At 38.8% G+C, this 72,089-nt stretch overlaps 2 protein-coding genes across 6 annotated transcripts in view; both read left to right on the top strand.

The window, feature by feature from the left end:
- cetn3 (centrin 3) overlaps positions 1-3,187 on the top strand; it is a 4,478-nt gene extending 1,291 nt beyond the window's left edge. Inside the window, exons 2-5 of the mRNA XM_022202870.2 lie at positions 1,303-1,438; positions 1,983-2,097; positions 2,206-2,397; positions 2,620-3,187. Of these exons, the coding sequence (XP_022058562.1) occupies positions 1,303-1,438; positions 1,983-2,097; positions 2,206-2,397; positions 2,620-2,663 (487 nt within the window). The 3' untranslated portion in view covers positions 2,664-3,187. The remainder of the gene's footprint in view (positions 1-1,302; positions 1,439-1,982; positions 2,098-2,205; positions 2,398-2,619) is intronic.
- A 23,214-nt stretch (positions 3,188-26,401) lies between these two features.
- Positions 26,402-71,558, top strand: LOC110957047 (myocyte-specific enhancer factor 2C-like). Of its 5 annotated transcripts, XM_022202865.2 has the most exons (12): positions 26,402-26,420; positions 29,436-29,541; positions 39,803-39,978; positions 44,486-44,689; positions 58,794-58,937; positions 59,020-59,206; positions 59,334-59,378; positions 59,908-60,071; positions 60,167-60,190; positions 60,835-60,964; positions 61,058-61,181; positions 64,933-71,558. In XM_022202865.2, the coding sequence occupies exons 3-12, from the start codon at positions 39,925-39,927 to the stop codon at positions 65,279-65,281; spliced, it is 1,425 nt and encodes a 474-aa protein (XP_022058557.1). In that variant the 5' UTR covers positions 26,402-26,420; positions 29,436-29,541; positions 39,803-39,924; the 3' UTR covers positions 65,282-71,558. The 5 variants fall into 5 exon arrangements, with proteins under 5 accessions (XP_022058557.1, XP_022058559.1, XP_022058558.1 ...); XM_022202866.2 differs by lacking the exon at positions 26,402-26,420 and having other exon boundaries at positions 29,388-29,541; positions 59,023-59,206; XM_051938769.1 differs by lacking the exons at positions 26,402-26,420; positions 29,436-29,541 and adding an exon at positions 29,655-29,847.
- The last annotated feature ends 531 nt before the right edge of the window (positions 71,559-72,089 follow it).

Here is a 72,089-nt window from a genome sequence, read left to right as displayed (position 1 = left end):
GTGTTACAAAGTACAAATAAGACCGAACAGATAGAACTGTAAATATATCTACAAAATGAGCCGATAAAACAGTGAGAAGAACAAGCATGACAACAACACTCGACAATGATATATTGCACTTTTCAATTGACTGAAAACAGCCATTTTGTGCTCAGTACTTGGGTAAAATATGGTGGTGAATCTGGACGTCCATAGAAGTTGATGTTCTAAACTGTCCTCCACACTGTCTAAGCTTTCAGAATGATAACGCCAAGTATGAAGCACTTACCCATCTGTTTTTCACTCCTAGGTTGTGAAAGTAGTGGACTGTCTATAGCATTTATCATAGGAGGACGAGCACTCCAGCTATGATTAGTGATACTATGGCTTGTTCTACACCTGCTGATTACTGCTACAACTGTGGGAACGTGTTTTACGGCACTTATCCAGGTTGTTTTCTCTGACTAGATCCTTGCTTGTGTTGTATCTACTCTCAGATGTATGTCGCTTAGGATAAAAGTGTCTGCTAAATGAAAATGTCGAACAAATTCTGATCTTCCTGTATCCTTTTCCACCTCTGTTAAGACTACAATCACATTTTCCCTTTCTATGTGGAGCCACACAGCCCACAGCTCCAAAACTGAGAAAACTCTGCTAATCATTTTCTAAGCATGTTCATTCTGTTAGGTTGATTGGAAATCACAGGTGAACTCAGTTATGATATGATTTTGATTCATTTGATTTTTAAGTGATCTTGCACATCGCTGTATTTGCTTATATTGTTTGCTGTAACTTCCCTTTAAAGGCAAATCAAGATAAGTTCTGAAGACTGAGTCAGAACTGCAACAATTTGTCAGTTTGTGGATCGACAAAAAATAATTTGCACGGTTTTGGTAATTAACGAACTGTTTTAGTAATTTATTAGCCCAAAATATCAAGTTTTCTGTTTGTAACACACATTTACATCCATTTAAATCATAAAAATTGACCAGAGCGCTGAGAAAATTTCAGCTTGTTGGTTGATATTGCTCTGCTGTTGATTGTATTATATGTGTGTATCAGTTACTGTGCCACTTTAAAATGATCTGCCTAATAAAATATATATGGAAGCCTTGGACACCTTCTAGTTTGCTTTCTAGTCCGAAATCTTTTTAAGTCTGTAGTTACAGCTCTGCTTTCATTTCACGTCAGTTTGAGATTACACGTGTGTCAAAATTCTTTCATGTCTAGCAACAGGCGAAAATTAAATGTTAGTCGTGTCAGTACGGCTGGGATCCCTGCTTTGTTTGTGTAACGCATCTTGTCACCTTCATCTCTCTACAGACCTGAGCTCCCAGCAGACAAAACCAAGCGTAAGAAGAGGAGAGAGCTCACCGAGGATCAGAAACACGAAATCAAAGAAGCTTTTGAGTTATTTGACACTGACAAAGATAAAGAAATCGATTACCATGAGTTGAAGGTGAGCGAAGGAGGGCGCCAGTGTGTTTGAGGAGGAGAAGTTGCCTGATGCTCAACAGCAGTCCTTTGTATTGATGCTCAGATTGTAATAATAGGTGTTGCTGAATATGTAGTTGAGCTTGATTTTATTCCCAAGACAGTTATCCATCATTTCGTACTAATAAACACAATGTGCTACACATCCATAGGAACAGTTGTTTCCAGAATCTAAATGACTGGTTTGCCACCATTCTGTCACCAGAATTATTGGGACACAAATGTTAAATTGTATTCTATGTGGCATGAAAAATATTGTGACATAAAATACTGCCTGTAAGCAGCATGGAAGCACACATCATGAATAAGTGGGGATGCCGTGTCAATACATGCTATGGAGAATGTTTTAATGATTGATTGTGCTTACATGCATTCTAGTGGCCTTATTTCTTACAATATCTGGGGGTTAACATTTTTGTGGAATGTTTGTATTCCTTTGTACATGGTCATAATGGTATCTAGTTTGATCCGTCATTTAGATTTATATCACAAATTAAAAATCCCAACAGGTGGCCATGCGTGCACTCGGCTTTGAAGTGAAGAAAGTGGACGTTCTGAAGATTCTTAAAGACTATGACAGAGAGGGAAACGGCAAAATAACCTTTGAGGATTTCAATGAAGTAGGTGAGTTTGTCTGAACCCGACAGAAGGGAGACGAATCCTGACAGTGGATGGGAACACATCTGTTTGTACGCTGAAGTGCTTCAGTAACTCCTGAATGTCTTTCTGCAGTGACGGATCGCATCCTGGAGCGAGACCCGAAGGAGGAGATCATGAAGGCCTTTAAGCTGTTTGATGACGACGAGTCTGGAAAGATCAGTCTGAGGAACCTGAGGCGAGTGGCTCGGGAACTCGGAGAGAACGTCAGCGACGAGGAGCTGCGCAGCATGATAGACGAGTTCGACACGGACGGAGACGGGGAAAGTGAGTAGCTGAGCCACATGAGTTGTCCCTCAAATCTGGCTCATTTCAGTCGATACTGATAATAAACACACAGATTAGCATGTTCTGCTTCACAATGTGGCACATGATACTAACAATTAAAAACATGCCAAATCAAGCTTGCAATAATTCATTTCTGCATTCCTTGCATTGACATTTAGAAAATATAGTTTTTATAATGACTTGTTGTCCTTCCTTTGTCAGTAAACCAGGACGAGTTCCTGTCCATCATGACTGGAGATTCCTGATAAGACATTTTACTGCTGCTGAGGACTTTTGGGTGGGATCGGTCGTCCTCATTAGTGACTGAGTGTCAACAGGGACGTTCTCTCTGAGGTCATTCCATTGGCCCTGAGGTTTGTACTTGATTCATTACACAAAAACTCTGGACTGTGTTAGAACATCGGCCAACATCGCTCGACCTGAAGATGACGTGTAAAGTGTCGATATCATGCTGCTCTTCGAAGTTAGCAAAATGCCATCCAGTTTTCTGTGTTTCTGTCCTCGTAAAATGTGGCGCTTCACCTCACCAGCATCTCAAACATCATTTCAGACTTTGATGTTGTTCGTCTAGGTGATTATATTCACTCTGTTCTAAACATATCCTAATAACTGTTGGGAAAAGGTTGAAATTATATTGTTCATTCTTGAAGTTGTAGTGTTGGAGAAGAAACACACACACATTTCATCATGGCCATTTGACTGGCTGTGTTTGCCTGAGTGCTTGAATGTGCTATTTATTTTTTACACAATAAACTGTTTTCCCAGCAAATCTTTTTCATTGCCACTTATTTTGTATTTTCAGTTACATCAAAAAGACTCAACAGGTTTTGAGATGTTAGATACAGCATTAATTAAACAAAATCAATATTAAAGCTGCTAACTGTGTTTAATGTGCCGCCACAGACACGCCGTTGGAGGAATTTTCACCACAAATCAGCATCAGTGTTCTCAGGCTGACGTCACCACATTTGAGGTTAATACGGTCAACCGGCTAACAGTAGCACATCAAAGTGTAGAACATGTCCTTTCCTGTTGCCATCAGGTTCTGCTATGACTGTGAATGGATATTGATATCTGGATGTCACCAAGGCAGGACTTTGATCAAACATGTAAAGTTTGAGAGACTGCAGCGTTTACATGGGAGTTAAGACAGCACTTCCTTTTTCATAGCAAAGCATCAAAGTTCAGGAGGTTGCCAAGGCCACATCCTTTGACTCTCGCATAAGATTTTGATAACTTTTCATCACTAAGGTTTGTTGTATATACTGGCCAAATCTGAGGTATCTTGGAGTTACCCCTATGAGGATTTACCTCCTGAAAATTAGCAAAAACATCAAAGTAAACACAAAGATCATTCCAGAATTGGAGTACAAGCTAGATATTTAGCTAGCTGTTACTGCTGACCAAGAAGACAAACTTACTGATGTAAAAAAAAGTAAAAAGAATGTCTTTTCCTGATAATATGCTTAACAGGGTTACATGAGGTAGAGTGAGGCATTCAGTCAAGGCTGACAATGTTATGAAAATATGAAAAATAGAAGAGAGGACATAGCTTTGCTCTACATATTCTTTTGAAAAAGTGTTTGATGATGCTAATTCCGGTGTATCATGTGATTCACTGTTTTGTCCTTCTACCAGCTAAAAAGTTTATGCTACCAGGGTTGTTGTGGGACATATGTTCGGTGCATAATAATTAATATTCAAATATTATGCTGATTTAAAACATTTTCCCATGATTAAAGAGACATCAATTAAAAAATAATACCAAAAAAAGGAGGTTTAAATTTCACTAACTGTTTTACTTGAGGTTCAATTTGGTCATCAGGAGGATGGGACAAGAGAAAAATGACATTTTAAGGGGAACTCCAGACTTATTTGTTTTTTAAAAAATATATTTTCAAATATTATTTCTCCTATTTAAAAAAAAAATGGTTTCAGGATAAGTACATTTCAACAACAACTGCACGTTTTAGTATTTTGCACATGGATTACTCTTTTTTTTGTGCACCCTGACGTTAACCTTGCCAGCAAGTTGATTTCTCGCGATATTTGTGAGTTCACAAATCTCTCAAGAAACCATCTTGCACCGCTCCCGCATTCACTGTTCGTACAGAGCCAAGTTGGCACGGGCCAATCACGCAGCAGTATTCGTGTGTGGGGCGGGATATCCGGATGTGAAGACGACACCAAGCGCCAGTAGATCAAAACAAACATGGCAACGGAGGACAACGATCGTGTAGATGCTGCTATTAAGTCAGTTTTAGCTTTGAAGGAAGAACAACGAGAGGCGCTTTGCGCATTTCTGGATAGTAAAGATGTTTGTGCTTTTTTACCTACGGGTTTTGGTAAGAGTTTAATCTACCAATTGGCTCCGCTCGTTGTGAAGATCCCGCGATTGTATAAAAACAAACCTGTCAGAGGCGGGACATACTGTTGCATTGTCCAATCCGTGCCTCTTTCCTCCGAACGGATTTACATGGAGCGGTCCCAGATTGATATTGTGGAGTACTATCAAGTACTACACAATTATTAATCTGGCTATTGCCAGGTTACCCTGACGTGCTGCATATGCTCACCAAATTTCACAGATGTAGGTGAAATGTCCTGCCTGTAGTAGATGTTGCAGGGGGCGCTATGGAGCCATTTTCTCAGACACATGTGGAAGTCCCATAAAATGTCAATTTTTTCTTTTTTTTTTTTACCAGTTCTGATGTGTGTGCAAATTTTTAAACCAATTTTCTAAAGAATTTTTAAAGACAAAACGTCTAAATGGTCTGCAGTCTTTCTTAAAGTAATTATTTTCTAATTCCTTTCTTTTTCTGTGAGTAGAAACTGAATACTTTTGGACAAAACAAGCAACACCGACTGACTTATTATTATTATTACCATTTTCTGACATTTCATTGACCAAACAGCTAATTGCTAGAAAATTCTCGAGGAAATAGTCAGCAGTTGGAGTCCTACTGTAAACACAGCAGGCCCACTGTTTGTTGTGTGTGTGGATAACTTATTAACTGCATCTCTGGACTTGCAGTGTGTCGCAGAACTTACACTCTCATGTTCATTCTTGGTTACATTTTTGTTCCTCAAAGCTGCTTTAAAAAAACAAACAAACAAACAAACAAAACACATCTTCAGAGCCCTCGGGTGACATCACTGTCAGGTGACTAGATTTTGGAGACATCTCCAAAGCAGCCCCTAGATGGAGTCATTCGTTCAAGACAACATTTAAATACAGGGGAGCTGATCAGAAAAGTCACTATAACGACACACCATTTGTTCTTGTGTTCTTTTAAGAGCAGACATTTTTTTCTGATTAGACTGACAGTTCCAACTTCTTCACACATCTTTGTAAAGAATTTTAGAATTGCTGCCAAGGTGAGGACAAGCGCTCTGTCTAGTTAACAAGCAACATTATATTAACATTATCACCAGTAATAGAAAAGGGGAAATATTCTGACATGTCAAAGTTAAAATTTTCCTTTTTTAATGACCTTTTTATGTAAAAATGCTAAAAGGTTTTTTTTAAAGTGCAGCTGTGTTTTGTCACAATAAATTGTGTTTTGCTATGAAATGGTAAAAGGGAAATAGTTGACATACAAGTAGAAAAATAAAAATCTGAGTTTTGAGTCAAAATTTGGCAAGAATTTTTTTCTTCATACTTTTTATGCCAAAATTAAGATCAAAATCCAGAACACTAATTTTGAAATCAACAACAAAAGTACAGTCTCTGACAAAAAGTCCATATTTTTATTTTTCACCTCATTCTCATTACACAAATTTGAGATAGAAACTTATTAAATAATAATAATTTAATTAGTAAGATCAAATGGAAAAATCCCAATTTTGATTTTGGTCTCATATTCTCTGTCAAAGTTTATATGGATATAAATATATTACGAATTCCAATAATGAGAAAAAGTCAAATGTTTGTTCAAATGCTTCAATTCATGAATTATGACATGTTGTCTGATACATTTTTAGGTCAAAGTTGAGGTATAAAGCAAAATTCGAGAACGAAAGTGAAAAATCTGACAAAATTAAAAATGCGTCATAAAATTTGCTTTGTGTGAGAGTTATAACAACCACAAAGTCATTCTGACAGAAAGTCTAAAATATAAAAAGCTATTCTTTCAAAATTTTGATAAAAAGTCAGAATTCTGACTTAGTCAACATTATGACAAAGTGAAAGTTCAAGGAGCGAGTTGAGTTCAAAGGCTCGGAGTCAGTCTAATTAATAGGCAGTATTACATGAATAAATGATATAAGAGATAAAAAAGGGATACGTTTCACTGGAGCAGCTTGTGTTTAAAAGACTCCTGTCAGTAAACGTATAAACAGAAGAACAGCACAGAAATCTGGTATATGTGTTGAAATAATAAAGGCAGTTAGTCTGTCAAACACTGAGATGCAGAAAGTGACCACAAACCCCCTTTAAGGCGGATCCTTGTGAGCTCCCTGTCATTTGGCTCCCTCAGGCTTTCACATACTGGTCTAGATGAAGGCCTCTGCTTTACTTTTCATGTGTTGCAGCCTCCGTCTGCTGCTCGCATGATTAAGAGGGCTGCGGTTCGCTAACCCAATTTGCTTTGGTAATAAGTTGAGTCAATCACACAATGACAGAGTGGAGGGCTCTGTGGTTTCAGCGGCGGTTTGAAGTTTCTGAGGGAGACAAATGAAAGTGATTCAGTAATAAAAGGCTGAGATGTGTCTGTACATGTGTGTGTGTGCACAATCAGGCTGAAGGTCAGCACCGACGCTGATGATCAGACTTGCATCTGGTCGTTACTGCAGGATCACGGCTCGCCCTTGTCCTGGCACATGCTCAGCTGTCGGACCGGAGCAGCTCCAGAAATAACCCAACCCAGTTCCTCCCCAGTTACAACCTCAAAGTCGCCCCCCTGTGGTTTCCACTGAACCACTCCACACACTCGCAGACACGCTGGCTTTTGTATTGCTAGTAGTAATCTGTGTTGATGAGACTTCTAAAAATACATCAGACCGGCGGAACTCGCCAGCGTCTGATTGCTCCACGGTTTGGGGGTAACAGCATAGATTAGCTGGAGCTCCACATTTAGATGGGTTAAAGGGATAAGGGCACATTTATGGATGTTTCTACTTCAGAGGAGTTTGACTTTGAGGACTCTGTTTACTGTTATTATGACTGCTGTAGGAAAGATTGAGAAACTATGTCCAGATAATGAATATTCAACATGTGTACTGAGAGCAAGATTGTAAACAAACAGCTCTACAGCACTGCAAAACAAAGGCAAAACACTTTAAATCTGAGTTTGTATTACACCATATACTACCGTTCAAAAGTTTGGACAGACAATTTCATGTTTTCCATGAAAACTCACACTTTTTTTCATGTGCTAGAGTTTTCTAATCATCAATGAGCCTTTCAACACCATTAGCTAACACAATGTAGCATTAGAACACAGGAGTGATGGTTGCTAGAAATGTTCCTCTGTACCCCTATGGAGATATTCCTTTAAAAATCAGTTGTTTCCAGCTAGAATAGTCATTTACCACATTAACAATGTCTAGTCTGTATTTCTGATAGATTTAATGTTATCTTCACTGAAAAAAATACTTTACTTTCAAAAAATAAAGACATTTCTAAGTGACCCTAAACTTTTCAATGGTAGTGTACATGAATTCAGTGATGCAAAACACAAACAACCAACTGAATTATTTGGAGCACAAACAAAGGTTCTTTGAACATGTATTGTTGGAAAAAATTCTTCAGCTCTATTGATAATGAAAATGATCATTGAAGCCATGGTTGATCATGTTGCTACTTCTAGAGATTACGGGCAGTATAAAAAACATGGCTGACACTAGTTGACTTTAAAGAAAAATTACAACTTTCTTGATCAAAAACAAGTCCTGAGCATTTGTCTCCTTTATTTTCCTCGTAGATGGACAATATTTGTGTGCTGCTTCTTGTTCTTGGAGGTTTTTAAGTGGTTAGCAAACAACTGTATTTCTTGTATTTGTTTTCATTGAGGCATCCTAAATCTTCTATACAGTCTTAGTTGTAGTTGCTGGTAGTAAAAGAAGATATGTGACCCCTAACTTTTCAACGGTAGTTTATATGAATGTATAATTTCTGTTTAAGGAGCATTTTATACACACGTGGACAAAATTGTTGGTACCCCTCAGTTAAAGAAGGAAAAACCCACAATTCTCACTGAAATCACTTGAAACTCACAAAAGTAACAATAAATAAAAATGTATTGAAAATTAAATAATCAAAAACAGCCATTACTTTTGAATTGTTGATTAACATAATTATTTAAAAAAACAAACTAATGAAACAGGCCTGGACAAAAATGATGGTACCTCTATAAAAGATTGAAAACTATTTGACCAGAGTGACATGATTAACTCAGGTGTGTCATTTAATTGACATCACAGGTGTTTCCAAACTCATAATCAGTCAGTCTGCCTATTTAAAGGGAGACAAGTAGTCACCCTGCTGTTTGGTGAAAAGGTGTGTACCACACTGAACATGGACAACAGAAAGCGAAGGAGAGAATTGTCCCAGGACATCCGAAAAAAATGATAGACAAACATCTTAAAGGTAAAGGCTATAAGACCATCTCTAAACAGCTTGAAGTTCCTGTGACAACAGTGGCTCATATTATTCAGAAGTTCAAGACCCACGGGACAGTAGCCAACCTCCCTGGACGTGGCCGCAAGAGGAAAATTGATGACAAATTGAAGAGACGGATCGTTGGAATTGTATCCAAAGAGCCCAGAGCAACCTCCAAAGAAATTAAAGATGAACTCCAAGGCCAAGGTACATCAGTGTCAGATCGCACCATTCGTCGTTGTTTGAGCCAAAGTGGACTTCATGGGAGACGACCAAGGAGGACACCACTGCTGAAAAAAACTCATAAAAAAGCGAGACTGGAATTTGCAAAAATGCATGTTGACAAGCCACAAAGCTTCTGGGAGAATGTCCTTTGGACAGATGAGACCAAACTGGAGCTTTTTGGTAAGGCACATCAACTCTATGTTCATAGACTCAAAAAGCAAGCATACGAAGAAAAGAACACTGTCCCTACGGTGAAACATGGAGGAGGCTCAGTAATGTTTTGGGGCTGCTTTGCTGCATCTGGCACAGGGTGTCTTGAAAGTGTGCAAGGTACGATGAAATCTGAAGACTATCAAGGCATTCTGGAGAGAAATGTGCTGCCTAGTGTCAGAAAACTTGGTCTCAGTCGCAGGTCATGGGTCTTCCAACAGGACAACGATCCAAAACACACAGCCAAAAACACCCAAGAATGGCTGAGAGAAAAGCGTTGGACTATTCTAAAGTGGCCTTCTATGAGCCCAGATCTGAATCCCATTGAACATATGTGGAAGGAGCTGAAACATGCCATTTGGAGAAGACACCCATCAAACCTGAGACAACTGGAGCTGTTTGCTCATGAGGAGTGGGCCAAAATACCTGTTGACAGCTGCAGAACGCTCATTGACAAATACAGAAATCGTTTAATTGCAGTGATTGCCTCAAAAGGTTGTGCAAAATATTAAGTTATGGGTACCATCATTTTTGTCCAGCCCTATTTCATTAGTTTGTTTTTTTAAATAATTATGTTAATCAACAATTCAAAAGTGATGGCTGATTTTGATTATTTAATTTTCAATAAATTTTTATTTATTGTTACTTTTGTGAGTTTCAAGTGATTTCAGTGAGAATTGTGGGTTTTTCCTTCTTTAACTGAGGGGTACCAACAATTTTGTCCACGTGTGTAAGTGGAAGGAATTTTCAGATGTTTTAGTTAACCCCTAAACCCACCAGCAGACTTGAAAGGTATGTTTTCCAGCCAGAAGCTGTAAAAACAGAAAGAATAGTCTGGTTTTCAGCGTTCAGACATTTCCTAAAATAATCATGTGTGACATGTGGTTCTGTCAGGAAAAATAATCAAATCGAAGCTGAAAATTGTTCATCAAAATCTCTTTATTTTACATGTCTCATTTACAAATTAGACAAAAATAAGTCATAGCCAGCTCTAAAAACAATAAAAAAACAACAACTTCTGCCCTCCTCAGCGCAAATGTGAAATCATTAGTGGCTCAGCTGTGACTGGCAGTCACGGAGCAACAAATTCTGAGAGTTTTCAGGTGTTTCCAAGCTAAATGAAACATACTGGGCCAACAAAATAAATGCAACATGGCTTCAAACAGTATGCAGAGGAGCAAGTTGTTGAAAGATACATGGTGAAATATCTCTCCCGAGTAAATGTGCAAGGCAGTGGTAAAAAGTTGGTAGAGACTGTAAGAAATATCTAGACCCTCCAGAAAAACACAGGCAAAAATCCTTGATTATGCGAATAAATATGTGGGGTTTTTATGACATTTTATGCGGGGAAATTGCGTAAAGTTGCAAAGTATGCGAATAGTTGTGAAATATGCGAAATATGTAAGAACTGGGAAATAAAGGTGATTCTCCTCCTACATCCTGTTACTAGGCTACCACTGAATGAAAAGAGCAATATAAAGATAAACAGACATACTACATGCAAGACACATCACAGTAAGTGCTGCCAATGTTTCATTTATTATCAGCTTAAGCATGACTTAAACATTCCTCAATCACAAATTTCTCAGAAATAAAAGATTCTTTCTGCTTAGTTATACTTTGAGGTAGAGCAAACTACCTGCTCCAGTGTCGTGGAGAAGTTATTACCGACCCGTTTCTGTCGGCCGCCGAACCGTGGTTGGGCAGCCTCGGGTAGTGTTAGCCCGCCTAGCTTAGCACGGCTCGTTGGCATAGACTGTATATATAGTGGACGTAGCATCCGGCTCCAGAATTGAAGTCAACCCGGAAGTGTCAAAAACGTGCAATATCACGCCGTCCGCTAGGGTTGGCTCCAAGAAGCTTTTTCTCCATAGACCCCAATTCATTTTTGGAGAAAATAAAATTTGATAGACTGATTTTCTACAGCTCAGGACTTTTTTCCCGTTAGTTTTCATGGTCAAAATGAGAGATCAGGTGACCGATCTTAAAATAAATCAATACTGAATTTTAAATAAATCGTTAAAGTTGACGGAGCCAGGGGGCGTGGCTATACTTGATGGACAGCAACAGAAGCCTCTGCGGTAAAATGTGGGCAGGATAAGAGAGTCCTTAGCCAATCCTGCCCCTAGTTGCTCTCCGGTCCAGTCTGTTTGATGACGCTTTTTACGTCACTGGCTCCAAAAAATCCAAAACGGCGACCAGGAAGTAGCAAAATCCTTACTTCATTTTCTCGGCGTTGAAACCAACGGGTGATGTCACGGTTAGTTTACGCCTGCTCGTTGGTGGTAACAGCCAATATATAGTCCAACAAAACTTTGCAGTTGGGAAGAACAGGGCACTTTATTTAACAGCAGCGACTGTCCACACTTACTGCTTGGAGCTTACATCGACTTCTCATATTTCTTTTTAATAACTTCTGTCTCATCATGTGCAGCTCGACATATCTCCGTCTCTGCTACCGACACACACCCGCCGCGGCCCCTATTACGCACTCTGTACTCGCACACATACACACACGCCCACCTCTACGTGCCAAGGTTAAAGGAGCATTTTCTTCGGTGCTCCAGAACGATGTTGCACGGGGTGCAAAAAAGTTTCCCCCCATTTTCGTGCAGTAAATCTGGGTACTGTTTTGCCCGGTCTCTGGCTGAAATATTTGTAGGTAAGTGTGATCTTTGAGCATTCGCCATTCTTGTTTTTCGTCTCTGAGCGCCGCGCTCCGCATCAGCTCGTGCTTCTAGTGTGTGTGTGAATATGCGAACTGATGACGTCAGGCCGGACGTGACATAAAAACTCACTCACAATTCCATTTATATTGGTTATACTTTTCTCATTTTATGCGGAAATTGTGAAATCAAGCGAGACCTGCATATTTCTCTTTTTTTTTCCATGGAAATGTGAGATTCTTGCGGGAATTATGTGCTGTTTTGCGGGGATTATGCGGCCTTTTAATTGACCCCCGCATAATCAGCAGCATTTTGGTGATTAATGCGGGAATTCATGCGATCGCATAATTGCGTTTTAAACTAATCCCTGTGTACATTCTATTCATCTATACAGTTAATTCCACTTTAGTTAATTCCGGTCATTCTGCGCATGCTTGGCTCCTTACGTAGCGAAGATGTAGCGACGTACACGTTCTGCGACCTTACTGGCGCAACAGATGTAGTAGGCCATTGTCGAGTTGCTGTTTCAAAATGACAATAAAAAGCAAAGCGAAAAGCATGCTTTTTTGTTTTTCCTCCATGTTGTTGGGGAAAAGAAATGCTGCGGCAAATGGAATTTGTTTTCTTCCGGTAAACAGGGATACGTCACTTCCACTCCCTGTCCAATCAGAATCCTTTCCAACGCCCAAGCGAAGCACAGAACTTTAATTCCGAATGAGTTCATTCCGAATTAATAATTCTGAAATAAAAAACTTCATGTAAAGGTGAACATTGTCTGGAGGTGTGAATGCGAGTGTGATTGTTTGTCTCTATATGTAGCCCTGTGATAGACTGGTGACCTGGCCAGGATGTCTCCTGTCTTCACCTTACATCAGGTGGGATAGACTCCACCTCCCTACGACTTTAGTGAGGATGAAGTGGTGTATAGATAATGGATGGATGAATATTGAAGCTTTTTTTCCTTTATATGATTTGTAGTATAATTGTGTCACATTTCACAGAAAACATTTCTGTTCTCTCTACATTTAACCATGGTTGTGCTCTTTCCTTAGAAGTGCAGGACATGAGCCCACAAAAATGTGTCAGGACCAGGAGATGCCCAGAAACTGCTCAGAGGGTAATTTATTTTTTATCTTCTTATTACCTGCTGCGGGGATTTTAATAAGATTGTCCAGCAGGTGACTCTCAGACTGTCTGGACTGCTGTTGTGTTGAGTGGGTGGGTATGTATAGTTTCTAATAAAAAGACAAGTGACAAAAAGCAAACCTCTGGTGCTCATGTTGCCATGCTCACTGTCTGCGTAGGAAGATGGTGGTGCGGCAGGATGAGGTGTTGGAGAAACATAAACAAGCAGCGACAGAAGCAATAAGCTCACTCTGAAGAGAACCAGATGTGTGCCTGAAGATATTATTACAGGAAGATTCATCTCTGTCCACCTCCTCTTAATCTTCGGTGCATGCTGTAATTTTAACATACCAAGGTGTGCCTCGCTGTAATGGGACTCAGTCAGAAACTATACAACACAAGGTTCAGTGTGTTTAAGAGGGTTTTGTTTTGTCCAGTTTCTGAGAACGAGCGCTACAGTGCAGTGTGGGTTGGGTGAAGCTGGGATGTCCGAGAGATAAAGTTACTGTGAAAGCCATGAGCGAGTGTAAACTAATCCATCCTCACCCAACTGCCAGGCATAGTCCATGATCCAGCGCATGTCTCGAGGCATTCCCACTGCATGTCTGTGTCTGCTCGCTTTGTAAACTCCTCCATCGCTGTTTACCGTTGCTATTGCGCACAGTACAGTTTATGTAATAGTTCATTGTAAACAAAATATGAAAACCAAAATTATTATGCTGTTAATGTGTAATGTAACCGCTGACTGAGTTCTGCTTTTATGTCAATGAAGGGCAACATTTACACTACCAGTCAAAGGTTTGGGTCACCCAGACAATTTCATGTTTTACATGAACACTCACACTTTATTCAAGTGCTAACATAATTGCACAAGGGTTTTCTGATCATCAATTAGCCTTTCAACACCATTAGCTAACGCAATGTAGCATTAGAACACAGGAGTGATGGTTGCTGGAAATGTTCCTCTGTACCCCTATGGAGATATTCCATTAGAAATCAGCTGTTTCCAGCTAGAATAGTCATTTACCACATTAACAATGTCTAGCCTGTATTTCTGATTAATTTAATGCTTTCTTCATTGAAAAAAACAACAACTTTTCTTTCAAAAATAAGGACATTTCTAAGTTGTGTAAGTGTCAATGGCTCACAAAGCATCCAGATGGAGACTGAGTCTGTTCAAGGGTTTGTGCAGAGTTGTGCTGCTACATTTACTTAACCTGTGGGTTAAGTAGATTCTTTTCGTTTGCTGTTGTCACCTTTCTCTTGCCGTGGAAGCAGCACAACCATGGCTAGAAGAAGAGAGAACTGAAAAGTGAGTTGTGTGCAGTATAACACAGATTGTCATAAGTCATAAAAAGAGAAAAAAGAATGATGATGAATTTCTTTGACTATTTTACAGAATACATTATATAATATCCATCCATCCATCATCTATACACCGTTTACTCGTCATTATGGTCACGGGGGGCTGGAGTCTATCCCAGCTGACTTAGAGTGAAGGCAGGAGACACCCTGGACAGGTCACCAGTCTATCACAGGGCCACATATAGAGACAAACAATCACACTCACATTCACACCTACAGACAATTTAGAGTTACCAATTAACCTCAGCATGTTTTTGGACTGTGGGAGGAAGTACAAAGACAAAACCCATGCATGCATTGAGTTTATCTGCCACTGTGCAGCTAAACTCAATGCAGAAAGATCTCGGGAAGGCCGGGACACGAACCAGGGATCTTCTAGATGTGAGGTAAAAGTGCTACCAAGTCACTGTGCAGCCCAAAGTTCAATGCAAATTGATGTCAAACATTTTCCCAAGTGTCCACACATGTTGCTAATACTGGTTAAAATGGAGGCTCCACATCCTACAGATACTTCTTACAGTGTCTACCAACTTTTTACCACTACTTTGTACATTTACTCAGGAGAGATGTTTAGAGCCACTGTGGAGTCCTATTATATAACATATTATTCAATTTATATAATGGTTTATTGTCAACACAATATGAAACACAGCATGATTATGTTGTGTTCACATCAAATGTGACTGCATGTGACTGAATTCTGTTCATTCCTTTCTACTACAGATATTACGTTTGTAAAGCTTCTACAAACTTTTTCTCTCTACTCTTCGCATCAAATTGTTTCACCATGCTGAATGTATCTTTTAACAACCTTATTTTATTGATCCAGTATGTTATATTTTCCACAATATGCCTCATTCCCTTATCCAGTCATTATTTTCCAGTAATAACTTCCCAGCTGTACCGAGGATCGTTTTCTTTTTCCATTTTGCATGGAAAGACTTATGCAATGAACTACTACCTAAATGTTGTGGAGGGTGGGACTATTATAATACATTTTGATCAGCATGACATAAGCAGTTGATTATGTAGGAAACAGCAGAGAATTGTACGGAGTCATTTGCATGAATATACCAATGCATTTACAACTTGTTCAAAGTTGAACTGAGAACTGAGAAACTGCTTCACACAATGATGTGAAGACTGAACAAGTAGTTTTGAGAATTTTAATTCTGATCTGAGAAATGTACCAAAGTGACTGAGAAAAACTGTAATGCAAACAACTTTACTTCAGCAAATTTTTAAATGAGATGTGTAGAATAAAGTGATTCCAATTAAATAGTGTACGTCAAGCTTATTTGTGTAATTTGGCATGTTTTTAAAATTAAAGATATCATGTTTTGGGGTTCAGAGGGTTAAGCACTTCTAGACTTCTAATTTCACCTGTTTTTAAGTAAGCAGTTTCAGAGCTGCATTTTGTATGTACTGGTTAATGGGCATGTGCAAATGAACTGTTGAAGCTGGCATCCACACACCATGGGGCAATGTGAAAAAAATTTGCCCATTGTGAATGTTGTATATTGCATATTATTAATACGAACGGCTTAATGTGCAGTTTAGCAGCTTGGGATGCCAGTCATTTTTTCAGAGTGTATCTCCTCTCACGGTGGCCATGCATGCTGAGGTCACTGTTACACAGAGGTCAAAGGTCACGGCCTCCACCTTGACACTGCTGTCAAACGTCCAGCTGACAAAAACACTCCATGACTATGTCAGAACTTTTTTAATCATCATTTACAGCACCTTCATGAGACAGAAAGTACAATTATGTATTGTTTCTTCGTAAATGGATATTGGTGCATCAGCTTATTGCTAACATGCCAGAGCAGATGTATGGAAGCTCATTTCTGCCACTATAATAAACTAGAAAAGCACTCAGAGAGTGCAGTACTCCACCAAGGCTGTTCTTCCCCCATATGGCATTGTCAGAAATGCAGCTTTTTTATTTATAAGTGCAGCATTTGTTTATTAGTTATTGATGATCAGAAATCACAGCAACATAGAATGTGACCATTAGATGTATAGACACCGATCGCACATAACCTCTGCCGTAGATTTTTTTTAAAAAGAAATAAAGAAGTTTTTTTTTTTAGCATTCACTATTAGTGAATTTTATTAGTGGACTTGGTGTTAAAGAATATGAATTAAAATAACTTACAAAATCTAAATGTATCAGATAAAATCTATATTATCTATTAACTATATTATGTCATCATCCTGACACAATGAATCAGAATTCTGGCTTAAATGAAGTAAAAATTAAAAAACAGACCATCAGTGTTATGTACTGTTTATTTTAGTTTTTGATCATAAGAAAAGTCTTGGTTTTTAAGGATTTTTTTAATAGATATGACTTTGTCAAATTTGATTTTATGATGAAACACTTGTGACATAATTCATGTGAAGTACAAATATTATGAGATAAAACTTATAGTCAAAGTCACTGATCATTATTTTTGATTTAGATAGTAAAATTGTAAAAAAAAATTCTCAGTTTTTGGTTTTAATTTACTTACAAATTAAAAAATATGAAAAAAATATTTTCCATGTTATAGTCTAAATGTAATTTTTTCTCATGACTTTCATATTTTATCTCTGATTTTTTTATGTCGTGCTTTTGACGAAGTTCAGATTAGAACAACTGGATACAACAAAGTCAAAATTAGAGATAGATCACAACTTCAATTTGAAAAGTAAAATTATATAGCTTTTTCTGATTCTTCAGTTACAATTATGGACAAGAAAGGAGTTCCTTTCAAAAAAGATTGATAATGTGACAAAAAAAGTATGAAAATTAAAGAAAAATCTAAATTTTGACTTTCTATCTTATAATTTGACTTAGTATTTTTTTCCTAATGATTTTGATATTTTTGCTATTTTTTATCTTACGTTTGTGACTTTGTCAACACTTGAAGTTCCCATCTCAAAATTATGTCATGCTTATGATAAGTTTAAATTTTGACTTGATTTTCAATTTTTGTCAGATTGTTTTGGCTTTTTATCGTAATTTTGCTTTGTAAGTAACAAATACAGCTTAACTTTTGTCCATGACTGTTTTTTTTTCTTCTAATGAATATATTATTTCTCCTGCTGGAATAGTATTTCCACTGCCATGCTGCCTTGTCTTGGTCAGGGTCAGAGGTTAAGTGTTGTCACATGGCCAGCATAGTTTACCTAATGACTGACAGGTGAACATGAAAGCTAAACTCTGACTCTGGTTACCAGTCAGAGCGTTTAGAAGTGGCCGCTGCACAAACATAAGAATACATAACCCCAGATTTAAAAAAAAAAAAAAAAAAAAAAAAAACAGCAGAAAAGATTTTTGAATCCTAGTATATGATTTTAGAAATTTTACAAATGTCAAAAATTCAGAAATTTTAACTTTCGTTCCCTTAACGTTAAATTATTTCAACAATATTTTCAAATATGAGCAAGGTTTAATAGTGTTGTGTTACTGCATAATATATTACTGGTTATACGTTACTGCTGCTTACATGTAAATGCGCAAAGTAGGTGGGTTTATTTTAAATATTTCATGTGTAAAATACAATTTATTTCTGTTATCTTAGAAAAAAAGTACCTCTTGGTCTTCCAAAATACCTCCAGCTGTCAATCAATTATATTTACAAAAAAATCTAAAAAAAAAAGCACTTGAAGAGCGCAGCCCTACGTCAAGGCTGCTCAGTCGCTGTATCATTTCAGATGAATGCAATCTTGAAAAAACTCGTTGCGGAAATCATGGCAACATAGAATGTGAGGATTTAATATAGATGCACCCCCAAACAAAATGACCTCATGCTGAGCACAGGCATGTGCTATGCATGTGTACATTATGTACGGATACCGAATCGCGTAACCTAAATATGTACCGGGCAGCGGGAATTGATGTGACTCGGAAACACCCCCACAAATTAATGAATTGTTCCTTGTGTCATTTCCGATGGATAAGTCCACAGTGGGATCGCAATCGTGATCATCAGCTGTGCTCATTTGTTGTCATAGTTACAGTGACGCCATGCCGCTATCTCGTAATGATACAGAAATCCTTAATAAATCCATGGATTCAGACTATAAGCCGCATTACTGCCAAAATCTGAACAATTGGTCATTGTGTCATTTCTGACCTTCCCTGAAAATGTAATCCAAATCTGTTAGGCCATTTTTGAGTAATGTTGCTAAAAGACAGACCTACAGACAAACAGACAAACCAACACTGATCGCCTCCTTGGCAGAGTAATAAGCAAAACATGGAAAAAAAATGTGAAAAATGAAATGGACATTTCTCAAAATTGAGCTTTGCTATATTTAATATGTTCATTTTCCTGCTGGAACACCCAACTGTGTCCAGACCCAACCTTCTGGTTTATGATTTTAGGTTTTCCTTAAGAATGTGGAGGAAATCAGCACTGGTTCCACTGGCAGCAATACAGCCCTGTAGCATAACACTACCACCATCATGCTTGATGGTAAGTTTAGTGCTGAATCCTTCTTCTTCTTTTCAAATATATTTCTGGTCATTGTGGCCAAAGCGCTCAATTTCTTTTTCATCTGACTAAAAAACTTTCCTCCAGAAGGCCTTTTCTTTGACCATTTGATTAGTGGCATAAAAAGCCGTCAGTGTGATTTTACATTATGGTCGTACACTGCAGAATAATGGATAACTATTAGTAAAAAATACTGATTTTTGATATTACATTAGATATTGGGCTGCACAGTGGGGGTAGTGGTTAGCACTTTTGTCTTTCAGCAAGAAGATCCCAGGTTCAAATCCCGGGGTGGGCCTGGGATCTTTCTGCATGGAGTTTGCATGTTCTCCCTGTGCATGCGTGGGTTTTCTCCGGGTACTCCGGCTTCCTCCCACAGTCCAAAAAATATGCTGAGGTGAATTGATCACTCTAAATTGCCCACAGGTGTGAATGTGAGTGTGATTGTCTGTCTGTATATGTAGCCCTGCGACAGACTGGTGACCTGTCCAGGGTGTCCCCTGCCTTCGCCCGAGTCAACTGGGATAGGCTCCAGCACCTCCCGCGACCCTAGTGAGGATAAAGCGGTATATAGAGAATGGATGGATGGATGGACATTGGATATTAGGTACAGTTTTGGCAACATGTATATTAATACTTAAACAGTGAAGGGATCATCTGTAAAATAACAGTTAATTGTTCAAAGAATTCCAGTTTGAAACAGTTGAAAAAAAAATTCAACTGTTTCGCAGTGCACTTAAATTGAATCAGTTTATTCAAGTTTGTTCAATTTATCCCTCTGGAGTCAATTTTCATGCAAAAACATTCAAACATTTCAACTGTTCAGCTTCTCCGGTGAGGTGAGTTTCTGCCTTTTCTTACAATATTCCTAATTTTGAGGTTTAAAATGCTGGTTTGACAGAAGAAAACATGAAGCTGCCGATTTGAGTTCACATATTTATTTAAAACTGCAGCTCCACCACAACCAGCACCAAAAGTTACATTCTTTGTTAATATTAACGCATGACTTATGGCATTACATTAATATCTGTAGGTCAGAAAAATGTATAGATGATGGCTCAAGTTTGTTTTAACATCTAAGGCGGCCAGAGGTGAACTGATTTTTCTGACAGCTGCAATCTGCTATAATTCAATTTCAGGTCCTGGTTTCACCGGCTTCCTGAAGACAGGCTGAAGTACAAACAATCACTGTCGGCCTTTTTTTCTCCTTCCCACCTCTTTTCATTTCCTTGAGTCTAAATGGTGCAGACAGGAGTCTAAACAGCTCGTCGGGTCGGCGGGAGGAGGGGGGCAAAATGAACAGCATATTTCTTTTTGGGAGGAGGTGAAGGATGGATGCAAACCAACGGCGGGGAAATTAAAACACGTAAATGTAACACACCGGAACATTTTGCACATTCCTTTGACGCTGAATGCTGACAACGTGCCCTCTTCTGCCTTTCTGTGTGTTGTAAGAGGGAAATCATGCACAAAATTTATTTTCAGGTGGAATAATCCTTCACGCTCCAGCTGTTTGCTCTCCATCAGCAGGTCCTCACTGTGTAAAACTCACTGACCTACTGTGTGGAAGCTTCTTTTAGTGGCATGAAGACACAGAACATTCTGGATATTATACCAACTATCAGGTTAAATCGGTTTTATTTGTACAACATCCTTTGTATAGCACCCTTCATATGCCATGATGCTTACAGGAATTTAGAAAATTAAGTAAAGTAAAGTATGATTGGCTGGTTTTGCTAGCTTTAGGCTTGCTGTTAACCCCTCTAATTCTGACTTCATCAGATATAGTTCTGAACATCAAAAGTATGCAATGAAAAATGAAAGAGATAGAAATTCTAAGAAGTCACAATTCTGACAGAATTATGAGATAAGACAATTTTTTAAAATCTCATTTTGACTTATCAACTTCAAATTTGGACATTTTCTAAAATATGAGACAAAAAAATATGATTGGAATCAAAGATTAAAATTTTCAGAGAAAGTCACAATTATAACTCACTAAACTGAAAAAGACTGAAAGTTCAGATGTTTAGTCTGGTACTTTATATGTTATATTATTGCCAACATTTTTTCCAAAATAAATCCTTTATGAAGTCAAAATTATGACTAAAAGTAAAACGTATATGGGACAAAATCTGCAGTTTTGCTTACTAGGTCAATCTTTTATTGTAATTTTATTTTCTATCTAGTAATTCACATGGAGATTTTGTAGATTCAATTCGATTTCAATTCAGTTTTATTTATGTAGCGCTGATTTACAACATATGTCATCTTACTATGCTAAGCGCTGTGAGATGACAACATATGTCATCTCACAGCGCTTAGCATAGTAAGGGACAGACCTTACCCAACAATCCAAAGATGCCTTTGGATTCCCTGTGAGGGACTGTGGGAAGGAGCAAAAAATCCCTCAGACAGAGCCAGGCTCAAGAGAGGCGGCCACCTGCCTCAACTGGTTGGGGATAGCAGGAGGTGTTGGGGTGTGAATGGCAGGATAGCAGGTGGTGAGGCCAGCGGCTGCAGATCAGGGACGCGTAGCTCCAGATCCAGAGACCTCTGCAGAGACGACTAGCACAGGACACAGGACAGGGGAAACATTGAGTTAGTGACATGTAATGGTGACATACACTCACTGACCACTTCATTAGGTACACCTGTTCAATTGCTTGTTAACTCAAATAGCTAATCAGCCAATTACATGGCCACAACTCCATGCATGTAGACATGTAGACGTGGTCAAGACAACTTGGTGAAGTTCAGACCGAGCATCAGAATGAGGAAGAAATGAGATTTAAGTGACTTTGAACGTGACATGGTTGTTGGTGTCCGAGTATTTCAAAAACTGATGATCTGCTGGGATTTTCATGCAAAACCATCTCTGGGCTTTACAGAGACTGGTCCGAAAAAGAGAAAATATCAGACAAACCAATGCCGATCATCACATAACTGTGCCGCATTCCTTGGCAGAGTATAAATGCTTTTTTTTTTTTTGCATTCAAGCTGTTTCCTAATATTTTGTACGTTCTCTTAAAGCTCCAGTAAAGCACTATGAAATGCAATGAGGAGGGTGTACTGTGGCTCCTCAAGCTTCAAAAGATGATGAAAACCTGTATTATATACATGCATGTCAGAAAATGTTTTGTAAATTTGCTGTAGTACCTGGAACAACCAGGCACTATTTATTACTATAGTGACCACAGGAGATGTTCACTCGGGCTAGTGACAGTTCTGTAGTAACAAGCAGTATTGTATGGATTTAGCAAGCAATGGGACACTATGACAAAGACTTCTGTGGCGGTTGATGGACTCAGGCCAGAGCTCATGCCTTTGAAACAAGCTGAGATTGTCTGTTCTCCTATGTCACAGTGGAATTTGTAAAATAGGCACTCAAATAAGGTGTCTGTTGACTAAAACAAAAATATTAGCACATTACAAATGTGCACATTACTCAGTTTGTGTTACTGATTTATCCACTGTTACTCCACCAAAGAACACAGCGGAGTTACAGTGGGTACGGAAAGTATTCAGACCCCTTGAAATCATCATTGCAGCCATTTGCCAAAAAAGTTCATTTTATTTCTCATTAATGTACACTCAGCACCCCATCTTGACAGAAAAAACAGAAATGTAGAAATTTTTGCAAATTTATTAAAAAAGAAAAACTGAAATATCACATGGTCAAAAGTATTCAGACCCTTTGCAGCGACATTCATATTTAACTCACATGCTGTCCATTTCTTCTGATCCTCCTCGAGATGGTTCTGCTTCTTTATTGGAGTCCAGCTGTGTTTAATTAAACTGATCGGACTTGATTAGGAAAGGCACACACCTGTCTATATAAGACCTTACAGCGCATGTCAGAGCATGCCCTGTGCTCAGTACTGAGTAGAAGCACCCTTTTCAGCTAGTACAGCCATGAGTCTTCTTGGGAATGATGCAACAAGTTTTTCACACCTGGATTTGGGGATCCTCTGCCATTCTTCCTTGCAGATCCTCTCCAGTTCTGTCAGGTTGGATGGTGAACGTTGGTGGACAGCCATTTGAGGTCTCTCCAGAGATGCTCAGTTGGGTTTAGGTCAGGGCTCTGGCTGGGCCAGTCAAGAACGGTCACAGAGTTGTTCTGAAGACACTCCTTTGTTATTTGAGCTGTGTGCTTAGGGTCATTGTCCTGTTGAAAGGTGAACCTTCGGCCCAGTCTGAGGTCTTGAGCACTCTGGAAGAGGTTTTCCTCCAGGATATCTCTGTACTTGGCCGCATTCATCCTTCCTTCAATTGCAACCAGTCGTCCTGTCCCTGCAGCTGAAAAACACCCCCACAACATGATGCTCCCACCACCATGTGGGATTGTATTGGGCAGGTGATGAGCAGTGCCTGGTTTTCTCCACACATACCGCTTTGAATTAACACTAAAAAGTTCAATCTTGGTCTCATCAGACCAGAGAATCTTATTTCTCATAGTCTGGGAGTCCTTCAAGTGTTTTTTTTGGCAAACTCTATGCGGGCTTTCATGTGTCTTGCACTGAGGAGAGGCTTCCGTCGGGCCACTCTGCCATAAAGCCCCAACTGGTGGAGGGCTGCAGTGATAGTTGACTTTGTGGAACTTTCTCCTATCTCCCGACTGCATCTCTGGAGCTCAGCCACAGTGATCTTTGGGTTCTTCTTTACCTCTCTCACCAAGGCTCTTCTCCCACCATTGCTCAGTTTGGCTGGACGACCAGGTCTAGGAAGAGTTGTGGTTGTCCCAAACTTCTTCCATTTGAGGATTATGGAGGCCACTGTGCTCTGAGGAACCTTGAATGCTGCAGAAATTCTTTTGTAACCGTGGCCAGATCTGTGCCTTGCCACAATTCTGTCTCTGAGCTCCTTGGACAGTTCCTTTGACCTCATGATTCTCATTTGCTCTGACATGCACTGTGAGCTGTAAGGTCTTATATAGACAGGTGTGTGCCTTTCCTAATCAAGTCCAATCAGTTTAATTAAACACAGCTGGACTCCAATAAAGAAACAGAACCATCTCGAGGAGGATCAGAAGAAATGGACAGCATGTGAGTTAAATATGAATGTCGCTACAAAGGGTCTGAATACTTTTGACCATGTGATGTTTCAGTTTTTCTTTTTTAATAAATTTGCAAAAATTTCTACATTTCTGTTTTTTTCTGTCAAGATGGGGTGCTGAGTGTACATTAATGAGAAATAAAATGAACTTTTTTAATTTTGGCAAATGGCTGCAATGACATAGAGAGTGAAAAATTTCAAGGGGTCTGAATACTTTCCGTACCCACTGTATGTGACGATCAGCATTGGTTTGTATGTCTGTTTGTCTGTCTGTTAGCAACGTTGCTTAAAAATGGTTTTACAGATTTTAATGAAATTTTCAGGCAAGGTCAGAAACGACACAAGGACCAACTGATTAGAGTTTGGCAGTGATGTGGCTTATAGTCTGGATCCACGGATTTGTTAAAGATTTCTGTATCATTGCGAGATAGAGGCATGGCGTCACTGTAACTATGACGACAAGTGAACACTACGTCAGCTGCCTGCTGACGATCACACGACCGTGATCCTACTACAAATCGACCTCTGCGGACCATGAATTTTTTTTTAAAGATTTCATCCATCGGGAATCATACAAGGACTGAGCAGCCTTGGTGGAGTACTGTGCTCTCTGAGTGCTCTTCTTGTTGATTAATGATGCTGCTTCTAACGATGCTTATTTCTGTATTTAAAAAAAAAATACCGTTATGTTTAAACACCGGTGAATGTAGTTTGTGGGTTTCAGTGCTTGTTTGAGAGTCTCGTAGAATTTCTCCTCTGATCAGTTGTTGTAGGATTGTGAACATTTATGATGCATAATCTTGATATGCAAAATTTGTCTTAATGTGGGGCAGAAAAATGACTGCACAGGAATTATTAGAGTTCAAGTTCCTTCAGTAAGTAGAATCTCAAAGTTTACATTTGTTTGTCAGAATATGTCTATATTAGACAATAGTTTTGACACAAGAAAAATCATTACTACAAGATGAGCCTGGTGTCAAAATGTAGATAAGACTATGACCTTTCACCTGCTGTAACTAAGTTTGGACTAAGGACTACACATGGTAATAAGAACCATAAAAGATTACCCAAAATGCACTTTTTAAAGTTTTCTGCAATGAATTATCAGAAAACAGATGAGACTATCTTATAGACATTAAACTGCTGAAACTATATATCCGTTATACTAACGCTCAAAGCTGTTTATAGAAAAACTGATGAGGAACAAAAAACTGATTCATGGCTTCAGATAGTGACAGCTAGAGTGGATGTAAAGCTGGATTTGGTTGTCATTTTTAACAGAGCTCTAATGTGTTTTTCAGAAAAATATTAAGTATTTATGAGAAAATGTTTCACCCACCTCTGTACTTCAAGGGCCTGTAACTGAAAATATTACTAGAATGATGACAAGATTTTGCCCAACTTCATTACATACACTAAAGTTATTGTACTTCTTGTGAATGGATCAAGTGGGAACTTTTTTTCAGATTTGGTTGATTTCATACAGAATGACCCTCCCAGGAGTTAGAGTGGTTCTGCTGCTCTTACGTCTAGAAACTAGCGGGGGGGTGTTGTTTTTGGGCTTTCAGCTACTCAGCCGTGTTACTGCACCGACGTCCGACAGATTCATAGATCATCGAGCAGCCCAGCCTCTCCTCCCTGTGCTCGGACCTGACAGGAGTGGACAGCTGAGGGTAATCCTCCGCCAAGCAGATGCTCCGAGTGCTGATATCTGGGACATGCTGGCAGGTTTGATCTCTCTCTCTCTCTCTCTGTAATGTGTCGAGCCGCCGGCCTTTGGGCCAGTAATCCTGGGCTCTTACACCGAGGCCCTCAGAGGCCCCTGAGTGTCAGCAACACATTTTTTCTCTGCCGCACACACTCACTCAAACGCACACACATCGAGCACAAACACACTCTCTGGCAGCATCAGTGACACCTCGGAGCTAAATATACTGCGAGCGATGGCGACAGGTGACTGGGCTCCTCCACACACTCGGACACAGGAGGTCAGGGGGTGTGCGGTGGTGCTGGTGGGACGGAGGGGGGGGGGGGCCGGAGGCATTGGAGGGCGTCGACTGCCTCTGCTGCTCAGAGCCCACAGAGCTCAGATCCAAACTAGTTCTGGGTCCCCCCTCTTCTAAGCCAGCTGGTCTGGCTTAACATCTCTGCTTTCATTTACGTCTTTCTTTTATTTTTTGTTTTCTAATTAATCCTTTCTTGTTTGATACAAGGGATTGAAACCCACAGCTGGAGCTGCTGGGAAACCTTCCAGGTGAAGACAAAGAGCAGGTGAGTCAGCTGAAAATAATGTGTGTTTGTGTAAGAAAGGGTGATTGCTTGATCTGGTTTGGAATATTGCTGAGTAATGCTTTAGAGAAGAAGGAGAGCCTGTTTATGACACAGCGAAACAATAGCCGAAGCTGAAAATGTAAATTGAATGCTGGGTTAGATTAAAGCAGGAATAGTAGATTTTCTGACCACCTGGTGGCAGCAGCTATAAGTTGAGTGTCATTTCATACATACATGAATACAGAGCAGCATTCTTTTTGTTGTCATTTTTCTGGTTGTTGGATGTGAGTCCAATATTCGGTGTCTTTTAGCTCTGTTTTTGGACTTCAAATCCCTCTTTGGCTGCTAGATGTTCTTCATTTAATAGGAGTGCTTGAATATTTTACTGAAATTAACACAGGAAGGGCTTTTTGGACAGAGTGGTCCCTTTCAAAGAGTTAATCATGATATAAATATATCATATAACGGGAGTGTAATTATTAGTGCTATACCTTCCTAAGACATATGCAGACATCTTTTTTTTAAAAAGAGCTTATTGTTCATATTAATAATAATGATCAAATATTATATATATTATATATATGCTTTATATACTGTTGGGTAAAAAGGCAGTTTGGTTCACTTGATTTTCAAGCTGATTAAATCTGTCTTGTCCCTACCTAAACATAAAGCAATGACTCTGTTAAAAAAAATATATATATATATATATATATATATATATATAAATCGATAAATAAAATATAATAATCAAGCATCAACAAAAAAGTTTCAGTAAAATGATAAAAATGCATTTGGAAACTAAATTAATGACAAAAACTCTAAAAAACAATAAATCTACAAATAATTAAACACATTTAAAAATTAAAAACTCAAAAATAAATTGGAAAAATTATCTTGTTCTATAATATTAAAGTAATATTACCACTGCTTTAAGTGTAAGCAATAATTTAATGTTACAGCTGGTGGGCATAAAGGTAATTTTTACTACGTCATATATTTCTGGATAACCTTATGTTTTATGAATTTATATTGCAAATTATTACAATGTAGACAAACAAATAAAAGCTTAATATAGTCATATGTTGAGTCTACACACAAGCAAAGTGTTTACTGGTTTCAAATATTGTTCTTTTTAGTACATTAAATTAGTAAATCCATTAATACAAGTAAAAATATGTCTTTTTGCTTGTCTGTTGATCACATATTAAACATTAGGTCTGTCAAAAGCAGACAGACGCGGTCTCCATATATATCAGCATAGCATCAGAAAACACAAACCTCATAAACCGGTTTAAAAGCATAAGGTTATCAGTGCTCTCTGGTGGATACTGTAACCAGAGGCTATAAATGACACCAGACATAGAGTATTGTGGAAATTCTGCTAGGAAATTTTTCAAATATAGATAAATTTTCAGTTCAACAGAATGAAAACAACTACAACAATGAGTTGAAACCGGTTGAAAAGATGAGTAGAGCTGCAGAGTCACGATAACTCTCTGTGGGTTCAACATCTCTCACATTACATGTAGTTATTAGATCCAGTGTTAATATGAGGATATTGATTAGTGCAGCTTTAAACACTGTTGTTTGGTCTGGCAGGACAGTTTGGAGAAGCCGGATTTGTATGTTTTCGCTTCACTTGCTGTGTTGTTTATTGTAGCGCTGTTAGTGACTCAAGTTATCAGCAGATTACTCACATGGCTTGTTGTAATGTTTTCTCCACTTGGGAGTTTGTATTTTTGCACTTTTGTATGCACATTAATGAGGCTGAGTGTTTGTGATACTTAATATAGAATGGATTAAAAAAATAAATGCAGCACGGCTCATAAATGATATACAGAGTGGCAAGTTGTCAGCTAGTTGTTAGAAGATATTAGCTGCATAGGACTCATTTAAAATTCAGTTTAAACTTTACTGCTAAATGGCAGCTAATCTTTAGGCGATTGTGAGGAAAGTTTCCTGGATATGAGCAGAAAAAAGCAAAGTGTTCCATCTGTCTGTCATGTTTCTGTGCATATTATGGATCTGATAAATGGGAAATCCGGGTGAAGTGCAGTTTGAGCAGGAGGTTAATTCAATTCAATTCAATATACTTTATTGTCCTACTTGGGGAAATTTGTCTTGGACTCAGAGCTGTGCTACCAGTATTGCGCAAAAAAACACATGAAAACAATATTGCACATAAGACACATAAAAAAAACAATTTAGCGCATAAAACACATAAAAACAGTATTGCACATAAAACAGTATTCTTAGGTTAGCAGTGGGTTGTTATAAAAGCTGCATGTCATATTGCCTGGCACACGCTCACCATTACAGAAACACAGAGACTTGTCCATAGGAATGTAAAACTGTCCTAAATTACTTAAAAAATTGTCCAAAATGATGGAAAAATTGTCTGAGATAATTTGAACCTTGTCCAAAATGTAATAAAAAAAAATCTAAAATTGCTACATAGAAATGTTTGGGAATTTACTTTGAAGTCTGTAGATGAATAGCAGCTAAAGTTTAAGAAACTACTAAAGAGAAGTAAATTATGGCTTAAATGTACTTAATTTACTCTCAGATAGGAGAGAAAAACAGCAAACTATCGTATTTTGGAGACTAAAATCAGGGGAAAATATCCCATTTTTGATTGAAAAATGTTTGTAACCATTAATCGATTATAATGTTTTGCTATTTTTAAACATGCATATAAGACCAGATTGTCCAACCACTGGTTTGACCATTACTGATAGGTAAAAGTGCACTTTCAATAGTTTCCACTGAGTGGCAGCAGTGAACCTGAGCGCAAACATAAAGTCTTTCTAGTTCGGAGACCTGTTGAAAATGAAAATTATTATAAAAATAAATACCAAACATTGATTTAAAAAGCAGGTTGTCAGCCTTTTACTTTAGTTTTATTAAAGGCTCTGTTTTTTTCTGTTTGAATTGAATGTTTCACCAATATTCGTTTCATTTGTGCGTCTCTGCTGCGCGTGCGTGTGGGTGCGCGTGCCGCCTCCTGACGCCCAGGTGCTCACGGACAGCTTGAGCAGTGCGTGCTCCGAGAGGAGACGGACGGATGGACTGACCCGCTGGACGGACACACGGAAGGAGACATGTGGGACTGAAGGTGGAGGTAAGCGGCGTGCGCGCGCGTGTGTGTATATGTGTATGTGTGTTGGACTGATAAACAAGCGGACACAAACAGCGGCGCTAATCCTCCTCCTCCTCCTCCTCCTCCTCCTCCTCCTCCTCACAAGTCACAAGCTGCGCCGCACTTTCTGGACAACTTAGCTTGTTTTCGCGCGACGCGGCTCTTGAGTTGTGTGTAGCCGCGGGCAGGTCGCCTCCCTCCGGCAGGACACTGAGGAAACACTCGGGACCTTTTCCCGTCAGTGAGGAATGAAAGCGCGGTGGTTTTACTTTTCTGCAGCAGCTCTGGGTGAGTGTTTGGAGAAAGTTTGTAACGATGGATTAAACGTTCATACAAGGTGTTGATCTGCACGGCCGGAGTGACCTCCTGAGGGGCCCCGGGCCAAAGTTTAGTGTAACTGGACCCCAGTTATACTTGACACCCTGAACCCCACTATCTACAGCCGGTATGGCAACAATTTTCATAATTGAATAATAGGTTGTAATTAGACAAGTTGTTTCAGGCAAAAAAAGAAAAGAAAAAAATGGTACCAACTTTCCAAATGGCAAATTACTAATTTTGCAACTTTCTGCAATCATAAACTGAATATTTTGACTTCTTTAGCAGATTTTACCAGCTAGCTGTGGACATGGCTAGAATTTAAAAAAGTTGATAACCAGAACAATAACAGATATTTACAATAAGAAGAATATTTTTAACAGTTATAAATTGGTTAATTTTTGAGCAGTGTTGTAACCAAAATGCTTCTCAAGAATAAATATTTAGATTTCTGTTTTTTTGTTGTTGTTTTTTTTACCACTGTAGACTCTAAATTTGGACTCTTCGGACAGATTTAAATAGCTTGGTGTGGACATGGTCTGACATTATGGTCATAGAAAACTGAGAAACTAGCAAATATTTGCAGTAATACACTTGTGCTTGAAGTGTTTTTTTTTGTGTGTGCCAATTTTGCTTAATAAAATGACTAAACTGCTTCAAACTGTAGCAGTATTCAATACTAAAAATGAGTACTTATTTAAGTAATTTTACCATAAAATCACCAAAATTCTCTGGAACCAGATTCTCAAATGTTAATATTTGCCATTTGCTAGTTTCTAATTTTTTGCTAATAGAAATTCAAAAACTTATAGATTGCTTTTTACATAAATTAAATAATGATAGTAATAATAATGATTGTAATTTAATAATTATTTTTATCTTTATGTTTACTTTAAAAATGTCATCATGTCAGCAGTCGCTCTTTGTTTTCTAGATAACGTATACAATATAAATATAAATATACTTTAAGTGATTTTTTTAAGCAAAAAAAAAATCCAGCAATTCTCTGGCAATAATTTGCTATTTTTGTGCCACACTCAATTTTTTTTAGCTGTTTTTTGTTAAAATTGCTTAATGTAGACATGGTCTAGATAAAAACAGAAAACTAGGTAATATTCACATTTGAGAAGCTGCTACCAATAAACTTTGCATTAGGAGCTTTACAAATTATTGGTTTAGACTACAGGAAGGATGTAGGGTGTCATGTATAAAATAATTTAATGAAACCCAACTTCACAACTAAATTAAATTTAACTATAACATTGATTCTGTTTTTCTATGATCTTAAGTTCTCAATTTAGGGTTCTTTGATGGTTGGTCTGACAAAACGAAGCAACTTGATATGACAACGTTTCTACAAAGCTCAGATTTTCACAGTCTGGGGTCTGTTTTAGTTTGAATCAAATTAAAAACAGTTAAATTTTCTTTGTGCAAAGGGAAAGGCTGTGTCCTTGTAAAGACACTGCAAACATCAGTGTGATATCATTCACTTATGCTGAGCAAGGAGCATGTGGTTCAGTGTCTATGCCACAAGTGACTCATTCTCTGCTTATAGAGGGGTGTCCCTAAGAAAACCACATGTATTAGATCAGGTTTCCTGCGTCTACATGTGAGACCTTTAATGGGGCTTTAATCAGTAATTTAGGCTGTGTTTGTTTTTTGAAGTTGATGAGACACTTTGAACTTTGTTGTCACATTGCTCCACCTCCTATTACACATCCAAACATGACTGATGACATGACAACACACAAGTTTTTGGAAATCAGTTGGGAGCCTTTGTTTGAGTACTCATCAGGTACTCTTCCACAAAAAGTTCCATGACCCATTTTCCAAGAACTACCAATAAAGCATTCTCTATGACATTGTGATATTTCCATGGCATGGCCATAGCCTCAGGTTGATGAAGCAAATTAGTACACCAGCAGCATTGGAAAAACAAAACCAGTCTAGACTCTGGGTTGTTGTCACTCCATTGCTGTAAAGTCTCTTGGGCTGCTCCATCCTGATTATTGCCGGCCTCAAAACAACTAGTTTGTAAATTCAGGTTTTTAGAAGTGCAAGATGTTTTATATGTGTGTAGTTCAGCAAACTGCAATGTTCAGCACTACAAGCCATAAACCAAAATTCAAAGTGGCAATTCCCCAGAAAGTCCCTAGAACTTTTAGTAGTAGACACTAATGCCCAGGAACTTTCCAGAGAACTAACATGTTCCTTTAAACCATCTTTTGTCTAAAGAATAGACAAATCAGACAGTGGATGTAACAGAACACAACCACTGTTACTAGTCATCCTTGGACTAGTTTGGTCTTTCATGTATAATTTTGAAGGCTCACAAGCCAAATGTTTAAATTAGTCAGGTTACTTGTTAGAGTATATAATGTTGTTGATTGTTAATATTTACTTTAGTCAGGTAATGGTAAGGTATGTTTTTAAAATATCGTAAGGTGTTAACTGTAGTAGCTAAACTAGTCTGACAAAATCACACAAACAAGAAAAGCACTCAGAGACCACAGTACTCCGCCAAGGCTGCTCAGTCATTTTATGACTTCTGATGGGTGCAATCTTTGAACACTTTGTGGTCTGCAGCAGTTGATTTGTAGTAGGATCGCAATCATGTGATCATCAGCAGACAGCTGATGTCGTATTCACTTGTAGTTATAGTTACAGTGACACTGTGCAACTGTCTCGCAATGATACAGAAATCTTTAACAAATCCGTGCATCCTGACTATAAGCCGATGCGGTTTATAGTACTGCCAAAATCTAATCATTTGGTCCTTATGTCATTTGTGACCTTCCCTGAACATTTCATCCAAATATGTTAGTCCGTTTTTGAGTAATGTTGCGAACAGACAGACACACAAACAGAAGGACAAATGTATGCCAATCATCACATAACTCTGCCTCATTCCTTGGCAGAGTAATTATACTGTTGATTCTTAACTAGGGACGTTCCGATAAAGATTTTTTTTTGCCTTGGATTTGACCTGAGGCATTTATTATTTAGCATCTGTCAAAACCTTATACTAGATAACTAACACAGATTAGCCATAGTACCCAGTTTGTGGCAGGAGCATCTGACTGTTTAGTATTGAAATTACCAGATAAGGCGGTCACTAGCACTGCGTGTTAGCAAGTTCTGTTATAGCAAGGAGATTAATGTGACTGTCCCACAAGGACAGTGCCACCCATTGTGTGGGTTTAGTTAGTGAAGGGGAACCATGACAAAGACTCCTGTGATACTTAATAACCTCCAGGCAGAGAAAGAAATTTTGATGTCCCTAGGTATTCCCAGTCTTTCTAAAAGTACTACACCCTGTAGCAGGTACTTTTAGGAGTTAAATATCACACAGTCTACACAGTTACAGGATTCTGGTTTTATTTTGAGGGGTCTACCAAAATATGCTTGCATCTTTTGATGTTCAAAAGCATTTTTTTTGTCAGGAGCTAGTGAAAACCAAAAATGGAGCTCGGCCTTTCAATCTGTAGGTGGACACAAATATGATTCAGCTCTGCTACTCAATGTAGAAATAATCAACTGTTTTTTTTTAACTTCTTTGCAGAGCCTATATTCTTCGCTTTTACAGATTTATAATTTTATTTTTGATCCTTCGCAGAGCTCTAGTTTGCATGCTATAATGTTCAAGAACACATTTTCCACATACTGTACATTGATACATCTCTTCTCTGCCTCCGTCCAAAACACTCCATTTTAGATATTGTTGCTTTAAGGTTTCTCTCCTGAAAAGTCCATTGAATGGTCCGCTGACCAGACCAAACCCAGACTAACGTTGATTAGTAACCCCAGATTTGTGAGTACAGGCAGATAATATAAGTCTAACAGAAGCAGCTAGAATGAGAAAATAATGTTGGACAGCAACAACTGCTCTTTCTTACCTAGCTGTTAGTCAGGCGTTATGCATTTCAATATTCAATGCAATCAATTTATTTTTCAGTTCAGTTTTGCTTCTTTTGTGCATATTCGCAACATATGTCATTTCAAGTAGGGTACAGACCTGGCGAATTGCAGACAGAGAACAGAAAACCCAACAATCCAAAGATGCCTTTGAGTTCCCTATAGTGACTTTGGGAAGGGTCCAAAAAATACTCTGAGATGGGGACGGGGGAAAAAATCCTCAGACTCAGAATCAGGCTCAGGGAAGGCGGCCAAATGCCCCGACCGGTTGGGTGAAAATGAGGACGGGGGGGAAGAGTGGGTATAGCAGGGTATATACAGATGTGTTACATGGTGATGTAGATAAGTAATGGAAGGAAAACCTGCAGTTAAGGAACAGCATTTTCTGTGAGAGAAAAGCTTCCTTTGGTGTGGACCTTGTAAGTTTGCTGACCCTTTAAGTAAAAAACATAAAACAGTTCTGCGCATTTCGATGTGCCGACTGACTCGGCTGTGATCAAAAGTCAGGAGACAAAAATTCACAGACTTTGTGGCTGAACTACAGGCTGTGTTTACACAGAGCAAGAGGTAAGGATGTAATGATCAAAGAAATCCTACTTTTTATTGTTTTTTGACATTATTACAGTGTCCTACTGCACAGAAGACATTTCTCTCTACTAGAGAGCCATGGTTGTCCTGTTTCCGTAGACTGACAAATGAGCCCACAATGAGGAAAAATGTGACGAGAGCAGAAAACACCCAGGGTTCAGAGGGTTAATGCTCTGCTCATTAAACTTTAATAAGCTGCTCTTTGTTGTTTTCTAATCAATCAGTAGCTCTAAGAAAAAAAAACTTGCTAAACATCGGGCTCTTAGAGGGTCACATGGGTCCAGCTGTCCATCCACCCTCTATGCATGGACTCCAGCTCCCCCCTACCCCCTCAGTCCTCACCCATACAACCTCCTCCCACCCCCATCCTCTGTGGCTCTCAGACATGCAGAGTGTCCTGCCAAGGAATACAAGGGCACCACCACATGTCACCCATTAGCTGCTGTGTAGACACTCAGAAAATGTACACCACATAGGCACACTCAGTGACACAGCCCGAGTGTGTGTGTCGAGAAATAATCGGTGAGGGAGCAGCTGAGGAGAGGCGACTGATTTCCATCACCGCTCGCTGTTCAGTCTACGAATTAGAAAGCAGCCGTATTGTTGTTTGGGGTAAAAAGTTCATTCTTTTATTTTTGGAGTCCTTCTGTTTCACACTGAGTCTAAAAATAGTGAGGAGGTTTGTACGCGGAGGGTGAGGTGGGTGGAGAATTGCCGTCATGCTGCAGAAGATCAAACTCTGCATTAAATTACACCTCCAAACGCTTGATTCTTATTGTTTTAAGCACAACTCCTCGGCCTAAAATTCCCTCTCTTTGCTGCAGCATGCTGAGTGTGCTTGTCGGTGAGCACTCTAAATTTAAACCGCGTTGATCCTTGTAGTGTTGTCCTGAAGCGAGGAAGGCTCAGCGTGACTCACACACTAGATATTCACTCTGCCACCAGCGTGTTGCTGCTTGCTGCAGATCATTTTGATACTATTGCATCGCTGCTCGTAATATTTTTTTTTGTTTTTGTTATGGCAAAACACGCCAATTATGGCTTCATGTCAGAAGCTGTCAGTTGGTGCATTCCAGACAATAAAAGAGGTGGAGAAAATTACACAATGTGCTTCATTATGGCTGCAGCTGATTATTACATTAGTCGATAGTGATTGATGTTCCTTATTTCTTAGAGTGCAAATATGCATTGCAAGTTTGTTTTGTCCAACCAGCAGTGCAAAACTAAAAACCTTGGCTTTAAAATCATGTAAAATAGCTTTAGTAATACACCAAATTGACCACAATTCATACTGTAAAAGGTCAGAGACTGTCGGTAACTAAAGGCTCTGAGCTGTTTACTCGCAAGTGTTTTTTCTCACTGTGGGCTCGTTTTCAACAGTAGTGTAAAGTCCTGCACCTCCATGTAAACAGCACAAGCATGGCAAGAAGTAGAGAGAACTCAAAGTCTTCTCTGCACTGTGACACAGTTAGAATGCCATAAATTACCAAAAAAAAACAACTAAAAAAGTAGATTTTTTTGGATTATTTATTTTACAGAAATCTAAAAAAAAAAGCCTGCAATAAACATGTCCAACATTTTTAAAAGTATTCACAGGTGTTACTAGTACAGGAAAAATGAAGTGGATTGACATACTACTGATATTTTGCTGTTTACACTTTTAATTAGTTTCCATACTCGTCTCCCCTCTGCTCTGTGTAAACACAGCCTGCAGCTCAGCTGATAACTCTCTGAATTTTTGTCCCATGAGTGTTAGTCACAGCTAAGTCAGTCATTGCTTCACAGTATGTGTTTCTGTTTGATGAATTTTTAAACAAGATGTGTAGAATAAGGTGATTTTGATGAAATGCCATGGTGTAATCTTAGATTTGGTTATTTTCCAGATAGAACCGTGTGTCATACGTAACTAGACATCTGGACAATTCAGTTGTCTCAGTTTTACAGTTTCTGGCCTTATTTTAAAGTAGTTCTTTTTTTAAAAAAAAGATAGCATCTCTTTTAAACCTGATGCAAATTAGGGGATTTAGGCAGTTTAAATAAAAAGGGCATCATTCCTAGAATGAACTGAAATGACACATTAACAACAGAAGGTGCAATTTGATTTTTAGAGCTGCCAGTAACAAATTTCTCAGCTTCTGTGAACACTGAGGACATGGCCATCTTGTTCGAATTATAGTTGATAGGATTGTCAGCGGCTGGTCGATTGATCCAAACGGTGTGACAGCCTGAGGTTCTGGCTGCAGGAATTAGAACATTTGTGTGAGGAAAAACATTATTCACAATTCAGACCAGTTGCAGTGTCTGCAGCTTTAAAGGATAACTCTGCTAGCATGCTGTAACTCATAGACAACAGTTGGTGCTCTGACAAAGCGTTCACAACACTTTAGAGTTTACGTTGCAGTAGGCGTTGACATAAAAAGGGCTTGGCTGTAGGAATTGCACCTGTACAAACCCTGTAAGATACTTACTTCTAGAGCTTTGAACTGGAATGTAAAACAACACTATTAGCAGATCATCGGCTACAAGTGGGGATACATGTAACACAACTTGTCAACCCTAGGATTTAAACTGTTTTTCAAATTTCTGTCATTCTCCTTGTGTGACAGTCACATTTCTGATGTGGTGATGTTCTATCACACTTTAAATCTCTTACACGGTGAATATTAAACTGGCACTAGACTTTAAAAAGTACATTTAAAATCAAACTATAATCAAAAAATCTCATTTGGAATATTATTATTTTCCCCTAGTTGTTCAGCTTTATCATGAGCAAAGTTATGAGGAAAAAAGATACAGTTACACCCTGTTACACATTTGACTACAGACAAATCATCATGTTGTACAAACACAGCATATTACAACCAAGCGGACCAGTCACAGTTACTGCAGTCTGCATAGCCACAATGTGCAGCGACATTTCAGAGGATGTGCTTGTCAGGCCACTGGCTGGATTCAATACATAGTTGTATATCAAGCTCTCAGCCCCTCTCTGGTTGTTGATTTAACCCCAAAAATCTCATCTCTCAGTATCAAAGTTAACTTTTTCAGAAGCTTTTCTCTTGAAAGACACCCAGTGTGCCTGAACATGTCTTAGATGTAACTGTATGTGTTGCATTTGTTACATGGTGAATACTGAACTGAAATTTGACTTTATAAAGTTAAATCACAGTGTCAGTCAAAGATCACAGCTAGATACTTTTCTCCAATCATTTAGTCTAAAATTGAAGTAGACAAAAGAAAATATCCAGTAGATTTCAATGTGCAAACCCATTTTTTGATTTGGACTCGCTATGGTTTGGTTGTGGTTGAGCACTATGGTCTGTTTTTATGTAACCAAAGAAATGTTGAAAACAATCGCTGCCACTTAGCTCTTGTATAATGAATAATGACGATGCTGGTAATTACTTGATCAGACCAAACTGTGCCAACTTTAAAAGGATTGATTTTCTGCTCTTTGTTCAGAGCGCACACACCTTCGTCACTTCGTGAGTCCTCGTTTCGTTCTTGGTTTCAGCCCGTGTGCTTGAGGGCCACCACCTCCTGAAAGCAGTCACGCTCTGCTGTCGTCGCCCTGCCGACTGTGACGATGACACAAAAGCTGCCAAGAAAACCTGCCGAGTGTGTGTGTCGTGTGTTTGTGTCTGTCGCAGAGTGTGTGAACATCCATTTAACTGCGCGTGAACATCCAGTTAACTCAGCGAGCAGAGCTCTTAAGCTGCACTTCAGGAGTGAGACGCATGTCACATGGCACACATAAACACACACACAGACAAATACTACATGCACAAGAGTGTTTTCACTGAGACACAGAGATCCTGCTATACTGACTTTAAGAAGACCCCTCATTATATTGGCTTTGCCTGTTGACCAAACAAGTATGGCTTCATGTCATGCCTTAAGCCATCTGTGGCAATACGCTTTAACATTTACCAGCTTTGTTGTATAGACTGACTGTAAGAAATTCAAATTACATAACTGTAACGTCATACTGACCAGTCAAAACAATAATTAGAGATATCCAGTATAATCTAGTTTGGACTGGTCAGAATAGCAGCTGCAGGTACCTCAGTCTATCAGTGCCTTCCACCCAGCCTCATCAAAATCAGTAGAGAAACTGATGATAATGCAACAGACATTGTGATAAATATGTATGTTTAATGAAACACGTCATGGTTAGTGCTATAACCACTAAACAAGTCAACCAGAACATGCAGGACTGATTTCTGTTCTGCACATATACAAGCTGTTAAAAGTTTGGACACACCTTCTCATTCAATGATTTTTATTTATTTGTATTATTTTCTACATTGTAGATTAATATCAAAGCTTAACACTTTTTTGTTTCCAACATAATTCCATGTGTATTCTTTTATAGTTTTGACGTCTTCAGTATTAATCTACAATGCAGGAAATAACAAAATAAAAAGTATTGAATGAAAAGGTGTGTCCAAACTTTCCACGTACAACATTTTATTGAGGGTGAAGATAACAAAACTTCCCATCTCCGAAAACATATGAAGTCCTCAAAATTCCGCTAAAATATTTTACAGAACTTCGTTTTGTGTCCGCATCTCAAATGACGGAGGCTGACTCTACATCTTCTTGAGTAGCGCTTTTTTTATGCACATGTGAAAATATCTATCAAAATGTGATATCCTTATAAAAATTCAAACTCACTGAATCCTGATTATAAAAATCTTGACTGAGCAGACTTTAGTGACAGTCGAGGTGTTTCCCGCTAGCTTGTCCTCATTCAGCTCCACCCACAGAGGAAGTTTTCTGGCGAGCGGTTAAATTCCCATCTTAAAGTGTGGTTTCTCAGAAGCTGCAGCTGTTGTTTTATGCAGCGTATAACAGAGGCAGACAGCTCCATGTGTATTATTTGCATTTTGACATGCAAGGTTGTTTCGCTTCCTCCTGAGCATACAGTTAACCCCCTGAGGAAGCTGCTCTCTGGGTGTGTCAGGGGGATCCAGCAGCAGCGACATGAAAAACACACAATATGCTGCCTGTCTGTGCGTGCATGGCGGTTGAACTCTTCACCAAAGCACGACATGACACCCACACACAAGCCAGTTTTTGTAATTAGATGAAGCGTTCATACAGGTTTGTGTTTGTTTTGTTTTTATGTTTTTTTTCTGTTCGTGTCGCCCTGGCAATGAGTCTATGTAGAAATCTAAAAAACCTGTTTATGGTCTTCTCTCATCCATGTGTGCGACAGGAAATTATGTATTTTCTCATTTTAATACATCCCATTGATTGATAATATAATCTACTGTCCATATAGGTTCTTCTATAAAAGAGGCTGGTGATTTTTTGACATTATCTTTGGAAAATCCTGCACTCAGAAGTGTGTAACAGTTCTTCACCTTAGTTTTTCTTTTTTAATATCGTCGTGTTTCGTTTTCTCCTTTCTCTGCAGAAGCCAGCCAGCAGTTTGGGATTGAGAAGTGAAAATAACGCAAAGACCTGGAAGTTAATTGAAGAAGCCAGAAGAGACTTGTGATAAAGGAGAGAGGAAGAGGAACAGGAAAAATTGCAAAGATGGGGAGGAAAAAGATACAGATAGCTCGGATTATGGATGAACGGAATAGACATGTAAGCAAACACACACACTCACAGTAACCTCAGAGTCACTCAGACTCAAGCAACAGCAGTAAACAGCAAAAGTTGAGCACAAATCTGAATTAAAAGCAGCTGGATCGATGCAATATAAAGTCCTGCACCTCTATGGAACCAACACAACCATGGCAGTATAGTGAGCACTAATGTTGTCTGTGCAGTGTGACCCAATCAGAATGCTATAAATCATAAAATAAAAAAATGTTAAATTTCTCTGACAATTTAAAAAAAAAAACTGGAATCATCATGTGCAACATTTTTCCAAGGGTCCACAGGTGTTGCTGTAGATATTTAACTATTTACATTGTTTGAATGCAGCTTTGACTGTTGGGCACAACTGAGTCAGTCAAAACTTTATGGTTTTAATGTGTACAGAGAGTTCAGCATTTAGTTTTGGTACAGGACTTGTTTTATTTTTTAAGAATGAGACGTGATGAATAAAGTGTTTTAACGAATTACCACAATTTTAATTCAAGATTTGGTTTGGATTCCGATCTGTACATCACACATGAGTAATTCATGTGTTGTCAAAAAATTGAAAATCAGACGTTTCTCTTTTTGCAGTTTCTGTCTGATATGCGGTGTAATTTTGATGATTTTTTTTTTTTACAAAGATATGCCTTTTAAACCTGCCGACAGGTTGTGGTGTTCAAATGGTTAACTATAAAAATATATATATATATCCATCCCTGTAAAGGATAAAGCAGCAGCCTCCTCCTCACAGAGAAGCGTTGGTACCATCGTACGGTCCAGTAGAGGACAGTGAGGTCAGTTCTGTGACGGAGGTCAGGAAGCACATGGGCCTGCATTTCCTGACATAACAGGAAGAGAGGAACTGTGTGTGTGTGTTCATATGTGTGCACTTGTGTGTGACAATGCAGCCATGCAAAACTCCCATCAACAGTTTGCCTTTGTCACTCTGCTGCTGTGTTGTACTGATCCTCTCCATACAGTCACTGAGTGTGAGCATCACATGATATCAGCCAGAGTGTCTGCACTGTTAGCAGCTGCTGTTGTCTTTGAGTGTAAAAAAAAAAGGAGAAAGAGTGAGCGAATGACTGTTTACAGCAGTTTCTTCATGTTGGCTTGACAAAACCATTATTTTCTAGATTAACTGATTACTTGTTTGGTCTCTAAAGTGTGAAAGTTTGGAAGTGTATAGATCAGTGTTTCCTAAAGTCCAATGTGACAAATGTCTTTTGTCCACAACCCAGAGACATTCAGTTTACTGCCACATCGGCCGAAAACCCCCACAAAAGTTTCACCTTGAAAAAGTAACAATCAAAGAATTAAGACTTTTGTTTAAAGATCACTCAAACAATTCTCAAAATATTAGCAACTAGTTTAGTAGTTCATATTAATCATTGTAATGCTAGTTTTTGTCTAACTATTTGCACTCAGACAGACAAAATAAAAACAGCAAAAAACATCCAAACTCTGAGGATTTGGTGGTGAAGCATTTGATTTGAGAAAATGTGTTGCTGTGAACCCCACAGACCATAAACAGGAAAAAGCAACAAAAAGCTGAGGCTATACCCACAGTGTGCATTCATTTATTAATTCTCTGAACCCCAAAATGTCACCAGTTGGTTTGAGAGGCATGATAGCCAGAAATGTGGGACAGTTTTATCTGGAAAGTTGACAACAAGATAATCTTAAAATAAACAGTTTGCTGTAAACTGATTCTGTTAACAACAATAATTCTGCATTTGTCTGCACAACTGTGTAGTCATGCTAACTCAGTTGTGACTTACAGTCAAAAATTCAGAATTTTCAGTTGAACTGCAGGCAGTGTTTCCACAGACCAGAGAGGAAATGACTAGAGAGACTGAGAGGAAAATAAAACCTACTGGATCATTAAAATAAATGCAGCATAACTCAGAAACAGAGGAGCAATTTGTTGGAAGATGCATTCACCATTCACCATGCATCCACCACTGTAAAAATGTATATAGGTAAGGATCTATTCTAAAAAATAATGTGCATGTTGATTCCAGCTTTATTCAATTTTTGTAAAATTTTAAATAATCAAATAAATTCTGCTTTTTCTTTTTATTATTTCTGTTATTCTATCCGTATCTTCTGTGTCTGTATCTTTACTTCTGTCCATGGTTGTGCTGTTTCCAGAGGGGTGCAGGACTATACTGCCGTGAAAAATGAGCCCACAGTGAGGAAAAATATTACAGGAACAAAAAAAAAAACACCATGCAAGAACTACTTGAACTTTAGATAGTTGTATGAAAACTGCAGTTTCATCCAATGTGAGTTTGATTTTAATGCCTGAGATAGTAATGGCTGAGATGTGGGAAAATGACGGTGGTGCTAAAAATAGTCCAAACACAAGCAAATGATCACATGATCAAACCTCCAGGTTAGTCAAAATTACATCGAAGAGAATGTGATGGTAAAAAAATCATCTTACTGCTTCATTTTATTCCAGTGTGAACAGTTTTCCTGTGCAATTAGGGATCATTACCTTATCTCTAAATGACGAGGTTCAGATCATCTGGATAAATTGCTTGTTGGTTTACAGCCTGACTGCTTGGGTTTCTTCACCAGTTGATCATATTTATAGCTTTGACGAAGGAATATTATGACTTCAGTGAGTTCAGAGCGATCAGAACCAATCAATAGGTGGAGCTGTAAAACACAACTCAGTGTGTGTTTGATCTGCAACAAAGTTAAGATGTGTGTCAAAGTAACATCCAGATAAATGCAAATCCCAAGACTTCCCACCAGAACATTGCATTGTAGTTACATTATTAATGTTAAACTCTTCTGCTGTCAGTGGTTTTAGTGTTATGGCTGATTGGTGTATTCTCCAGACAGTACACTAATATTTTATCTTAGGATGTACCACCAGGGTCAGCCAGTCGGCCCTGAGCATGATCTCCACTGTTACACAGCTGTCACAAATTTGATTAACTTTACATAACATTATTAATTAATAATTGGTTTATTGTTTTTATTTATTTATTTAGCATAATCTGGACACATTGGACATATGGCCTTTGTTGATGTCACAGTTTTAAGCTACAAACACATGATACAGCAGCATTTCATCATTCTAGCTGATACTGGCTTAAGTTAGCACATACATGTTGACCGGATGTCATGAAACCTCACAGAAGACTTTCATGTGCTGCTAAAACCCCACAGTGCTCGTTGCTTGCCAACGTGGAACTGCTGGCCTTTCCAAGTAGCTATAATGTTAAACAGTAAGAGATACACAAAGTGTGTATTACCTCGAAAAATGGTATTGGGTAACAGCAGACACTAAGGAGTAAATGACTTGTATAACATTGGGGACAAATAAACCTGATCAGAACATCCCCGATTTGAACTGTTTTTCCTGCAGTGTCATACAGCTGTTGGTTTCTGTTCATTTCTTTACAAAATGAACATCAATAAGGCTCTGAACATGTAATCTATAAGTCATTACAATATTTTCAGTGGCAGTATAATTTCAATGCTAAAGTTCTGAAACAAATTGAAAATCAGTGGACGTCCTCAAACCTGCAGCAATACTAGCAGGTCTGCAGCGGTACAGTCGGCACTTAGAGCTAAATGCTAGCAATGTTAGCATGATGCTTACATGTTGAGGGTCAGTAGGTCTTCACTCAAACTTAATTTATATTTCTGCGTTAAATAGATTTAGCAAAGTAAGTTTCATAAATGGTTATAGTTTGGGTTCAGTTGCGTTCCAAGGAGAGCTGATTTCAGCAGTGGGCAGTAACACGTGTAACTCCTGAACCACAAATGCAATAGAGCTGCGTGTCAATAAAAAAAGCTTTTCTTTAAATAGAAGCTCCAACAGTCAGAGACGGGATGAGTTCAGGAACCGAAGACAAAACTGCCAATCAAAACTGTCAGTCAGTAGCCATGGAATGTAATTAACAACGACATCTTTTCCAAAATGACCACCAGCACACCGATCAGAGGGACTGAATTTAGCAATCGAGACCAAAACAACTTGTTGAAAATATATCGGCTCAGAAATTCTAGGGAAACTATGATGCAGCTTGATGTTTTTTGTTTTTTCGAGCCAGCGTCTTGTAAGGCACTTCATCTGAATTTTCTGCTTGCGCTAAACAAAAAATGCAGCTGAGGATGATGGGAGTATTATTAACTTAGCAGGTATCTGGTCTTAAACCAAAGTACTGAACACATTCAGATGTTGACTTAATGGCACTACAGGAAAAGTCAGAGGATCGTTAGGACCATTAGTTATCGTCTACTGAACATGAATGTCTGAACCAAATTTTCTGATAATCAATTTAATTGTTGTTGAGATATTTCTGGATCAAAGTGTTCAACCAACCATCAAACTATGCAGCTAGCTAGGAATACAGAGTCATGATTTACAAACTGCTTAATAGGGTAAACTGAGTTAGATGGAACTAATTCACAGTAAACCTAGAGTGATTTAGCAGTGGTAAATCCACAGATACAGACATCTCATAGTTAGTTTTTTTTTCTCCAGGTGACGTTTACGAAGCGTAAGTTTGGCCTAATGAAGAAAGCATATGAGCTGAGCGTGCTGTGTGACTGCGAGATCGCCCTCATCATCTTCAACAGCACCAACAAGCTGTTTCAGTACGCCAGCACCGACATGGACAAAGTTCTGCTCAAATACACCGAATACAATGAGCCACACGAGAGCCGGACTAACTCTGACATCGTGGACGTAAGTACAGTACATGTATGCTGCACGCACACTAGAACTAGATTTGACTTGTTGTAGAGCTAAACCATTGAGGACTTCCAAACAGAGTAAACCATAAAACAGTATATCACTAGTAGTAAATGTAGAAGAGCCCGAACTTGGACGTTCTTTTATTTCTACCAGTTCGAAGACCAAAACAGTTGGCTGATGTAACTTGCGTCGAATGATATTGTGTTATACTGATACCACACCATAAAATGTAATCCACTCCTGTTAGCAGATGTAACTAGAAAAGCACTCAGAGAGCGCAGTACTCTGCCAAGGCTGCTCATTCCTGGTACCATTTCTGATGGATAAATCCCATTAAGTCCACAGCGGTGGATTTGTAGTAGGATTGCACTCATGTGATTGTCAGCAGGCAGCTGACGTAGTGTTTACATATTGTCATAGTTACAGTAATTCCGTACCATTATCAATGATACTAAATTGTGGATCTATAAACTGCATCACTGTTAAAGTCTAATCAATTAGTCCTTGTGTCATTTCTGACCTTCTCTGAAAATTCCATGCAAATCTGTTGATCCGTTTTTGAGTAATGTTGCTAAGAGACAAACAAACCGATTCTGATCATCACATAACTCCACTGCCTTCCTTGGCGGAGTAATTAGCAACCATTTTACGAAAGGCTTTCGTGTTTAACTGGCAAAACTAGTTTGTAGTTACTATGAACCAAATAGCAAAAAAACAAAAAACAGGTTAAAATATCTGATAATTTGTAGTTTGTCATGTCTTGGAGAGTGACAACAGTGTTTTTAAGAAATTGATTTAAACAGTAGTGAGGTCTTTGTTAGTCATTTTTGTCTAGTAAAGGAAGCTACAATTAGAACATTTTATGTTGTTACAGCCTGTGTTAAGTTTGTCCCAGTAAAATGTGGATGTAGATGTGTCTGAAGTCTGACTGCTGTTATAGCAGTTTGATCTAAAACATAATGCAGGTGTATGTTTGTTAGACTGACTGCAAAACAGTTTGTGTGAAAGTATGTTTTACAGTGATACAGTGTGTACTAGAGCAATCCTCAGTCTGCTTTGAGTTACGTAATAGTGTTAGGAGAACACAATAGCAAGTGTACTACACATGCAAACGCACGCTCACACCCAGCTAATCGCACCATGACACCAACGTCACATTTAAGCCACCACAAGTCAAGTGTGCATACAGCAGTGTGGAGCTGTGACACTGACAGAGCTGGAATCAGCCAAAAGTCATGTTACTGATTACAGAGACAGTTTTATACAAATTGTAGGAAGATTTTCGCTAACTTGATTAGCGCAGTGATGACAAGACTTCACTTTTCTCCAATTAGGGACCACCCGTTAACAACACAACACACTATTTTTCAGCTAGTCAGTTTCCAAGAAAATATACTCAAAATTTTGTAATTTCTGCTATTTGATGCAAATTATAGGAATACTTTCAAGAAAACCGGAAGCACTTATTTACTAACTTCAATTTTTTTTTATATAACACATTTAACACTTAACCAGCCATTGCGCCAACCTGCTGTCTAGTAAAAAAGATTATGAATAGTGTTACAAATATACCTAACTGATTCAAATATTGGGGTTAAGAGCCTACGATGTTAGTCATGGTGTGATAATGCCTACAATACGTATATGAAATACAATTTAACCCGACTCTAATACATACTTAGGCTGATAATGACATAGTGAGACACTACAGTAATAATAAATATGGAGAATAATGCACTGATGTAGCTGAGACCCTGCACTATTGTCCCAAGCCCAGGGTGACTTTGGAAAATAGTGACAAATTCAGTTGACTGTCAAAGAAAGAAACCAAAAAATAATCACATTTAAGAAGCTGCACACACAGAATTTAGACTAATTTTATTTAAAAATGTATTCAAAGTGATTTGTAGGTTATTTAATAGACAACAGCTAGTCGATGAATTCATTTTACAATCTCCTATCCTCTTGTTGGTTTCTGAGCTCCTCTCTGCTCTGACTTTGTGTAATCACTTGACACAGGCAGTGAGGACAGAAATGAATGAGAATACTGCTAGTAAACAAGTCTTAAGTGACTTAAGGACTTCTGCCAACCTTAACAAAGATCTGCAAGGCCTAAATCTAACCTTTTCCTTTTAACTTGATGTAGCCTTTTGGATTGTATAAACCAGCACTGCAAATAATATTTTAGTCATGTGCATTTTTGAACGTAAATGTTTTTGCCGTAATGGACTGTTGTTGTATTGAGCTCTCATGTACATCGTACAATTTAATATATATAATAGCAAACATGAATATGTAGAGTACATTCCAACCAATCGATTGATTCAATCAACCAAGATTCTGTTTTTTTTCCACTGAAGCCCTTCCAGACAACAAACTAAAGCTCTTGTCAGCTGGTAGCCATCGAATTTTGTAGATTTCAAAATAAAAATAATACTCTTGAGGATGCAGGGAATCTTTAGACTGGTTCAGCATTAATGTATGTTTTTAGAGTCGCAGCTTCAAACTCCGTCAGGTTTAACTCCATGCTGTAGGTGGTAACTTATATACAAATTAATCCAACTATAAATTAATCCAAATTAATTAGATTAATTTCATAATTAATTTTACTGTAAGGTCAGGATTTTAATGATCAATCGATAATTGATTAACTGTCGTTTGTAAATGAATCTACTAAAAATACATTAACCGCTACGGCAGATGACAGTGGATATTTATGTGAAACAATGTCTTGTACATTAGCTGTAGTACCCGGTTGTGTTGGGTTTGATACTGTAGCGACCTGAATAGGCAGTTGCTTAGTCTATAGGCAGTTTTAACTTTGTGTTCATCTGCTGAGAGCATTGTGTCAGTTTTGTTAGAAATGGCTGCCATGACCGAGACTTTGTGGCGCTTAGTGCCCATGTGCAGGATGTCTGTTGCCACATGACATGACTTTTCAGCACTGAATCATGGTCAACATAATTTTCAATTGGATGCTTTTTATAGGCACTGTATACTGACAAATTTGTGCACAATGAAGATGATAGTTTCCTATCTACCGAACTCTTAAGGGCTTTTATTTGTAATTTTTAAAGACATTTTTTTAGCGGAGCTTCAGAGAAACATTAACAGACTTGTAACAAGCACCGCTGAATTGCTGCTGTTGTGGGCTGTTTGTGTGCACATGTACAAACATGTATGTGCGTTTACCTGAGCCCTCCCCTCCACGCGGCCCACCTCATGACCTCTTGGCCAGCACCATCAGACCTGGGCTTACCCTTCAGTAATCCTCTGTAATCTAGCACAATCCTGTTTAGCTCGTTAGTGTAATCCATGCAGGCACCCTCTTCATCTCCGCCGCATCCACACAGTCTGAGTTATTTACTGCCGTAACTGCTGCCACAGGACCTGCTGAACTTTCACCTCACATTCCAAACCTTTCTGCTCTTCACTCTTGTCTTCTTTTTGTATCCTCTTGGCTTTTTTTGGTTTTGAATTCCCTCATCCAATGAAAGTGTGATGTTTGATTAGAATAGAACTGAAAGATTTAATCATAAAGCAATTTTTACCTTTTTTTGAAAATAAAACTGCATTTTAAATATTGATCTACTCTGTGCCATCTGTAGATAATAAAAATGAATAATTAAGTAATCAACCTTCAGAATTTCTGGTTCGGGTTCTTGGGCGTCTGTTGCTCCTGTCACATTTTTCCTCACTGTGAGCTACTTCTTTACTGAAACATTAAGTCCTGCGCCTCTATGGAAGCAACACAACTGTGACCATGCTAGAAGTAGAAAGAACTCAGAAATGTCTTCAGTGCATTATGACACAGTTATGTCATACATCGTTAAAAAAAGGAAGAAGCATTTTTTATTATTATTTTGCAAGAAATGGAAAAAATCCTGGAATCAACAAATCCAGTGTTTCTCCAAGTGTCCACAGGTGTTACCAACAATGAAAAAATGGAGGCACACCACATAGATATTTGCTATTTACACTTTTAAGTTTTCCAAATTTTAGTCTTGGTTTTAGGTTGTTTTTTTTTTTTTGTTCGTTTTTTCAGAGCGTGGTTAAACAAAACAGTTTATATATGGTTTGATTTTCCCAATGACAAACACGTAATTAGTGTAACTAAAGCTCAAAATCTGAACATTCCTTCTGTTTTGACAGTTTCTAGTTCTAATAAATGCTGTAGTTTCAATGTTTGTTTGTAAAGGTATCATCACCTGTCAAACCTGTTGGCAAGTTTTAGAGTTCAGAGGTCTCCTTCCACCTCAACTCCTTCTTCATCATGAGTCAGATAAACGCCTGCATCACTGCTGAGGCTGCACCAAGTCATTCGGATTTGGTTGAATTTAAATGGAATTACCATTAATGTAATGAAGTATGTATACAACATACATAAACATTTGTATTTGCATTTATTGAAACATTAGTTTGAACTATGCATATTAATTGTTAACTTCAAGGGAAATTTAGGTTGGAATTGGATACCTTTTGCTATTATATGTAATAAATGATAATTTATTAAACTTTTCACATTATAATTAATGTTAATGCTGTTTTTGTGTATAGTGAAGTTTTGAAAGATGGTTCTAACATTTCATTCTGAAAGTTTGTTTTTGACATCAAAAAAAGAAAAAAGCGTAACTCAAGCTCCACTTCTTAGCTTTTTGTGGGGCTGTCAGCTGTCTTTATGCTGTTTAGCAGCAGTTGTCATGTTGTCACACACCGGAGCAACTTTCTAATCTTCCTGATGAAGAAGAGGCAGCTGGAAGCAGCATCTGTGTGCGTGAATAAGTAGTTTGTCCATGCACATGTTTTCAGTGTGATTCCTGTGTTAGCTGATAGTGTTTAGTACTCGGCCAGCACACCTCACTTAATCTCACTACTTTCTGATTGGATGATTCGGGGGATAGAAATCTTTGGGAGGCATGTGCAACCACGCAGCATAGGGCAACAATGCATGGCACAGCAAGGTGCTGCAGCAGTGCCAAGGTCAGTACTGCTGTGCCAGATCAGTGAGTTGGGGTTGTTCTCAGCTGGAAGGGCTGATTTTAAAGGAACAGTTCAACACTTAAAGGAATAAAGCTTTGTGTCTGTCTGAGGTTAAGTTAAAGTATATTGGAGAAAGTTCCCACTTTTAAGCAGTTTCTCGGCCTTTCATTTGGTCTTATATTTTTCCTCATTGTGGGATAATTTTCACTGTAAGTCCTACACCACTATGGAAACAGTATAATATAGTCTAAAATTTTCACTCTTCATTTAAAAGTCACCTGGAATCATCATGTTCTAAATTTTTCCCACCATGATGTTTCACCATGCTGAATCTATCTTCCAACAACCTGTTGACAACTTGCTCATCGTTATGCTTTTTTGAAGCCATGCTGCATGTGTTTTATTCATTCAGCATGTTTCATTTTCTTCTCAGTCTCTCTTGTCGTCTCCACTCTGCTCTGTGAAAACTTCAGAGATCCAGATTTTGTGGTCCAAAAGGTTAGATAGCATTCAGAAAGTCCAGTTCTTCTGACTAGATGCTGAAAAGCACAGAAATGCGACCAAATAGAAGCAATTTCGAACGCCTTGCATCAGTTTAAGTGTGTGATTAAATAATGAAATTCATGAGAAGCTACCATCTTGCACTAGCAGGATATAGAGTTTATAGGAAACATGTTTCCTGCCAGGTAGTGTGAAATTCTTTGAAGAAAGCTAGGTGTTCTTACCAGCTTCAAGTTTTTACTTGCTAAACAAGGCTAACCATGACCTGACTCCCATTCTACTGCACATACATGAAGTCCATGTCAAGTTTCTCGTCTGACAGACAATGCCAGTAAAGTAAATCCTGTTTATGTTAGAAGTATTTCTTCACTCACAGCTGCCAACTCTCACGCTGCCCAACAAACCTCATCCCAAATAAGAGGAAGCCTAAGAGCCCTTCCTTCATGGAAACAAACACAGTTATATAGATTAAACAGGCTTCCTCTGCACAGAGGGCAAAGTCTGAACATCTGGATTTTTCCACATTTCAGCGCCAACATTGGTTCATAAACTTCACCAAGCAGGTGAAGCAGAAGACACAGCTTGCAGGCTTTCAGTTGATGAAAACAAATACACATACGAGGTTACTTCAAAAAGTTCTTGGCCTCACCCAGAAGTAAAGTCTGTTACTCCCATTTTGGGGCATAGCTGTACACGACAAAGCCTTATATCATTGTCCATGAAAACTCAAATGTTTGGAGCAATCAAAGGAAAAAGAGTGGGGAAGCTTTGAGCTGGCTGCTGTTGCTTCAGGACAATGTGTTGTCCACACAGCACAGGTTTCAGAATCAGCCAAATGTTGCTGTTGCCCTACGACGTTTACTCAGGTGAACCTGTGCTGTTTGGACGGGCGCAATGTCCTGGAGCGTGTTTTCCAAAGAGATGACATTACACATTTGAGTTTTTGTGGAGAGTGTGAAGGATCATGACACGCTGTTGTGCCTCGAAACAGGAGTTATGCACCTTGTTATGGCCGAGAACTTTCTGAAATATAGATTGTTGTTTCCAGCTGTTTGTAGGAGTCTTTCCTGTAAATTTAGGAAATATCTTCAGCATCAGACAACGGCAGGATGAATATGAGCATCTCCAAAGTGACACAGTCACAGTCAGTAATACAACCACAGGTCACCTGTATAAAAAAAAATATTACACAAGGATAGAATTTTGACTTTTTAGGGAAATCATACATTAATGATATATTTATTAAGAGTACAGCAGATTTGGACAGAGTGATCATTTAAAATCTGTTTTGTGTTAGGCTTCAAATAAGTGAGCTTTTTTTAAATCTCCAAATCCACAGTCGCCATTTCTCCATAATGTATTTTTAGACACATCAGTAAGTGTCACATTAGAAGTTGATGTAAACCACCAAATTGGAAAAAAAATTCCTCAGTTTTGCCTAAAAAAATACTCTTTTTAAATGAACATTTTGTCTCATTGTACTAATTTGCATCCTGTTATTCTAATTTATTGCTTTATTATGGGTTTCTGTATTTTTTGTATCTCTTGGTATTCATTTTCAATTTATTTTTTAAATTTTTGTCTTTTTCATTCTGTATCTCTTTTGTCATGTGTCTTTAGTCTTTTTTTGTAAAAAAAAAAAAAAAAGAAACAAACAAAAAAAACTGACAATTTAGAGTTATCAGTTAACCTCAGCATGTTGTTGGACTGTGGGAGAAAGCCAGAGTACCTGGAAAAAACCCACACATGCACAGGGAGAACATGGAAGTTCCATACAGAAAAATCCCAGGAAGTCGGGGATGCGAACCAGGGATCTGATAGCTGCAAGGCGACAGTGCTAACCACCGAGTCACTGTGCACTAAAGACGTAAATGGGATATCTTTATATTATAATGTTAATAATATCTGCAGTAGGCAGAGTCAGCTTCCAGTGTTGGTATCACCCACGATCACTCAGAAACTTTGCCCATTTCTGTAAAACAATAATCGCAGAAAATTTTTATTGTTATGATTCATGGCATTGTAACTATGTCATGCTGTACAGACAACACTTCTGAGTTCTCTCTACTCATAGCCATGATTGTGCCGTTTTCATAGAGGGGCAGAACTTTATATTGCAGCGAAAAGCCCACAATGAATAAAAATGTGACAGAAGTGAAGAAATGCCGTGAAAGTGCTTGGAGTTCAGAGGATTCATTGATCAGAAGACTGTTTTAGTTTTCTGATCTGTTCAACAGAGACTCGTTGTGCGTTTTTTAGACTATTTTCTGTCATTTTGTAGATGGAAAAAATAAACCTCTCTGGATAATCAAAAAATAGTTGTTAGTTGCTGTCTTGCTCATAACAACCAATTTTTCTTCACTTGTGGAGGAGTGCAACAGGGAAAAAGTGAGTTGGATGGGAGTTGGATGATAGTACGCCCACATAGCTGTGAAAAGGCCAAAGAAATATCTGCCAGACAGGAATTCAGTAGAAGAGAGGCTCCTTTGTTTTGGTCATCTTTTTTTTGTTCTCATGTGGCGGGTTGGCATCGGCTTGTTTGTGTGTTTTACAGGCTACAGGCCAGATAACTATCGCCGTATTGTGTTGCGCTGATTTCGCCTGGGAACCTTGCTGCTATTTATAAGACGGAGGAGTTCTGCATTCCTCGCTTTTCCTCCGTTAACCTTATTTTTGCTTCAGCCTGCTGTGTGTGTGTGTGTGTGTGTGTGTGTGTGTGTGTGTGTGTGTGTGTGTGTGTGTGTGTGTGTGTGTGTGTGTGTGTGTGTGTGTGTGTGTGTGTGTGTGTGTGTGTGTGTGTGTGTGTGTGTGTGTGTGGTGGCAGCCTTCAGATTAGAAACAGATGAAACTCACATGTGCTCGCAGAGTCAGTCCAGTTCCTTTGTGTTGGCTGAGATCCCTCCCTGCTAAATGGCTGGAAACCGGTAGTGGTCTAAAAATAGCCCAGAACACGGCTAAGAATAGGAATGACGGGCTGTGAGTGTGTGCGACTGTGGTTTGCTGTGAATGACTGAGTGTTTGCGTAGAGCTGTGAGCCGCAGGAGGAAAAGAAAGAAAAGGAAGAGAAGCAACTTCAGACTGAGTAACCCACAACCTCCTCCGCCTCTTCCCTCCTTCCTTTTTCCTTTTCTGACCAGTTTAGTTTGATTCTGCCCATGAGTAAACATGTAAAAACTTGTTCATATAAAATCAGTCTGTCTTTACAAAGTGTTTGTAATAATACAGTTTCAGCAGTACCAGATAAAGCACTCGTATGTTAAGTAAAAGAAGTAACACATTAGCCTAGAGGTGCTTTGTTACAAGTTCAAACTTTACTAAAATAACATTTCTTATTTACAGTGTCCTGCAAAATATGTGAACTCTCTGAACTGCAAGCAGTTTCTGGGTGTTTATCTACTTTTTCCTCCCTGTGGCTTTTTTGTTTCACTGCACTATAAAGTCCTGCACCTCAATGCAAACAGCACAGCCATGGCTGGAAGCTGAGAGAACTCAGAATTGTCTCCTGTGCAGTATGACACAGTTAGAAAGCCCTAATTATATTTTTTTAAGACAGAAAAAAAACTGAACTGCTTTTAATATATATTTGACAAAACTTGGAAGCGATCAGTGTGCACTGGTTCTACTAACACTGAAAGAACATGGTGGCTCTTACATATATGGATGTTTTACTATTTAACTTTTTACAACCACTGCAGTCCTTTTACACACTAATCTGCTTCAGCTGCTGAAAGACATTTCACCATGCAGAATGTGTCTCCACACAACTGTATCCTGTTTCTGAGTCATGCTGCCGTGATTTTATTGATCCAGTTAAGTTTTATTTTCCTCTCAGGCTGTCTTTGTCATCTCCTTTCTTCTATGTGTAAACACTGCCTGCAGTTCATCTGAAAACTCGGTCATGGCTACATTGCTGTTCTGAGGAGTTCTGAATCTATTTATTCATTTATTTTACACAATCCGGCCAAAGTAATGTATATTTTTGTGAATTTATGATCTGAGGAAGTTTGCCGATCAATTGACACTTCACAGACAGGTCATTTAACGACTATAACAAAGTTGAAAATTCATCTGACATTTTGTTGAAATTTATCTTATCTTAATATATCTTTTAACCCTTTAAGCTTCAGTCATTTCCAGCCGTTTTCAGTACAAAAAATCGCTAATATTCTATTTTTAAATAAAAAAAATTCCGAAAAATACGGGGAATATTGGACGTGCATCGGGAGGTGCATTTCCTTGAAAACGACCGATTCGGGGATTTTATACCACTTCAGGACATGTTTTGGACAAAATAGTTTACTGGCTTGTGTCATCTGGATGTAAAAGGTTGGATTATGGCCGTTTTTTGTGGAATCTTTTTTTTTGTGTGTAATAATAAACCCGGAAATGTGAGTCGCGCTGTGTGCGTTGAAGCCGTGTATAGAGAACGGATGGATGAATATTTGTTTTTGTCGGACAAATGTGTTTTTCTCACCCGCTGTGGTAATCGCATCTGAAAGTGGTTTATACCGGCGGATTCATGAGAATCTAAGCTTTCCATCGGTGTATAGTGTTTGTATAATCGCGTTTGCACCCGTCGGACATTCTTGAAATTCCTATGCAAATTAGTAGGTGTACCGCCGGCGGTACACTGAAGCTTAAAGGGTTAAACATGACAATTGCTTTTTGGGTTACTTCGCAAAAGCATCAAGAGCAGAAATTACATGTCCTGCTGTTAAAAATGATTGTAGCCCTTATTATTGACCCTGAATTAGCATCAAACTGCTGCGCAAGACTTTTTAGGAATTCTGTTTGGCATTTACAGCTAAAGAGTAGCTAATGCTTAGGAGTCTATGAACAAAATTTCCTGGAAATGAGCAGGAAAAATGAAGCGTTCCGTCTGTTTCTCAGGTCTCTATGCATAATGTGGGTCTGATAAATGGGAACTTTGGTTGATGTGCAGCCTGAGCAGGAGGTTAACAGTGGGTTGTTGTAAAAGCTGCATGTCATGTTGCCTGGCACACGCTCACCATTAGAGAAACACTGAGAGCATCGTGTGACGTGGATGAGGAGGAGACCACCCACGACAAGGAGAGTGGTGGAAGTAACTGAAGCTGAAAAGAGAAAACAAAATCGATGGAAAGGCACCACAGCGAGGCTGGAGGAGGAGGAGGAAGAGGTCTGGATGAGGATGAGGAGCAGGGAGACTGGTATGATATTATGGCATCCTCCCTCCCCCTCCGCCTCAGCTGTCTCCCCCCTCCCTCTCTGTCTCGACAAGGAGCTGTTCAAACCACCTGCCGCCTCACACACCCACCAAGACATGCTCCTGCTTTGTGGTTAAAAGTAACTGAGAGCCAAATACTCAAGTATTTCCATTTTTCTCCTGCTCTGACACTGTTCTTCTTTTCTTTTTTTTTTACCAAAACATGCCACAGTGACAGTAGCCTCCTAATGTGCTTTATTAGCACAGTAGTTTTGATGACATCAAAATGCAACAAAAGTGCTGTTTTAAAAGCAGTTTTTGAATAATTTACTGTTATTTTGTTAAAATACACATGATAGCTAGTAAAATCACAGATGTTTCAATTAACCGTGAAAACAGGCCAAAACAGCAAATAATGTCCACATCAAACCAAATGCTTCTATGGAGACACTCAAGGATGAACAACCCTATGAGCTCTATGAGGCTGTTTTCAGGCTACTTTCACCACTTTTCCTTTTAAGCATTTGTGCTGGTAATTATACAGACTAGCTATATAACCTGTATTTCATTTTCTGTTCACCAGAGCAGTCTTAGTTATGCAGGTCTTGCAGGACAAACCTTGGAATTTTTTTTTAAATCAGCCCAAATATTAAGGGAAAAGATTGTGAAATTGCAGTTTTTACATGACTCACCATAAAAAAGCTGGCAGGATGGATATCTTGTCGTAACGGTGTTCAGGAGATGGTGAATTTGAACACAAAGCATCTGAGGTTCAATGGTTGAAGGAAAAAGTGGTAGAAAATACCAAAATACAGCAATCACAGCTTTATAGAACCAAATTTGGTGTCTTCAGACATGTTGTTTTGTGTGACTAAAACTCCAGAAATTCTAAATATTCATTACAGATAACCTCCCCTACACAGTTATAAAATATCATAGTCTCAGTATCAAAAATCCACTCCAGTTTATTGTCTGATGTAGGCACAAAGATTTTTCTGCACTGTAAGCCGATGCTTGTTTCTCCGACTCTGTGTGATAAACATTATATCCCATAATACTAATGCCCAAGGTTGGCTATAGAAAAAATCAGGCATTCAACATGGACCATATTTTGGCTTTAGATTATGACACCAGAAATGGATGTAACATTTATGTGGTTGCAGTTTTTTAAAAGAGCTATAATGTGCCTTTCGAACCTGAAAAATTAGTGTTATTTATCACCTGTACTGATGGGGTTATGAAGGCTCCAAAAATGCTGAAGCAAGTAAATGAAAAGTCCAACAGTTCAACCCACCCCTATGTACTTCAAAAATATTCATAGTTTGAAGGCAAGATTTTGCATGGTTTCAATAAATAAACTAAAGTGATTGTATATAAAAAAAAATCCGCTAATTCAGAGGGACATGAGGGGAAGGCTCTGATTGATTTTTCATTGTAAGCTACATGTAACAACAATTTCTAAATATTTTTTCCTTTATATAAAGTCAAATGTACAACATTTCCAATTATTAAATTGAAATGATCTGGATAGTTTAGACTGGTACAGCACATATGGCTAGTCCTTGTAATGTTCAAGTAACACGCTTAACAGTGAAGGTCATCAAAGTACCTTGAAGACTGCAGACTTTGAGTCCATTTTGTTAGTAATACTACAAAACTTTAACTCAGAGTATTTGCTGCTTTAAAGTACACGATCTGATTGCTTTTTCCACCTGGCTACATCACATTTCAATTGAAAGAGGAATGTGTTTGTGTAGTAACACTGTGTACTCTGTGTGTGTTTGAAGAGGGGAAAGTAGGCTAGCGGATTCGCTCTTATGTTTTAATAGAGCAGCCAGATTGACAGATTGCGAGGGAGGGATGGGAGTGACGAGGAACTCTGCGGCGCACAGGAGCAAAAAATAGCCTTCTACGGCCATCCCTCAGGCAGCCACGCCAGCATTGGTGGGAGCTGCCTCACCCTCCTCCCCTCTAAAGCAAAACAGGTGGACATGACTGGGATGAGTGGGATAGCTGTGCTGGTCCGGCCGCCGAGTGATAGCGCCGACGTTGTGCAGTGACAGACGGGACTAATGGGCTGTGAAGTGCTGAAGCAGGCTACTGAGAGCCAAACCGCATACTGTACAACACACACACACACACACACACCGCCACCATCATCTGATACCTGAGTGAGAGACGATTTCACAACACTGACTGTTTGAGTCACACACACGACACATGTGACCAGTCTGATTCTCCTTTTTGCACATGAAAAGAACAAAAAGTCAGAGGAACATGGCTGACTTTCTGTTCTTCTGATTGAACTTTATTGAAACTAACTTGTCAGGCCCAGTTGTGGTGTGTCTGACTAACTTCTGGTATGTGGAGTGTCTGTGGCGGATCCCTGCTCAGATGGCGCCCTCCCGTGGTTGACGGCGCTTTTTTTGTTTAACCCTCTGAACTCCAAGCAGTCTCTGTGTGTGTTTCATTTGGTCCTGTCACATTTTTGCTCATTATTTGCTGCAAAATAACTTCCTACACCTCTGTGGAAGCAGCCCAACCATGGCTAGAAGTAGAGAGAACTAGAAATATCCTTTGGGCAGTATAGTATAGTCAAAATGCCATAATTAATTTAAAAAAAGAAAGAAAAAAAAGAAAAAATGCATTTCTTTAATTATTTATTTTTGCAAAAATGTAGACAAACCTGGAATCAACCTCAAATCAAATTCTGGCCCCACATACTATATACATACTACATATTTACCTATTTACATTTTTACATATAAAAAATTTTTCAGACAACTCTGTACATCAGCTCTGTAAATATATTTCACCACGCTGAATGTAATGTCCAACAACCTGCTGACGACTTTCTCCTCTATATACCATTGTTGAGCCATGTTGTATCTATTTATGTAGAGTTTTATTTCTAGAGTATTTGTAGAGCTTTATTTTTTAGAGTTTTCTGTTTTATTTTCAGTCCTGAAAATTTCTTGTGTCTATCTCCTGTAATTATGATGTTATGAAGGCTTAAAAATGCTGGAAACAGTAAATTTAAAAGCTATGAAATTCAGCCCGCTGATATGTAATTCAAGTACCTGTAATTGGTGTCAAAGTAATATTTTGCATGGTTTTATTTCAACTATTAAAGTTGTTGTACATAATAAACATGAGATTTTTAAGTGGTCAGATGAGAACTTTTTCATAGATTTGGTTGTTTTTATTTAGAACTGTTAGAGTTTGTGTTTTTTAACAGAGATTTTTTTTACTATAAATGTTTATCCATTCTTGATTAATAATTACTCCATTTCAGCTCTAAAAAGACAACATATCAGTCGCCTCCTACTCGTTATTTCTTCACAAGTGAAATTATGAAGCAAACATCAGTAAAACAGAAATTATATTCTGTAACTCATCCAGATATGTCTGTTATGTTCTTCTTACCAGACGCTGCGTAAGAAGGGTTTAAACGGCTGCGACAGCCCCGACATCGAGGCCGACGACTCTGCTGGCCAGAGCCCAGAGTCAGACGACAAGTATCGCAAAATCAACGAAGACATCGACCTGATGATCAACAGACAGAGAATCTGTGTAAGTTCACCTCTGCTCTGTTAATGATGTGTAATTTGGCTGCAGCGTGTTGTCGACTCATCAAGTCCTAATGTTGGTCCAGCAGGGTCTGCCTCCATCCAGCTACGACATGGGAGTGTCCCTCCCTGGCAGCAACCCTGGTGGGCTGCTATACTCCCACCAGGGCATGGGGGGTGGTCTGGGTAACCACAACCTGCTGCCCATGTCACACTCCTCTCTGCAGAGAAACAGCCTGTCCCCTCAGCGGCCCTCCAGCACTGGGAATGCAGGTACATGACCTTCATCATATCTACTAAATACTGACTGCAAACTCTTATTTTACATTTAGTATTTTTAATTTATTGACATTATATTTGAACTTTGGTGCCAGTAGGTGACTTTGTGTGTTTTCTGCAGGTCTGATGGGTTCAGATTTGCATGGCACTGTTGTCTCCAATGTTGGTAAGGCTTAACTTTGTTATTTTCTTCCAATCAGCAAATTAGACAATTACAGACCTGTGATATGTTTTATTATTTAGCAGAAAAAGTAATAAAAATTCCATCTTACAACTTTTATTTGAATTTCATTATTATTACTTTATTATTGTAATGAGAGCATAAATTCTGGGATAAGACAGATTTATAAATTAAATAAAATATGAGGAGAGTAATCAAAAATCAGAAAACCAAAAGACATGGAAGCTTGATGAAATCAAATAAGTCACTGTCATTTATTAACAAACATTAAGCAAAAGTGCTTTCTAACAGAGAAATAAAAGTAATGTTACCAATTGACCTGCATATTTTGAATATTGAGGTTAAGACCCTACAATAATATTTATTATCATATTTCTGTGACTATAGGCTCCAGCACCCCCCGCGACCCTAGTGAGGATAAAGCGGTGTATAGAGGATGGATGGATGGATATTTCTGTGACTAATTCCAGGGTCTTTTGTGGTCGTTTATAATGAAAGCTTTGTATCTCTGCAGGAAACGGCAGCTACAACCACTGCAGCTCCCCTGGTCTGCTGTCTCCAGCAGCAGTTTCCAAGAACATGCAGGACAAGAGTCCTCCTTCGATGAGCATGAGCCGCAAACCAGACCTGCGAACACTGATGCCGCCCTCCAACAAGTGCAACAACATGCCAACTGTTGTGAGTGTTTCTCTCAAATTCTACTTTATTTTATTTCATGTGTGTTACTCAGCACAGAGACTAATTTTAGTTTGTGCTTTAACGCTGCCCTGCAGTGTGAGGACTTTGACCTCATGTTGGTAAGTAGATGTCAGATTTCACTCTCAGGTATGTTGTGCTGAACAGGGAAGCTGTACTGGTCAGATACTGACACAGAATCAGTTTAAGCTTTTTCTGCAGCAGCGTCTCCTGTTGTGTGGACACCAGAGTCTGTATGTGGAAAAATAGCTAACAATAATTAACTGTGTCAAACAAATAAAGCTCCCAGAACAATTAGCAACTTAAATGCTACAAATATGTAAAACTGGATGTTTATGAAAGCTGCTGTTGTTTTCCAGTTATATTCTCACCCCCTGCCAGAGGCCATTTAAATTCTTCTGTAACCACCAAAATCCACGCAGAATTTGTATCAGTTAAACATTTAATCAAATAAGGAGTGGTGCAACCATCACTCCTGTGTTCTAATGCTACATTGTGTTAGCTAATGGTGTTGAAAGGCTAACTGATGAGTAGGAAACCCTTGTGTAATTACTGTATGTTAGCACATGAATAAAAGTGTGAGTTTTTATAGAAAAGAGGAAATTGTCTGGGTGACCCCAAACTTTTGAACTATAATGTATATACTGAAGGTTTTAAAACTAGATTTTATCCCAGAGCTTTCTCTAAGACATAGCTAGATAATTGGTGCATGCATATGTGTGACAGATTCTTTCTGTCCTTGCAGAACCAGAGAATAAATCACTCCCAGACCGCTCAGACGCTGTCCACTCCTGCAGTCTCCCTCTCTGCTGCCACGCTGCCTGGTCAGGGGATGGGCGGGTATCCTTCTGCACTCTCCTCCTCTTACGGCACAGGTGATTATGACAAAACATTATCACTGTTCAGCAACAGACCGGAGGCTGCCTCATGTAGGATGGAATACCTGCAACTGTCTGGTTCATTCCCAGAGTTCTCCCTCGGCACCGACCTGTCCTCTCTGTCTGGGTTCGGAGGTTCTGGTCTTGGATCCGTGACAAACTGGCAGCAGCAGCAGATACAGAATCTACAGCATTCAGCACTTGGACACATGGGGTGAGCAGCTGTTTAATATCTCATCAGGTCTCAGAACCCATTATAGCCCACTGTGAACAAACACCAGACCTCCTCTACACTGACATTTTCTCAATATTTAAAGATTTTACAAGTCAAATAATTATCTAAAAATAAAAACCATTGGTAATGAAAATAATCTGAAGTTGCGGCCAGTAGTTCAATCATATATTAAAATGTTATTCACATTTTCAGTTAGTGAATGAAGCTTTGGGCAGGTTGAGGCCCCAAACTTTTTCAAGCATGGAGCGTCACAAAATCTCCTTACTTTCTGCCATAACCACTTTATGTATCGTGCACCATCGATTCTCGGCTGAACCTGCATGACGACACAGAAAATGTGATATCTGGCCAAATTTTTTGATGGTCGGGGATTACGATTACACTGTGCGCTACGTGATAAATTGTCCAAGTGTAAAGCTAAAAGGGAATTCAGTGACACTGTGAGAGGAAACTAATAGTATATGAGAACATGAAATATGCTTAAAATTGAATGGTACACCTTCTCAAAAAGTCTACTGCAAAGAATGATGTAATCATGTGGGCAGACATCACTCTGTCTGTGTCACCATGTCGTAGGACGTATTGTTCAAAGTGGCTGCCGCAAAACATTTTGTCTTTTAAAATTCTCAGAGCCCCCAAAACTGTACAAGTGTATCAGTGTTCATGCTTTTATGAAAAATGAAGACATTACCTCAGATTAGGCACAAATGACTCAGATTACCGTAATTTGTTTACTGACATAAAAACTGTGAAAAACTAGAAAAGCACTCAGAGCGCAGTACTCTGCCAAGGCTGCTCATTCCCCCATATGGCATTGTTAGAAATGCAGCTTTTTCTCTCTCTTTTTTTTTTTAGAACTGCAGCATTTGTTTATTTGTTATTAATGATCAGAAATCACAGCAACATAGAATGTGGTCATTTAATATAGATGTTCCCACAAACAAAATGACCTTACGCTGAGCACAGGTGTGTGTTATACACCTCCTGTCAAAATTTTTGAGACAGGTTCTCATTCATTTAAATCAGAACCCGTCTCAAAACTTTTGACAGGAGGTGTACATGTGTACGTTATGTATGGATATCGAATCGAGTCACCTAAATATGTAGCCGGCTGCTATAATTGATGGAACTCGGAAACACTCCCACAATTTAATCAATTGTTCCTTGTATCATTTCCAATGGATAAGTCCTGATAAGTCCGCAGTGGTCAATTTGTAGTAGGATCACAATCGTGATCATCAGCAGGCAGCTGACGTAGTGTTCACTTGTAGTCATAGTTACAGTGACGCTGCCTTGCAATGATACCGAAATCCTTCACAAATCTGTGGATCCAGACTATCAGCAGCATCACTGCCAAAATGTAATCACTTGGTCTTTGTGCCGTTTCTGACCTTCCCTGAAAATTTCATCTAAATCTGTGAATCACTTTTTGAGTAATGTTGCAAACAGACAGACGGACAAACAGACGGACAAAAGTATGTCGATCGTTACATAACTGCACTGCGTTCCTTGGTGGAGTAATAAGCGCAAACAGCATATATTCTAATGGACTGCTTATACACACGTGGACAAAATTGTTGGTACCCCTCAGTTAAAGAAGGAAAAACCCACAATTCTCACTGAAATCACTTGAAACTCACAAAAGTAACAATAAATAAACATTTATTGAAAATTAAATAATCAAAAACAGCCATTACTTTTGAATTGTTGATTAACATAATTATTTAAAAAAACAAACTAATGAAACAGGCCTGGACAAAAATGATGGTACCTCTATAAAAGATTGAAAACTATTTGACCAGAGTGACATGATTAACTCAGGTGTGTCATTTAATTGACATCACAGGTGTTTCCAAACTCATAATCAGTCAGTCTGCCTATTTAAAGGGAGACAAGTAGTCACCCTGCTGTTTGGTGAAAAGGTGTGTACCACACTGAACATGGACAACAGAAAGCGAAGGAGAGAATTGTCCCAGGACATCCGAAAAAAAATTATAGACAAACATCTTAAAGGTAAAGGCTATAAGACCATCTCTAAACAGCTTGAAGTTCCTGTGACAACAGTGGCTCATATTATTCAGAAGTTCAAGACCCACGGGACAGTAGCCAACCTCCCTGGACGTGGCCGCAAGAGGAAAATTGATGACAAATTGAAGAGACGGATCGTTGGAATTGTATCCAAAGAGCCCAGAGCAACCTCCAAAGAAATTAAAGGTGAACTCCAAGGCCAAGGTACATCAGTGTCAGATCGCACCATTCGTCGTTGTTTGAGCCAAAGTGGACTTCATGGGAGACGACCAAGGAGGACACCACTGTTGAAAAAAACTCATAAAAAAGCGAGACTGGAATTTGCAAAAATGCATGTTGACAAGCCACAAAGCTTCTGGGAGAATGTCCTTTGGACAGATGAGACCAAACTGGAGCTTTTTGGTAAGGCACATCAACTCTATGTTCATAGACTCAAAAACCAAGCATACGAAGAAAAGAACACTGTCCCTACGGTGAAACATGGAGGAGGCTCAGTAATGTTTTGGGGCTGCTTTGCTGCATCTGGCACAGGGTGTCTTGAAAGTGTGCAAGGTACGATGAAATCTGAAGACTATCAAGGCATTCTGGAGAGAAATGTGCTGCCTAGTGTCAGAAAGCTTGGTCTCAGTCGCAGGTCATGGGTCTTCCAACAGGACAACGATCCAAAACACACAGCCAAAAACACCCAAGAATGGCTGAGAGAAAAGCGTTGGACTATTCTAAAGTGGCCTTCTATGAGCCCAGATCTGAATCCCATTGAACATATGTGGAAGGAGCTGAAACATGCCATTTGGAGAAGACACCCATCAAACCTGAGACAACTGGAGCTGTTTGCTCATGAGGAGTGGGCCAAAATACCTGTTGACAGCTGCAGAACGCTCATTGACAAATACAGAAATCGTTTAATTGCAGTGATTGCCTCAAAAGGTTGTGCAACAAAATATTAAGTTATGGGTACCATCATTTTTGTCCAGCCCTGTTTCATTAGTTTGTTTTTTTAAATAATTATGTTAATCAACAATTCAAAAGTAATGGCTGATTTTGATTATTTAATTTTCAATACATTTTTATTTATTGTTACTTTTGTGAGTTTCAAGTGATTTCAGTGAGAATTGTGGGTTTTTCCTTCTTTAACTGAGGGGTACCAACAATTTTGTCCACGTGTGTATCTAATAGTAGGACTGATTTTGATACAGATGATTAGATCTTTTGTCTACATGAGAAATATCGTCACCATCCACTATATTTTGGACATCAGCTCTGCCGTACTTTTACTCAAACATCAAAAATGTGATGACTATACTGGATGTACTGGACTGCATGACATTTAGAAATGTCTTTAATATTTAATCTCATACATAATGCAGGCAGAATTTTAGGAAGACATTTCATTAATTCAGTCCAGCTCACTACCTAATTTGACTTTAGTAGTGAGAGGGGAGTCATCACCTTTTAGAACAATTGCATGTTTGGATTACAGAGATGTACCTATTAAAGTGGCTGGTGAATACATTTCTGTAGCGTCACAATAGTTTGAGGAGAATTGTCAAGTTTGTAAGAAATCCTTCGTTCTCCTCCTCTTCTGTACCTGGAGGGAGCAGTAATACCTGATAAGTGGTGCCGTATATCAGTTCTCTCTGTTAAGAATGTGAATTCGATTTACATTTTTTCGACATTCCCACAATTTGCTCTCATTTTACAGGAACTTGTGCCAGAACTCAAATCTGAACCTACCTTCCAGCCATCAGAACCTCCACATCAAGTCTGAGCCAGCGTCCCCTCCCAGAGACCGGTGTGTGGGCATGATGGGTGCAGGACTTGGAGGAGGCGTCACCACGGCCGGATACTCCACCGGTGGCAGGGGTCCCCATGAACCAGGCCGCTCCCCCGGTGACAGCGCGTCCAGCTGTGGAAGCTCGTACGAAGGCAGCGAAGACCGCGATGATCATCACGGGAACGACACCTTCCTCCTCCGACCTTTGCCTAATCAGGAGGAGCGCCACAGCCCGTCGGTCAAACGGATGAGGTTATCGGAGGGTTGGGCGACATGATGGGAGCCAGTCTGCAACCAGAAGGGAGGGAAATGTTAGTAAAGTTACCTTATAGTGTTATTATTATTATTATTATTATTATTATTAATATCATATTCTTGTACTGAGTGGGTGTGCTATATGTGTAATGGTAACATGTAAATTGGGAGGGGGGCTGTTTTGTATGGATACAGTGATGCTCTGCTGTATTTACATGTACTGTAGGTAGACTTCACACTAGAGGAACGACTTTTGGAGATTACTGCCGGTGTACAAAACTTGTAAGAAATTTGTTCTAAAGTTTGACTTGTATGTCAAAAAATTCTCAGTTCACAGGTAGATTTGGGAGCTTTATCTTGTCATGGTGTGGGAAACAGGCAGTCAAGTGATAACTGTCAGTCACAAAGTACAATTTAAATAGAAATTGTAGTGTGTATCACTAAACATACTGAACTAAAATGGAAAGACACATAAGTCTCTCAGCAGATCATAGATTCTGTAACAACCAAAGCGAAAAATAATGCAGATATTTTTATAATCGGTTTGAGTCTTTTTTTTAAACAAAAAAATGTCTGAATTCATTGATTCCACCCACTTAATTTCAAACTTGCTTAGTTTATTTTCGTCTCTACCAAAAGAAACAAAAATTGAAGTGGGACATACAAGCAGATTAAAAAAACAGAGATGCCGTTTGATTTATGCGACCAACATACCCTACCTCAAAATTTCTAGAATTATGAAGTTTGCTACAATCTATGTCAAATTGTCATAATACCTGAGCTGAAATCCTAAAATTTTCAAATGTTTTCATTTGAAAAATGACTTAAAACTTCAATCAGACAGCTGCTGACTAATTCTCTGACAATTAAATTAATCAATAGATTATTTGTTCAGGTCAAAATTGAGTCTTTTTTTGTTAAAGCTCTTAAATTCTTATAAGCTTAATTCATAAATAGCTTTACCTGTTTGATAAATGCAGTGGAGTGAAAAGTCCGATATAGAAATTAAATTATTTGCAAAAAACGTCACGTTCAGCTTTTTCATTTAAAGTTCCTCCTTTGTGTTGAGTGTTTTGATCTATGAGTGAAGCTTTAGACGAATTCTTACAAGTTTTCCACAAACACTACCTGTCCAGGATCAGATCGGCATGTACTGAAGCGGCTGGAGGGTTCATCGGTGTACATGTATTTGCTTGTTTTGTGTGTGTGTGTGTGTTGGGGCAGGGAATATGAGTAAATAACACGTATGTAAAACGCACATTCGAATATGTGCACATGTATGCAAACTAACAAAAAAGGTGAAAGTGAAGAAGTCTGGTACTCTGAACGATGAAGCTACTGGTGAGTTTATTGTCATGTGAGAGCAGTCCACTGCTCCACATGCAGCGTTGCAGGTTCAACATGTGTGCACATAGAGACGCAGTGAAACACGGAAATCAAGTGTGGCAAAATGAAACAGGTGGAAAAAGAGTGTCTGAGTAAGTGATGGAAGAGAAGGTGATGGAGGAATTGTGACTGAGGAGGGTTTAGTGAGACTAAAAGGAAAGTGATTGTGCAACAGGTTGCATAGTAAAGAAGCTTCAGGCTAATTTCACTTGATGTGAAGATGCTTATCAGAGTTAGTGAATATTTTTCAGAGCCGAGTTAGAAAAAGTGAGAATTGCGGCGAATACAATCCAGATACACAAAACTGTAGAAGCAATAAAGCTGCGAGAATTCAATCTTACAAGAAACTGAGTTGTTAAAATTACCCACTACTAATAATTTCATTTTTGGAAATCTCGTTTTTAAATTCACAAAAATTCAATGGGAGATTTTTTTTAATTGAAAAAAACAAATGAAATCACTTATAGCAGGGGTGTCAAACTCATCTTAGTTCAGGGACCACATTCAGCCCAATTTCATCTCCAGTGGGCAGTAAAATCACAGCATCATGACCTATAAATAACAACAACTCCAATTTTTTGCTTTTAGTGCAAAACAGTACGTTCTGAAAATATTCACATTTAATCAACTATCTTTTTACAAAACACTATGAACAACCCTGAAAATAAATTCACTTTTTACAGCATTATGCCTCAGTTTATCATTTACACATTACAACTTACAGATCAGAGAATGTCTACAAGGGCACAAAACATTTAGTCACAGGTATGTGGAACTGAACAATGTAGTATTTTACTTAAAAAAAAAACATAATCAAGACAAGAGTAAGAAACAATATTGCAAAAATGATATATGAAATGATAAAAGTGAGAAACAAAATGACAAAAATTGAGACAAAAAAGTTACAAAGTGACAAATATCTCCTCTCCAAACTGATGGAGAAGCTTGTTTTTTTCACAGCTTCTGTCTCACTTTAATTCCAATGGTATTGTGGACAAATTTCAATCAGGCTTCAGGTCGAGACATAGCACCGAGTCTGCACTGTTGAGGGTCCATAATGACATCTTGGCAGCTCTGGACAACAGAAGTTCTGTCGTCTTGGTGTTGCTAGATCTAACCGCTGCATTTGATACTGTGGATCATACCATCCTCATTTCCCGATTTCAACACACTGTAGGCCTGCAAGGGTTCGGTTCTCAGCTGGTTCTCCTCATATCTCTCAAACAGGTCCTTTGCAGTACATATAAATGAGTTTGCCTCTTCTGTTGCTCCTCTCTTGTCTGGAGTGCCTCAAGGCTCCATTCTTGGTCCCATTCTGTTTTCACTATATATGTTGCCACTTGGTCAACTCATCTCCAGTCACAACATCCAATTTCATTTCTACGCTGATGATATCCAAATCTATCTTCCAGTTATCCACAATGATCACTCTGTGCTAGACCCTCTTAATAACTGTCTCCACTCTGTCAAACAGTGGTTATCCCAGAACTTCCTCCATTTTAATGAGGAAAAGACTGATTACATTCTCTTCAGTCCTGACCCAACCCGTAGTTCCCCTGATTTTGGTTCATTCACACCACAATTTGCTTCTGCTGTGAGGAATCTGGGTGTAATTTTTGACGAGGGACTTAACTTTGAGAAGCAGATTAGTTAAATGTAAGGGCGAGCTTTTTCCAACTAAGGCTCCTGAGCAGAGTTAAGCCATTCCTGTCCTGGGCAGATTTGGAAAAGGCTGCTCGTCAGCTCAAGGCTTGACTATTGTAATGCCCTTTACGCTGGACTTAATCACTCACTCCTCCATAAACTTCAGTTGGTTCAAAACGCAACAGCACGTCTCATCTCCAACTCCTCAAAATACTCACACATCACTCCAGTCCTTCAAGCGCTCCACTGGCTTCCGGTGCACTTTCGAGTCCAGTACAAGGTCCTGTTGTTCGTGTTTATGGCCATAAACAGGCGTGCCCCCGCCTACATCTCAGAGCTGTTGGCAATTTACCAACCTGCCAGGACAATACGCTCGTCTAGCCTCACCTCCTTGGTTGATATAGAAGATATAGAAAGTTTGGTGACCGCTCTTTTGCCGTTCTTGGCCCCAAGCTCTGGAACTCTCTTCCATTGCACTTACAGTCCATTTCTGAACTAAATGTTTTTAAATGTCATCTGAAAACGCACTTGTTCTGTGTAGCGTTTGATGCTTGGCTCCTTTTAGAACTGTGTATTTCTTATAATGCTTTTACTTATTTATTTTATTTTACTCTGTTAAGCGCCTTGTGCTCCTTTTGGCGGTTGGAAGGCGCTTTATAAATAAAATTTGATTGATTGATTGAAAAAAATTAACAAACGACACAAACGAGACAAATGACAAAAGCGTAAAACCAAACGACAAACCATGCACAAAACAATGAATAAAGCAAAACTCAGAATGACTAAAATGAGACAAAAAACACAAGCAAGACAAAAAGGAAACACAAAAATGAGAAAACAAAATGGCAAACGTGAGACAAACGATAAAAGTCAGATAAAAAAAGACAAAAACAACAAGAAGGGGACAAAATTATTTTTTTTAATTGGAAACAAAATGACAAAAGAACAATGAGCAATGCAGTATGATTGTTTCATGATCAAAACAACTTGTTATGGTCTAAAAATTATTTTAAATTTATAGTTTTACAAATTTACAAATTGCTGTTAATGTCTTCTCTGTAATTTTTACAAAGTCGGACTGGACCCTCTGGTGGGCCACTTTTGGCCCGTGGGCCGCGTGTTTGACACCCTTGACCTATAGTCACATCATTTTATTTCAGATGGGTATGTTCTACTATGAAGTATTCTGTAGTGGCTGCATTTCACAACTTGGTTTCCAGATAATTTAAAACAACGAGTCTGGCCTTTATGTGCTTCCATACAATGAAGTGGCGTGATGAAGACGTCCTTGTTAAGCACAGACTCTGTTATCTTGTACTGATAGTTTGCAGGATTTTTCAGATCAGAATGAGGATCCTAAAAGCCATAAACTGATGGGATGGTGATGCTTTGCTGCACAAAGTTCATAGTGTCGGGTTTTCCAAACGGAACTTTAGTCCTTCCTTGTTATATCAAATCGATATATCTGGATGTCTGCAGTTCTATTTATTAACAGTTCTATAAAGAGCAGCATTCAGTTTTCTATTAGACATTCAGGGAGATTTTACATTTAGCTCAATGTTAGTGATTAAATTCCCTTCTAAAGCCTGTCTGCTGTTCAGCTGGTGTTGGACGCAACATGATCTCACAGCAACAGTCTCTCCAAGCACAGCCTCGCTCATCAAATACATTTGCAATGGTGGAACAAGTAGTCATTTACTAACGCTGCAGTGTCTTGCATTTAAAGTCCTGCTGAGGCATTTTCAGCAAAATATACTTTAAAGTAGTCAGAGTGCAGCAAAATGTTCGCTGTGACTCAGTCGTAGCATATTTTTGTGCCCATTTTGAATTATCAGTAGAAGAAGTAAATGGAAATTGCAAGACTTTAAAAATGTTCATTTGTTATTTAGTATCGGCCAACACTGACACTATTTTCCCAGATAATGCACACTCAAGTTGTCCCTGTAGTACCTGGCTGCATCACCAGATGGAGCAGTGGTGTCGTATGTGGTAATGCTTCATCACGTTTTAAATCTGTTGCAGGGTGAATATTGAACTGAAGCTCTACTTTAAAAAAAGAAAAAAAGTCACAAATTAGATCTCAGTACCTGTCAAAAATGTTGATGTTTACCCCAAATCATTCAACCCTAATTTGAAGGCGCATGAAACACAGCACTACACAAATTGTGTTTTACAAGCTAATTATACATGGTTTGTTGTAAAGTAACAGCTGTTAAACAATTTTAAATAAATAAAAAGGAGAATATTTCAATTATTTTAGCAGATTTAGCTCAAAGTCCTAATTGTTGGGAAGCCCTGGTTTAATCTTAATTTGATAATCCTATGTTTGAAGGTGCAAAACTATACAAATACCTTCGAACTGTAGTAGAGTAGAATAAATGTGCTTTCCACCACTGCATATGAGTGGACATGACTTAGTTTGTGTGAATCATTCATCAGCTGTTTCCAACACCAGCTGCAGTCAGAGACTGAGCAGATGAGCTGAAGGCCTGCTGAGCAAAATCCACGTAGTTTTTTGTAATTTCTGAAGCAGCAGATGTGGCTGAGGGTTGTTCACATTTGAATATTTTGGTTTTAAAACTGTATATTTGGAGCTTGAACCCTTGACCACTGTCTGCTGTAAGTAAATTCAGATCCCTGTAGCTGTTCTAGTGTGAGCGGCCCTGCTGTTTAGTCACAAGGTGTGCTAAGAAGGGCAGAGCCCAGAGGTGTTTTCTCCCACACCCCTTTTCTTTTCAACGAGCTGCTCTTACTGCACCACGCCCGCCTCGTCCACATAACAAGGTCGACTGAAGGATATGAGAGCCAGGAGCTCATCCTCAGGCGGAGGTGAAGCTCACACAAAAGGGAAGCTGGAGTGTAAACTAACACCATGTGGAAAACCCTGTTTATTTGTGTTTTTGATTTGATTCTTTAACTAGTAACTGCCTGGGACTTTGTCAAATCTGTACCTCAAAAGCCCCGATGAAACGTTTTATTTAATTTTATTGTTATTGGCGACATCAGTGAATGTCCTCTGTACTATAACTGTACACTCGGGGCTGTACTCTCCCCTCTTTATGCACTAATGCTTCTAATAACACCAGTTAGGTATTCTAAGAGATTGTTAGCGGCATAAGCTGGCCTTTGTCGCCACTTGGAGACAATGAAAAATAAATCAAGTGCACCTCTGTTGTCGCAGATTATGTACAGCAATCCCTCACTCAGAAATGTGGTAGTATTTGTATTTTGCAGAAAAAAAAATATACATAAAGGCTCTGTTACAAATGTCTCAGTGTGGTTTGTTGTCATTGTCTCTTCAGTTTCATGCTAGATTAGAATTTATTTCAGTTTGTTGGCGGTGTGGCATCAACAAAGTCAGATAATATCAAGCATTTTTTTGTGTTTAAATACTTTAATATATGTAATGAACCACAGGGAATAGATACATAAAGCAGCAACCAAATCAATTCTACATCCACTCCAGGTGTCACAGTCTAAAGCCAAAATCATTTTATTTGTTTGGCACCATTTTTTCTGTAACAAACTTTGAGCATCCATATCGTTGATGCACAGCTGCACCAATTTAATGTCTATGACAAAAAGACATTGAACCAAGCGCTGGCGGCCTGTGGGTTGTGTTTATTTTAATCAGTACACTTTTGTTAAACTTTTAAGGGTCATATCACCATGTAGGACAGGTGCTTGATCAAAACAAGTTATGGCAAATGAAAGGTCTCGTCATCACCTACATTTTGATGCCAGGCTCATCTTCTAGTCATGATTCTGTCTAAGTCAAAAAAAAAAAAAAAATCTAAAAT

Source organism: Acanthochromis polyacanthus, chromosome 18, assembly GCF_021347895.1.
Source record: "Acanthochromis polyacanthus isolate Apoly-LR-REF ecotype Palm Island chromosome 18, KAUST_Apoly_ChrSc, whole genome shotgun sequence".
In the NCBI taxonomy this organism is placed as follows: Eukaryota; Metazoa; Chordata; class Actinopteri; family Pomacentridae; genus Acanthochromis; species Acanthochromis polyacanthus.
The sequence above is the reverse complement of the archived record's forward strand: the minus strand, read 5'-3'. Positions and strand labels throughout refer to the sequence as shown.

Coding starts and splice junctions, on each gene's coding strand:
- LOC110957047 (XM_022202865.2), top strand. CDS start 39,925: ATGGGGAGGAAAAAGATACAGATAGCTCGGATTATGGATGAACGGAAT. Junction 59,207..59,333: donor CTCCAGCACTGGGAATGCAG/GTACATGACCTT, acceptor TGTTTTCTGCAG/GTCTGATGGGTTCAGATTTG. Junction 61,182..64,932: donor TCAGCACTTGGACACATGGG/GTGAGCAGCTGT, acceptor CTCATTTTACAG/GAACTTGTGCCAGAACTCAA.